General features: G+C 44.0%; 1 protein-coding gene and 1 long non-coding RNA gene across 2 annotated transcripts; one reads left to right on the top strand and one right to left on the bottom strand.

Moving 5' to 3' along the window:
- Positions 1–14,765: 14,765 nt before the first annotated feature.
- Positions 14,766–33,769, top strand: LOC132821986 (lactosylceramide 4-alpha-galactosyltransferase-like). The gene is made up of 3 exons (XM_060835033.1): positions 14,766–14,778; positions 20,830–21,338; positions 27,304–33,769. The coding sequence occupies exons 2-3, from the start codon at positions 20,856–20,858 to the stop codon at positions 27,892–27,894; spliced, it is 1,074 nt and encodes a 357-aa protein (XP_060691016.1). The 5' UTR covers positions 14,766–14,778; positions 20,830–20,855; the 3' UTR covers positions 27,895–33,769.
- Positions 33,770–38,232: 4,463 nt separating this feature from the next.
- Positions 38,233–45,771, bottom strand: LOC132821642 (uncharacterized). Its single transcript, XR_009645343.1, has 3 exons — positions 45,707–45,771; positions 42,590–43,177; positions 38,233–38,569 (listed from the first exon to the last, which is right to left on the bottom strand). It is a non-coding gene; the product is annotated as an uncharacterized LOC132821642 (long non-coding RNA).
- Between the last annotated feature and the right edge of the window lie 20,045 nt (positions 45,772–65,816).

Here is a 65,816-nt window from a genome sequence, read left to right as displayed (position 1 = left end):
AGCACCGCACACTTTTCACTGTAGTCATTTCAGTGTATGTGACAATAAAGCTAATTCTAATTCAAAGAGACTGGTGAGCAGAGGAGTGGGTGCAGGTCAGGGATAATGGGAGAAGAGGCAGAGGGGAGGAGGGTGGGGATTGGGCAATGGCTTACATTTCAAAGATATCCTCTCTCGTTCTTCTGAACCCTAGTGAGTAAACTCCCAAATTGTTTAGTATTTGCTCACAAGATAATCGCTCCATACCAAGGATCATCCTAATGAACCTTCTCTGAGCTACCTCCAATGAAATGGAATCTTTCCTTAAATAAGCGAACTAAAACTGCTCATAGTACTCCCAGTATGGTCTCCCCGGCACCATCTACAGCCCATTAGTTTGTCTATTACTGCTTTGCTAGTGATGATGATGATGCTTAATTCCTCCCCCCTATTGTTTAATATTAAAGATGTGTTCAAAATATCTTCCACCATAAAGACTCGTGCAAAATATGTGCTTCCCTCTTCTGCCATTTCCTTGTTCCCCAAAGCCATTGCCCCAGATCATTTTCTAAGGGGCCTATGTCCACCTTGATCCCTCTCTTCCTTTTCATTTATTTAAAGAATCTCTCACTGTCAGTTTTTATATTCCTCACTAGTTTGTCCTCACAGTTTCTTTTCTTTCCCTTTATTATTTTATAGTCCTATTTTGCTGGATTCTGAATTTATCCAAGTCGTTGGTGTGATCACTGACATTTGCCTCCTCATGTGCATTTTTGTTCAACTTTATAATCTCCTTAACTTCCTTGGTTAGGCATGGCTGGCTTAACTCTTTTAGAAACTTTCCTCTTTACTGGGATGTATATGTTTTCTGGAGAGTTCATGAATTGCCTCTTTAAATGTCTGGCACTGCTTGCTTCCTATCATTCCTGCCAATCTATCTGCCAGTTGACTTTAGTAAACTCTATCCTCAATTCATTGCAGTTCCCTTTATTTCAGTTAAACACAGTTGTTTCAGCCCAAGTTTCTCACTCTCTAACTGAATATTAAATTCCATTCTGTTATCATCACTACTGCGTAGGGGGTCTTTTCCCTGAGGTCATGTGTTAAACCTCCATCATTATCCATTGCCAGATCCAAGATGGACTGTACCTGGGTCAGCTCCATGATAAATTGCTCTAGGAAACTATCCCCAGTGCACTCAATGAATTTGTTGTCATAACTACTTTTTCAATTCGATTAACTCAATCAGTATGGAGATTAAAGTCATCTATAATTATTGCTCTATCACTTTAACATGCCCCTAGTATTTGGTAATTTATAGCCCTTCCTGGTCACAGTTTGCGGGCCTATACTCTTACCAATGACTTCACACACTTGCTGATTCCTAATCTCTGCCCAAATGGACTCTACATTATCAGAGTCGAGAGTGTGGTGCTGGAAAAGCACAGCAGGTTAGGCAGCATCTGAGGAGCAAGAGAATCGACATTTCGGGCAAAAGCCCTTCATCAGGAATGAAGCTGAGAGCCAATTTCTCATTATATGTAAATTCCTCCATCTCCGCCGCATCTGCACCCAGGAGGACCAGTTCCACCACAGAACACACCAGGTGGCGTCCTTCTTTAAAGACTGCAATTTCCCCTCCCAAGTGGTTGATGATGCCCTCCAACACATCTCATCCACTTCCTGCATCTCCGCCCTCAAGCCCCACCCCTCCAACTACAACAAAGATAGAACCCTCCGTGTTCACTTTCCACTCCACCAACCTCCGTATACATCACATCATCCTCTGCCATTTCCGTCACCTACAAATGGACCCCATCATCAGAGATATATTTCCCTCTCCACACCTATCTACTTTCCATAAAGACCATTCTCTCCGTGACTCCCTTGTCAAGTCCAGGCTTCCCAGCAATCCTCTGCTCCCGGCACCTTCTTCTCCCTTCGCAGGAATTGCAAAACCTGTGGCCATACTTCCCCCCTCACCTCCGTCCACGGCACCAAAGGAGCCTTCTAAATCCATCAAAGTTTCACCTGCACTTCCACACATGTCATTTACTGTATCCGTTGCTCCCAATTAGGTCTCCACTTCATTGAGAATGCTTCAGAGACAATCTCCAGGACATCTGCACCAACTAACCCACTGACTCGTGGCCAAACACTTCAACCCTCTTTCCCACTCTGCCAAGAACATGCAGGTCCTGGGCCTCCTCCATCACCACTCCCTAACCACCCGACGCCTGGAGGAAGAACGCCTCACTCCACCTCCAACCACATGGGATCAATGTGGATTTCACCAGTTTCCTCATTTCCTCTCCCCTCACCTTATCCCAGATCCAACTTTCCAACTTGGTACTGCCCGCATGACATGTCCTACCTGTTCCTCTCCCTTCCCACCAATCTGCTCCATCCTCCCCTCTGACGTACCATCATTACCCCCACCTCCATCCACCTATTGCATTCTCAGCTAAGCTTCCCCCAGCCTCAACCCCCCTCCCACTTACCTCTCCACCCGCTAGGCTCTTAGGAATCCTCGGTTGAGGAGAAAGCTGAACATTTCTGAGGCTTCCCCGACCGAAGGTAGCAACATTAGAATTGATCAAACAGTGATGATGAAATTGCAAGAATGGAATGCCACCCTTACATGAAGCATCTTGTGAGGATTTATAGCCAAGCTGATCTCAGACAGAAACATTGGCAAGGAGCCCTGTATCCAAACTGTCACAACTGTTTACATTTTACACAAATCCCCTCCCGTTCTTCTAAACACCAGAGAATACAGACCCAATCTTTCTCATAAACCTGCCATCCCAGAGCGCATCCAATGAACCTTTGCTGCACCCCCTCACAAGCAATATTATCCTTCCTTGGGTAAAGAGATCATATTGCATACAATACGCCAGATGCGATCACACTGAGGCTGTTGGAACATCAGTAAGATTTCCTTGCTCTGTTTCTCAAACTCTCTTGCAATGAATCATCACAGAACCAATCAGAAACACGAATAAGTTATCTCGAACCTGGAGATTGAAACCAGAGAAAAGTCAATGCTAGAAATGCAACAGAACAGTGTCAACACTTGTAGGTGATTGACAGTGGATTAAAAAGGGTGAGAATCAAAAGGTTTTGGTGGCTCACTCATGATGTATGAGGTTCGGGGCCAAAAAGAAGAACTGCTAAAGTTATTCCCCAGTTCTAAATGAAATAGAACTGTTAGAGCTGTACTGAACAGGTACCTATGGTTGGCCAACTGAAATGTGTCTGGTTTTCATTGAAATATTTAAATTTTAAAAAAGTGTTTCTCTTACTCCGATTCAGCGCACATTGCAAAACAACAATAAGCTTCATGAGGAAGTGGGATTGACTGAACCATTTGCATGGATCTGAATGAGAATGCTAAATGTATCTGGTAAATAAAAATCAGCTGACCACAAAGCTTCAGAAAATTACTGCGATGTTTTTTAAACTAATGTTTCACTGAACATATCTACCTCTTGGCCAAATCTACATTGCACACCAAACAGATTCTCAAATCATAGAGTGGTAGAGATTGACAGCACAAAAAAGACCTTTTGTCCCATCTCATCCATACTAGTCAAAAATAACCATCTTACTACTCTAAACCCATTTTCTAGCACATAGCCCGTGGCCTTGCATGCCAGGACATCATAAATATGTTGCCGATGTTTGCTTATTTATGACCCTGACAGGTGGAACTGAGTATAGTTCTCATAGTTTGAGACACATTATGCAATGTTCATGCAAATACTGCAAGTGCTCATAAAGTAATCGATTGTAGGGCATGATGTGGAGGTGTCAGTGTTGGACTGGGGTGGACAAAGTCAAATATCACAAGACACCAGGTTATAGTCCAACAGGTTTGTTTGAAACTGCAAGCTTTCTATAATTTATAATAACTGTAGTAATGCACTGATCAAGAAAGAAATACCTGACAAATATTTTCATCATGTTTTTTGAACATTGCTTGAGGTTGGGCAAGTTACTGACTTACTGGACAATTGTTGTGCTCACCCCTCAGGAATGTGAATTTGCAAACAGAAAACAACTTCCAATTTCATTTTACAAATTGGTAACACACTCATTGCCAATTCATAATAAATAATTACCACTTTCCTGTATCTGAGTGTAACCTCATGAATTCAACCAATAGATCTGAGTTTCACAAAGAATGAGATACTACGGCAGGAAAGATTAAATGAGTAAGTCAATTACTCATGAAGGCACAATGCAGAGCTTACAATTCATTCTGACATTAAAAGTTGTAATTTTTAATGTGGCTTATGCTTGGATATCAAGGGAAAGTGAAATATTGGGGAGAATTTGGAAGAACTAGCTCCCCAGTATTGTGTTCAATGAAGATTCTTCTGACAGCAAAGATTTTGAAGATTTATAGAAATACCTGGGCCAAATATATGATTGGAAATCGTGGAAATGGTAAATGCTGTGAGTGAACGTGTCAATAGTGAGGCAGCAGATCAAACAGAGATCCTAGAACAAGAAGCTGAAAGCAAGTGGAAACATATGAAAGAGATTATAGAACATCTTGAGAGGATGAACTGGCTCAAAGGTTGGAGACAGGGAGTGGTGGTGAAGGGTTGTTTTGCAGTCTGGGGACCTGAGAAAAATGGTGTGTCCCAAGGACCAGTGTTGGGTCCACTACTTTTTGTCACTTATATAAATGATTTGGATGTGAACGTAGCAGGTATGGTTAGTAGGTTTGCTGATGACACCAAAATTGGTGGTGTAATGGACAACGAAGAAGGTTACCTCAGAGTACAATGGGGCCTTGATGAGATGGGCCGATGGGCTCAGGAATGGCAGTTGAAGTTTAACTTAGATAAATGTGATGTGCTGCATTTTAGAAAAGGCAAATCATGGTAAGATTTAATGGTAAGGTCCTGGGGAGTGTTGCTGAATAAAGAGACCTTGGAGTGCAGGTTCATAGTTCCTTGAAAGTGCAGTCACAGGTAGACAGGATAGGGAAAGCATTTGGTATGCTTTCCTTTATTGGTTAGTGCATTGAGTATAGGAGTTAGGAGGTCATATTGCGGCTGTACAGGCCATTGGTGAGGCTAAATATTGCATTCAGTCCTTATCTCTCTCTTAGAGGAAGGATGCTGTGAAACTTGAAAGGTTTCAGTAAAGATTTTCAAGGATATTGAGAGGGTTGGAGGGTTGGAGTAGTTTGAGCACAGGGAGAGGTTGAATAGGCTGGGGCAGTTTTCCTTGTAGAGTTGAAGGCTGAGGGGTGACCTTACAGTACTTTATAAAATCCTGAGGGTTATAGATAGGATGAATATATAAAGTCTTTTTTCCCAGGGTAGTGGAGTCCAAAACTATAGGGCAGAGGGTTAAGGTGAGAGGGGAAAGAATTAAAAGTGACCTGAGGGCAACTTTTTCATGCACACGGTGATACATTTATAGAATGAGGTGCCACAGGAAGTGTTGGAGGCAGGAACAATTACAACATTTAAAAGGCATCTGGATGAGTATGTGAACAGGAAGGGTTTGGAGGGATATCGGCCAAATGTTGGCAAATGGGACTAGATTAATTTCAGATATCTGGTCAGCATGGACAGTTGGATGGACGGGTCTGTTTCCATGCTGTACATCTCTGTGACTGTAAATACCAGATTGAAAATGTAGACAATGATTGAATGACAGATAAGAAAGAGTAGCACTGATGATAAAAGGGTAACAATAATTGCCTGGTTATGGAATGAATTATGCATAGGTGGAGTGTTCACAACTGCATGTGGATCTGGCCTTGTTCCATTGATACTACAATAGAAACTTTACAGGAATCTTTATGATGCACATGGATAATTTCTTTATGTGGGGCCAGCATCAACGTGTTGGAGGAAAATAAATGTCCAATTGAAATAGTGAGGGATTCAAAATCGGCAAGCACTCTTCTAGATGTTTTGAATATATCATTACCTGACACTTGTATGGTGACAATGTCACCTCCAAACTCCAATATTGCCCGGTTCTTGCTGTTTGAGAGCGAAGACAGCTTCACTATCGGAGGTGTTGTCAATGGAACTGACCATTGTACAGCGAACACGAACAGTCTCCTTCCCAACCTGAAAGTAAGGTGTGGGTGCAATGTCGTCGCTGGGAATGGCCATTCGGCCTCTTTTGTTCTTTGTCCATTCCACATAATTCAAACCTGACTCATCTCCCTTCTCAGAGCTAACCTATCAACCTTCCCCATCTCCCTCCACAGATACTGCCCAACAGTATTTCCACCATTTTCTGCTAAGATGCAATATAAACGAAGTGTACATATTGGTTCAGACATTGCGCCCGCAGCCATCCCCCACCTCACTGAATATGTTCCTGAGTTAATAAGACACCGTTAGGAGCTGGCGTTAATGTCCTCATTCAGCAGCAGATTTGTTGTAGAAATTCGGAAATTCTGTTGTAACTGTTCCTTACTTATTCCCAATATACATTCGCAGTCATATGGGAGAAGGAAACATCATAATTAAAGGCGGATGCTGAGAAAGACACACCGACACAGAGACAGACACAGAGACAGAGACAGACACAGAGACAGACGGGCATCGCACAAAGACCAAAACAGACAAAATTACTGCAATACACAACACATGCAGCCAGCGAGAAAAACACACACTGACATGAACGATTTTCAAAGATGTTTCTCACTTTCCCGAGAGAAGCAGCTGTTTATATTTCTCTACGATTTTGTTCCCAAACTGATTAATCTCGATTTCCGTCAGAATTTCCGAAAAGCTTGTCACAGTTTTCGGTCGAAATTCGGTTTTCTCCTGACTATCAGATGCTGAACGCGAGTGTTCACTCGGCCATCCCCTGTACTTCCTGGATATGAAAACGATCAAATATTAGCTCTAACCATCCTGGATCACGGACACCTTTCAGCTGGGGGTAGGTCACGCTGATGTTCAAAATGTTTCCTTTGGGAGTTTGTTCGTATCATTCCGTCCTCTTTTCAGCTTTTTTCACGTTTCTTAGGAACAACACAATGTGTGTCGGTCACCTCCACATCGACCACCAGGTTTGGATTGAAGTGAAATGTTTTTTTCCCCAGGGAATGTCCTTCCGGGATTAAACCCTCGCTATTTCTCCATGATTTGGAGATGCCGGTGTTGGGCTGGGGTTGACAATGTGAAACCTCACACAGCACCAGGTTATAGGGTTAATTGGAAGCACACTAGCGAGCTATTTCTAGCTATTTCTCCAGGCTGTAGCTCGGGCGGCGGGACTGGAACATGGTTAGGATATTCTTATCAAAGGCGAAAGGACATTTACTCAGTTCAACCCTAACCTTTTTTATTCTCAAGTGTGTCTTTTCGTTGTTTTCTAAGCTATAAACGGTGAAGAGTGTGTGAGGGGACTCACTGTTGAGTTTAACGCTGTGGAGGTGCCTTGGAATGGGGTGGACAAAGTTAAACATCACAAAAGTTAAAAATTTTATACATCAGTGATCTATTGCTATAAATTCTGTGTCCTGTGCTCCGAGCCCACTTGCTACCTGATGAAGGGGGCAACGCTTCCAAATAAACCTGTTGGACTTTAACCTGGTTTGATGTGATGTTTAACTTTGTCCACCCCATTCCATAAAATTGAAGAAATCCTGATTGTTATTGTGCCAATCTAATGTATCAGTGTATGGCACTATAATCTTTTGCCATAAATTCTGTGCCCTAATGATCCAACCCCACACGTTCCCTGACGAAGGAGCGGCGCTTCGAAATAAACCTCCAGTTAAACCTGTTGGACTATGACCTGATTTTTCACCCTTTGTTGAGTTTACAAACGAGGAGAGTTAATCCTTGAAAGTGTAAAGAGCAGCTGAGTAAGACAGAGCCGAAGGGAGTGGCGCTGACTGAGAAACTGCAGGAGCTTGTGAAACCAGGAGGGTCTGTTTTTGGCATTTTCCTCCATTCTTACCTCACCCATTCGCACTCCTTTAGTGAACCCACAAAGATAATGACAGAATAGATTTTATTGACGCAATAACTTTGATGTTTTCAAAAGAATCTATGAAGTGTTTTTTAAGCTTTGTCCAGTGTGCATACACTGCAAGATACTGCTTCTGGAAGAATGAATGCTCCTCCCAATCAGCTGATGTTGGACATTATTGTGTGGGGAAATGAACCCTGAATGGGTCTGTGTCTCCCAGAAAGCCTTTTGCTATGAATGGGATCAGATGAGATTACTTAGAGTGTGGAAACAGGCCCTTCGGCCCAACAAGTCCACACCGACCCGCCAAAGCACAACCCACCCAGACCCATTCCCCTACATTTACCCCTTCACCTAACACTATGGGCAGTTTAGCATGGCCAATTCACCTAACCTGCACATCTTTGGATTGTGGGAGGAAACCAAAGCACCCGAAGGAACCCCATGCAGACACGGGGAGAATGTGCAAACTCCACACAGAGAGTCGCCTAAGGCAGGAGTTGAACCATTAACCACTGCTAACCACTGTGCCACCATGCTGCCCATATTACACATCTCCAAACCTCGATTGCGGAGCTGATGGACTAATGGCTCAATATCTTTGAGACTGTTAATCTCGACACCTAGATATTGTTCTGGAGCCACTGGTTCAAATCCCATCACATCAGGTAATGGGATTCAGTAAATAACTGGAATGAAGGAGAGAACAATAGCCATGAATTGATTGTTGAGAGAAAAAAATCAGGTTCACTAATGTCCTTCAGAGAAGGCAACTCCATCCTTACCCAGTCTAAGACTCCAGACCCACTGCAATGTGGTTGACATTTAACTGCCCTCTGGCCAATTAGGGATGGGTAATAAATGCTGGCCAAGCTCATATGCTGTGAATCAATTTTAAAAATGCTCTCTTCATTCCTCATTTAACCACAGTTGATTATCTGGCTTGATGGTATGTGTCTAGATTGCTTTTCATTCACTCAAGGTGTGCCTTTCTCTGCTGAAGTCAGTAGAATGTCTTATCACAGGCTGCCTTTATATTTGAATATGATTCTGTTTTCCTGGATACTGCTACAGAGAGTTCAAGCATTAGAAAAACAGCAAATACTGGCAAAAAAAGGGCAAAAGGCAAAATTTGTGCATCTTGACCAAAATCATGTAGTATTTAGAATGTAACAGATGAGTTAGTGACACAAATCAAGGATAAGAGGTCTGATTTTATAGTCATTATGTAGATGTGGTTACAAGAACATCAAACCGGAACTAAGTGTATTACTTTCACAAAGACAGACAGGAAGGCAAGGGTCCAAAACAGAAATTGCTAGAAAAGCTCAGCAGGTCTGGCATCATCTGTGGGAATAAATCAGAACTGAGTTCTCTGGAGTAGACTGGAAAGTAGTTTACCAGAAATTACAGTTGCAGAACAATAACAATCAGGAAATAGTTCATGACTCACAAAGTTATATCCCAATGAGGCAGAAAGGTCCTGTGAAGGAGACAACATGACCATGGGTTACCTGGGAAATTAATGATAGAATCCAATTGAAAGAAACAAAAACATAATGTGCCAAAAAATAATGATAAATCAGAGAATTGGGAGAGTTTTAAAAGGAACAAAATATAACGAAATGTAAATGAAGAGTGAGAAATTTGCAAGAAACTTAGAAATAGACAAAAAAAGATTAATTGAATACATAAAAAGAAGTGAGACCACAATGAACAGGGAGCCCAGAGGTCATGGCTGATAGTTCTGTAAGAATTCTTTGAGGAGGTAATGAGCAATTTAGTCAAAGGAAAGCCAGTGGACATGACTATTTGAATTTCATAAGGTCTTTGAAAAAGCACTGCACAGGAGGCTGCTAATTATGGTCAGAGTCCATGCTGTTAGAGAGTCAGGTACTGGTATTAATAGAGGTTTGGCTAACTGGAGGAATGCTGAGAATTGAGATAAAGATGTCTTTTTCAGGATTGCAGCCAGTGACTTCTGGACTTCCACAGGGGACAGTGTTGAGACCACAATAATTCACATAATTTATTCATGATTTGAACGAAGGAACTGAAGGCATTGTTACTAAGTCTGCATGTGACACAAAAATATGTGGATGCACAGATGGTGTTGTGGGAGGCTGCAGAAGGATTTAGATAGACTAAGATAATGGGCAAAGAAGGGACAGATGGAATATATGGTGTGGGAAAGTATGAAGTTATATACTTTGGTAGCAAGAACAGAGACATAGATTATTTTCTGAATGGGGTAAGGATTCAGGAATCTGAAGCACAAAAAGACTTAGGAGTCCATGTTCAGGATTCTCTTAAGATTAACATACAAGTTCAGTTGGAATTTAGTAAAGCAAATGCAATGATGGCATTCATTTCAAGAGTACTAGAATACAAGAACTGAGATGTACAGCTGAGGAGGTATAAGGTTCTAGTCAAATCATATTTGAAATATTGTGAGCAGTTTTGGGCCCTGTATCTAAGAAAGGATGTTCTGATTTTGGAAGGGGTTTTACTAGAATGATCCTGGGAATGACGGGCTTGTCTTGTGCGGAGCAGTTGAGGACTCTGGGTCTACATTCAATAGAGTTTAGAAGGATGAGTGGGGTTCTGATTGAAATCTACAGAATACTGAGAAGCTTGGATAGAGTGGATGTGGAGAAGATGTGTTCACTAATAGGAGAGATTAGAGTCCGAGATACAGCCTCAGAATAAAGGGACATAAAGGAAATAGCTGCAGAGATAATGGTAGCACTGGTAATAATTGTTTTGGCCATTATTGGAATACCACATTCAATTCCGGTCTCCCTGCTGTAGGAAGGATGTTGTGAAACTTGAAAGGATTCAGAAAAGATTTACAAAGCTGTTGGCAGGGTTGGAGGGTTTGGGCGTGGGAATACTTTCCTTGGAGCATCGGACGCTGAGGGGTGACCTTATGGAGCGTTAGGAAATCATGAGGGGCATAGATAGGGTAAATAAACAAAGTCTTTTTTTCCAGTGGAGGGTGTCAAAAAATAGAGGGCATTGGTTTAAGGTGAGAGGGGAAAGATTTAAAAGAGACCTAAGGGGCAATGTTTTCATGCAGGGTGTGGTACATGTGTGGAATGAGCTACGAGAGAAAGTGGTTGAGGCTGGTAGAATTATTATATTTAAAAGTCATCTGGATGGGTACATGAATAAGAAGGGTTTAGAGGGATATGGGTCAAATGCAGGTAAACGGGACTAGATTATTTTAGGATATCTCGTTAGCATGGATGGATTAGACTGAAGGGTCTGTTTTCATGCTGTACAACTCTATAACTCGATACTTCTAAATGACATAATATGTAACATAGTTTAGAAAGTTGTTAATATAAACAGCAAAATAACACTTTAATCTGCTTCCCAACACTTTTCATTACAAAGATTTGTGTTCAGAGAACCTATTGTACTATTTCAAAACTATTTTTTATTTAATTGACTTCTTCCAGTCTTTTTCCTGTGAATTACAGAATTAATTTTATGATTCTATTCCAAGTTTGGAGTTATGAAACTTTCACAATTCCAATGGCCTATTAGTTTGAACGAATTGAAAATTTCTTTACAAGCTCTCTTGGCTTTGAAACTCTGTACAGTAGAAAACATTTTTGCTGAGGTGACTTGTCCCTCTGAATTGAGCTGGACTGTTATTTCTGAACATATTGATTCGACTGCCCTGAAGTTAAAACAAAACATAGCTTTGTTCTGTTTGCACTGTCTGTTATTAACTCACTGATATAAGCATTTTATCTATAGATGTTTTCCCACACTCTTGATTGCAGTCACATGCTTTTTAAACAATTATATATTTGGGTCACTGTTCCAAAACAACTTTCTGATCTTTTCATCAAAACCTTCAGCAAACTGACCAAAATCTGTTCCTGTTTTAATGTCCAACTTTCAAAGATGGTAATTTAATGTATTTTTCCCCCCTTCATCACAGTAACGAATCTGTCAATAAATTTGTAGTGAACACCTTTTGAAAAAAAAACATGCTCGTTAAATTACTGGTCAATTCCAGTCTCTTGGTAGCTTTTCACAATTCAAATTACTGGTGTGGCATGAATTGAAAATTCAAACCACCATCCTATCAATGGAGCTGATTCCAAAGGACTAAACTAGCTCTAATAATGAGCTGTATTGTCAATAGCAATAGACTACGTGCTGCAATAGGTGTTACACCTCTACCAGAGTCGGTGCCTCACCAGGACTGTGGGAAATGGGTATAAAATAAGAGACCTCTGAAGGAATATCATGGATGCAGGAAGGTTAGCGGAGTCTGAAATGCTCATAAATTGTCCGTACAGTGGAGAGAGTTGAGCAGAGGAACATTGCCTCACAATATGAGTCCTTTAATGCTTCATTAAGGCAAACCCAATCTGGATTGTCAGAATGGTCGTTGTTATTAGACTCCTCAGAATAACAATCAGCATCATGGTCAAAAATCTTCAAACCTTCCACTTTCCAATCATTGATTTCAAAACAAACATTTTTTGAAAGTTGTCAAGCTGCCAGTTCAATTAAAAAGTGGAAGTTCGAGACTTGGCTGGGCAATTACTGGTAAATGTAATGTGGTTCTTTCTAGTGTTAAGCTGCCTTTATATTGCATCCTTTTAGAGGACTGCAGTTTGAAAGGATGAGGCTAATTGGAATTGAGTTTTTGTTCAATAAGGAATCTCTTGGAAATCACATGTCTTGTGATAATTGCTTGTTTACTGTGGATCCCCGCTGGAACTGATCACTGTCAGGTTGCAGCTTCTGCTTTGGAGACTGTTTTTATTTTTCTGTCAGTGACCAGCCTAGAAAACAGCTTCACAGTTCAGTTGTCCCTTTCCTGAAAGTCCACTTCTAGTGGGTTCAGTATGGTAGCGGGACACCAGTCCAGTCTAAGGCTTGATTGTGTTTTTGGAGAACATCCAGAAGAATCCTCAATACTGTGTTACTATGTTGTCCTGTTCCCCCACTCTCTGTTGAAACAAAATGTTCAGAGACACTGTATAATTTTACTTCCTTCATCTTTATTCTGGGCCCTGGCAGGGAGAGGGAATGATGGCCCATGTGCACAGAGACATGAATTCACGGTCTTCTCTGGAACAGCAGGTTCTCAATGAATTGGAAAGTCATTTTACAGGGAGGGCCATCCAGATAAGGCAACATACATATTGATTGGGTGGCCTTTACATTTAGTGAGTGTCAACAGAAAAGATTAAGCCATCTTCTGTTATACAATGAAAAACTGGCTTCACATAATGAATACTTTTCACCATGGTAAACTAATCTCATATACTGACTGCTTCCAATAGTATTAAATGGCTCTAGATAATGACTGCTTTTCACCTTGTTAACCCATTACCATTGCCTGCAGCACCCGTTGTTAAGTGTACATTCTGATCAGATCTGAGTCATGCTCAGCTAAACCACTTGTTTCACAAAACTCAGAACTTCTCACTTCCCCTGTCTTCACAAAACTCATTACTGAACACTTTTCCTGCCTGCTCATAGCCTATAAACATTATCATTCCCTCCTTTTTCATTTCATGATAAGCAACCAACCCAACCACCCCATGGCTCAACACTTCAACTCCCCCTCCCACTCCACCAAGGACATGCAGGTGCTTGGACTCCTCCATCGCCAGACCATAGCAACACGACGGCTGGAGGGAGAGCGCCTCATCTTCTGCCTACGAACCCTTCAACCACATTTCCCCTCCCTCCACCTTGTCTCAGTCAAATCCCTCAAACTCAGCATCGCCTTCTGAACCTGCAATCTTCTTCCTGACCTCTCCACCCCACTCCAGCCTTGACCTCCTTCCACCTATTGCATTTCCAACACCCCTCCCCTAAGTCCCTCCTCCCTACCTTTTATCTTAGCCTGCTGGACATACTTTCCTCATTCCTGAAGAAGGGCTCATGCCCGAAACGTCGACTCTCCTGCTCCTCGGATGCTGCCTGACCTGCTGCGCTTTTCCAGCAACACATTTTCAGCTCCTATATCCTTTGCCCTATATTCTTTGTCTTATATCCTATATCCTTAGCTGAATATTACAAAGAATTTTATGTCATGACCCAGCAGTAAAGGGAATTGAGAAAGACTGTGTACTGCTCCCATCATTGAAAGAGAAGAGGGATGTTGTGTTCTCATCTTTGGGATGATGTCTCTTTAAGACATCAATGCGCAAATATGAAATGTACCCAAGCCAAAGGTTTTCTGCATTGTACCACTCAAGGCATACTTTACCTGGAGATGACTTTATATTGTATATATTAGTCTCATGGTATATTGCATCAAGAAAAATTAATCCATATACGTAGTGGTGCTGTGTCTACATAACAGAAAAATACTAATAAAAATATATACACACACACACACACACACACACACACACACACACACACACACACACACACACACACACACACACACTCCTGTCCCTACACAAGCATTTCTAATTACAATGTTCCCTCAGGGTCTCTTCCAAAGTCACATTTTGGAATTTTAAGATAGGATATTATCCTGGAGGTTTGACCATAAAATATCTGATAATATAACACATGCCTACTGTTTTCAAATAGCATCACATTCTCCACATTTCATTGGGATTGCTCACATTATTCTGTCTGTCTGTTTGACCCTATTCATAATGTCGCTGGCCTCAATAAAACGTCCCACAAAGTTTTGTAAAGGGCAAATCAACAACAGGGAAAGTCACATGTAACATCAGCCTTTCTTTCAGTCCTGACACGCCCAGTGTATCCTGAATGCTGATACACCCGTACGCACAGCCTATGATTATTGGGGCACAGACACCTTTCAACACGGTAAGTGAAAACTATTTCTAACATCCTTCCTTTGGAAGATTGTTCGGAAACATTCATTCCTCTTCCAGCTTTTCCCACGACAGTTTGGATGATCATGTTGTGGGTTAATCCATTGCCAGCTTTGGGTTTTGTGAGTTGTTTACAGACACTTCTGACTGCAAGCCCTCTCAAATGATCCAGGCTGGGGATTGGAACATGCACACACTGGCCTGTCTGGGACTGGGATTCAGAACAGCATTAGGCATTCTCCTACTTCTTGGAAACAGTACTTGCACTATAGTCCTTTTCCACACCCATTCCCCACTCTCTCGATGACACCCTCCCCCTTTCCAACTCTCTCACTATACCTCTCCACCTTTTCCACTCCATCTCTCTCTCTCTCTCGTTCTCTCTGCCTTTACTCATTCTCTTTTTCTCCCTCTCCATCGCACTGTCTGTTATCCCCACTGTCTGTTTGTCTGACTCTCTTTCACTCTTCAAACCTTTAACTGCAGTTCATTTTCCCAGAACAAAACAAATATATGTGACTTTCTGCTACGATTTCTCCCGTTTATCAGCAGTGTCTCAATGATTTCACAAAGATTTTGTTTTGTCAAAGTTCACTTCTTTCCCACGGTTCAGCTTTCCTGGAGTTTGATTGAAGCAATTTGCCCAGGAGAGGACTAGATCACAAGGGGAACGGTGATGTGCTCCGTGCATATGGATGAGATGCTGGGCCAGGGGTCTATGGGCTGCAGACTCACAGGAACTGCTGAAGGGTGGGGAGGATCTGCTGTGGGGATGAGGGGGATTTGTCTGGGGGATGACAGAAACTCCTACATGAGGTTAGGGGAACTGATCCTGGGTTGGGGGAATCTGCTGTGAGGGGCAGGTGAGGGGAGAGGGCAGTGTGAGTGTGGGGAGTGGGAACTGAAAGAATTGGCAGAAAGTTACTGATGCACTCACGGCAACTGAGAATCCCACTGGATTGCTGACAATCCCAGCAGACAGCACCTGCAATGGAGATGAACAGAGAGCAGTCTATCTTTCACAGTTCAATCTCTAGCTATTCTGAGTTTCACTCTGAATGAAGAGCAGTATTTGAAATGTGAAAAGGTCAACATGTTCAGGCAGGTGTAACGTGTTTGACGGTGTTAGTCCTGTTTGCCAAATATACTCTTTCAGTTCAACAAAATATAATTTCTGAGGCTGGTGAACAGGTCATAACAAATCGTAAAGAAGTAGAATAATGATGGCTGAAATAATGTGCTAGCTATGTGTGATTCGACAAAGAATGACATTTGTGAGGTTATTCAGTTTAAAATGAAACAGTAAGTTTATCACTGTGTTGAAGGTTCAGTGGGCAGCTGAGTCACTGAGTCAGACAGATCTGGAAGTGGCACTGACTGAGAAACTGCAGGGGCTGGTCAAACTGAGAGGTCTGTTCCAGGCTTTTTCCACCCTCACAACTGAACCCACAAAGGTGAAGAGAGAGTCAGTAAGGCTTCTCTTTAACCTGGAATGTGGGTGTTTTCATGGTGTTAATAATCGCCTGACAGTCAATGATGTGGTTCTGAATCTTTCAATTTAATTGTGGAACGTGGGTGTTTGGTGGAATGCTTGGTGGCTAATGTTTTCTGTATGGATTGTGGGCATCATTGTCAAGGTCAACGTCTGATGCTCATATCTCATTATCCTTGAATTGATTGGCTCTCCTGGTTGTTTTAGAGAAAAGTTAAGATTCAACCACACTGCCATGGGTCTGTATTAAATGAATTCACATGTTGAGGGTGTCACTGTCTAGGCTGGCATGTATTCCCCATCTCTAATTGCCCAGAGAACAGTTAAGAGTCAACCACATTGATGTGAGTCTGGAGTCACATATAGCCCAGACCAGGGGAGGATAGCAGATACCTTCCCTAAAGGATTCTGGTGATGGATGTGGATATAGGTTTGGTCGCTGAGCTGCAAGGTTCATTTTCAGACGTTTCATCACCATGCTAGGTATCATCTTCACTGAGCCATGGATGAAACAATGCTGATGATTCCTGCTTTCTATTTATATATTTGGGTTTCTTTGGGTTGATGTCATTTCCTATGATGATGTCATTTCCTATGGAGATGTCATTTTCTATGGAGTGTCATGTCAGAAGCTGGGCTCTGCTGTACAATGGGTTTCAAGATGCCCTAGATCCAGCCTGAGAGGTTCTTACACAAGGTTCCATTACCTGACACGATGGGGATGTCCTGGTGTGTTGGATTTGTGTATTTTCGGCAAGGCAGTAGAAGTCCTGTACGTGAGAAGAATGTGGGATGAGAGTGCAAAGGGAAAAGTGAAGAATTGGATCAAAAGTCTTGATCAATCTGTTTAGTTCGTGGGTGTATCCTTCAGTCGGATCAGCCAGTAGTTGCCTGTAGTGTTCCTGGTTGTTCAGTTGTTGGTACACTTCCTTGCAGTAGTCCGTTCTATTGTGTATGGTCATGGCTCCTCCTTTATCTGCAGGTGTGATGACAATATTACGATTGGTTTTGAGAGCATGGACAGCATTGCGTTGTGATCAGGTGATGTTTTGCTCTACCTTGTGAGTGTGGCTGATGAATCTGGCCTTGACACATTTCCTGACGGTTTGAGCATTCACGTCAAGCCCAGGGCAGCGGCCCTCCAGAGGGCTCCAAATCGACTCCTTCTTTGGTCACTCCACTACGGATCTCTCTGATATCGGTTCTGGTTTATCGATTGTCTCATTAGGATCACTGCTGACATCTTGGAAGAATGCCTGGAGTCTCATTTGTTTGATAAACTCCTCCATGCCTGCCACAAGACCAACGGGATCCATTTGGGTGGGAGGGCAGAAATTGAGCCCATGGCTGAGAGCTTCAATCTCTTCCAGTTGAAGTGTGTGATCTGATAAATTGATGATCAATTTCCCCGTGTGATAACATTTTCAATTGTGGTGCTGGGGAGGTTTGGCTCCTGTGAGTGGTGATGCCAAGTTTCTCCAGTTTCTTATTCTTGGAGTGCATGTACATGGTGTAGTTCTGTCACCTTGTCTGCTTGGCAGTGTCTCATAACTGTAATACTGTGTCTTGAACGCAAGGTGAGAGTATGGACTCTACCTTGATTTCAAGATTATGGTGCCTGCTGTAGAGTTGGTGCACAAGATGATTGAGGAGTTTGCGAGAGGTGTAACGGCAAAGTCTCTCAGCATAGTCTGAACTTCTCAATTATCACTCACAGCACACAATAGGTTTGGAGCAGGACCGATCAAAGCAATGTCATTAATGAATGTGACCCAACTTGAATCCCCTGTCATGGGACTGAAACTGCTGGTTTGTCTGAATTGCCTTTAAATATATAGTTTTTGACTTATTATTCATGATTCTATTCTCTTAACTAACCACTGACCTCCAGGTCAGCTATATCTAACACTCAATTTAGAGAAATTTTGAATCATTAAAGGAACATTGTCATTTTTACCAGCTACAGACTGAGTTAAAATGAAATATTCTGCCTCCTGAGAGTTTTCAAACCAGCTAAATTATCTCAGGGTAGAATATATTTACAGAATACAATTATATACTTTAATAGAAAAAACATTTTTTTTAAGTTGATCAATTTTTAAGAAGTTGCAAGTTAGGAATCATAGGATATTATAGGATCTAATTCTGTATTGCAGACAGTAACATGCTCAAAGAAATAAAGATATTTATCAAAAAGGCAAGTATTCTGGGAAAAGCATTCAGTGATCACTGAAGGGGTCCCTGATGCTGTGAGGCAGCAGTGCTAACCACTGAGCTACCGTGCCGTTAAGTCCAAGTCTCCCACCAACCTACCCTCCACACCCGGCATCTTCCCTCACTTCTGCAAGAGATGCAAAACATGCACCCACACTCCCCCCTTACCTTCATCCAAGGCCCCAAAGTATCCTTCCATATCCAGCAGAGATTTTCCTGCACATCCAAACTACTCATCGACTGTGTCTATTGCTCTCAATGTGGTCTCCTCTACAATGGGGAGACAGGACGCCAACTCACAGAACATTTCAGAGAACATCTCTGGGACATATGCACCCAACAAGCCTACCGAACCTCAACTCCCCTCCCACTCTGCTAAGGACATGTAAGTCCTGGGCCACCGCCAGCGCCAATTCCAAACCACCCCACAACTGAAGGAAGATCACCTCGTCTCCTGCCTTTGGACCCTCCAATAACACGGCATCAATGTCAACTTCACAATTTTCATTATTTCCCCTCCCTACACCTCATCCCAGATCCAACCCCCCAACTCGGCACTGCCATCTTCAACTGTCCTACCTATCCATCTTCCTCCCCACCTATCAGGTCCATCCACCACTCTGACCTATCAACATGACACCCCACCTGCATCTACTTATTGCCTTCCCACCCTCCCATTCTTCTCAGGAGACTACATGCCAGTTACTAGAACATATTATAGTGAAAATGGATTCCACAATTAGCAAGGTTATAACAGGAAACTTAGTCAACATGATTTTGTGAAAGGGAAATTATGTCCACAGAGTTCTTAAAGGAATTAACAAACAGCATGTAAAAAAGATGAATGAGATGTATCTAGATTTCCAGGAAGGCATTTTTCTCAATGATTTTAGTACATAAGAAGAGCGCACGCTGCATCATAATGGCATGGATAGAAGATCAGTTAGTTCACAGTGGATGGGACAAGTGGAACATAATCCCTCTCACAAGAAATGCAAAAACAGTATGCTATTTTGATGGACTGAGTTTGCCAAAGCTCTGAAGTGCAGAAGGATCTAACTGTCTTGGTAGATGAATCACATAAAGATGGCATGCTAGTACAGTCATTGAAGGTAAATGAAATTGTGCCATTTATTGCAAGCTGAAAGGAATATAAAAGTAAGGAAGTTTTCCCACAGTTGTGTCGGACATTTATGAGACTACATCAGGGATACTTTGTACATCTTTGGTCTCCTCCATTAAAGAAGGACATAACTGCATTGTTGTTGGTATAGCAAAGATTTACTTGGCTGTCTGAGTAAAGACAAAGTACTGTGGATGTTGGACATCTGGAATGTACACAGAGAGAGTACTGGAAAAACTCAGCAGGTCTGGCAACATCTGTGGAGAGAAAAACAGTTAATGTTTTGAGTCCAGTATGAGTCTTCTTCAGAGTTTTCTTCTGAAGATTTAAAACACAAACTTCCATTTCTTTCTCCTTCAATTTTAGATTAGATTCCTTACGTATGGAATCAGGCCCTTTGGCCCAATCAGCCCACACCGACCCTCTGAAGACTAACCCACCCAGACTCATTCCCCTACTTTTACCTCTGACTAACACACCTATCACTATGGGCAATTTAGCATAGCGAATTCACCTAACCTGTACATCTTTGGGTTGTGGGAAGGAACCAGAACACCCGGAGGAAACCCACACAGACACCCGGAGAATATGCAAACTCCAAACAGACATCCGCCTGAGGTGGGACACGGACCCGGGTCCCTGGTGCCATGAGGCAGTAGTGCTAACCACTGAGCCAGCATGTCACCTCAATGGTGCCAGACCTGCTGAGTTTCTCCAGAGCTCTCTGTATCTGTGCTACATTACTGAGTTCAGAAGAATAAAAAGCAATTTCATTGAAACATAAGATTCTGCAGGATTCAAGGGGATGGACTCTGAGAAATCCTTTCCACTATTTGGGAAATCAAGGTCTTTGGTGAACAGCCTCAGGATAAGGTCTTCACCCAAAGGATTGTGAATGTTTGCAGTTTTATATCCAGAGGGTGCTCCATGACTGAAATTTCTAATGCTGAAATAGTCAGACTTATCATCTTTCAGGGAATTGGGGGGAATGTGGAGTGGGAAGGAAAGTGGAATTGAAACCCAAGATCAGGCATAATTGTATTACAAGGTGGAACAGGCTGGGTTGGTCAAATGTCTCCTTCTGGCTGTATTACCTGTGCTCTTATGTTCCATTTGCTACTTACTGAAATGCTTTGCTTTTGAGCTTGTAAGTGTTCCCAAGTATGACTGTATAAACTGAACTGTTTATAATTGACAATTCTTTCTTCTCACAGTGATCATTACAGAACCATCTTCAGTGATGAAGGGTATTGCAAAATTTGCAGTATTTTTCCTCATGCTGGTATTTGCCCTTGCTGCCTACTTGCTTTTAATTCCCTCTCTGAATGAGACGATTTTAAAATTAAGTGAGTTGCCAAATACACTGGCAAACTACATGGGCAATCCAGTTGGCACTGATCAAATTAAATTACCAACATCAAGCTACACAGTGTGTGTGAAATGCCCACACCCATCCACAGACCCGGGAATCATGTTTCTCCAGACGTCCAGTCAACTGAATCCTTCCTCACTGGCCATGTGTGGCATTGAATCAGCAGCAAGACTAAACCCAAACAAACCAGTTTATTACTTCATGAAAGCATTCAATGGGAATATATCTGCATATCGAGATCCTGAGTACAACGGCATCCGTCTGCTTTCTTCATTCAAGAACGTAATCATCTTGCCCTTGAATCCTAAAGAATTGTTCAACAACACGCCCTTGGCTGGATGGTATGAGAAGGTAAGGAGTTATATGGAACTGGCTGCTTGGTTTTGTGGATGGTAAAAGCTGCTAATGTCCATCAATCTGAAAAATGAATAGTAAACTTTACACTGACAAGCTAAGTCCCAGTATCTTTGTGTACAATGATGGATAATGCTGAATTGCACGTCCTGTGGGTTTTAAATTAAAATATAAACAGGAAGTAGCATTTGTGCAGAGAGAAAAATGGGGTTACTTTGAGTCCAATTTAACTTCTTCTGAAGAAAACCCAATTCCAGACTCAAAATATGAGCTCGGTTTCTTTCCCTACATTTGCTGCCAGACTTGCTGAGTTTTTCCATCAACTTCTATTTCACCTTTAAATCTCCAGCATCTGCACTATTTTGCTTTTTTTTATATATGTTTTGCAATCAAGTTCAGAACAGAATTGTTTTGGGTTTTGAATGATATGGGCAAAGGAAAGATTTCAGGCAATCGTGTGAGAAATCCAGTGAGGCCAAACTGAATGCTGGTGGCACCTCACTCCATGTTTTGTGCATCCATTGAGAGATAAGGTGAGCTTCTGACCTGCAGGTTGGAGCCTAGGTTCGAAAATCTCAGGGCACAATCCATGGGTATCGACTACACACACACACAGGCACACACACACACACTCTCACACACACACACACACACACACACACACACACACGCACACATACACACAAGCACACACACACTCACACACACACAGACACACGCACACACATACACATGTACACACACACACAGACACACGCACACAGACACACACACATACACACATACACACAGACACACGCACACATACACATGCACACACACACAGATACACACACACAGACACACACACACACATGCACACACACACACACATACACACGCACACCCATACACGTGCACACACACACACACAGACGCACGCACAGACGCACGCACACAGACACACAGATACACACACACACACACACAGACACATACTCACACAGACACACGCACACACATACTCATGCACACACACACAGATACACAACACACACACACAAACACACACATACACGTGCACACACACACACATACACACACACAGACGCACGCACACAGATACACACACACACACACAGACACATACTCACACAGACACACGCACACACACACACACACACACACACACACACACCCCATATCTATCGATATTGGCTTTCAAGAAGCTCCAGCCTTTATGACCCCTTGTGGTACTTTTCCAATCCCCTCACAGGATGTTTCTCGGGCAGCCTCACTAACTCTCATTGAAATGCTGCATCAAGGACACCGTGTGCTCAGGGACACACACTCAGCTCCCGAATACAGAAGATACTCAGCTGTATTTCTGGATTCCTCCCTCACGCTGAGCCAACCTGAATGCTCACAGTATCCCTGCCCTGCCTTTTTCATAGAATCATAGAATCCCTACCGTGTGGAAACAGGCCATTTGGCACAACAGGTCCACACTGACCCTCTGAAGAACATCCTACCGAGAACCATTCCCCTACCCTAATACTCGACATTTCCCCTGACTAATGCACCTCACCTACATATCCCTGAATATTATGGGCAATTTAGCGTAGCCAATTCACCTAACCTGTTCGTCTTTGGATTGTGGGAGGAAACCGGAGCACCTGGAGGAAACCCATGCAGACACAGGGAGAATGTGCAAACTCCACACAGACAGTTGCCTTGAGGCTGGAATCAAATCCCCGTCCCTGACGCTGTGAGGCAGCTGTGTTGACCACTGACCCACCATGTGCCCCCTCAGACAGAGATACCAGGCTCACATTACTTCTGTCTCGCCTTGCCATTCAGTGTAGGCACAGAGCTAGAAAGCTTGCCAGCAGACCTTCAGTAAAGGGGGAATGGCCTTTGCTAGGGGTCATCGCACATTAAGTCAGGGACAGCCTCCAACATCAGTCCAGGGTCTTGGATACAGTCAGTCAGTGCTCGGGGCAGTCAGAGACTGGGATCTATCCACATAGCGGACTGAGGAGCTAAATGTTGGACAACCCACAATCCAAATGGACCTTTTCTGCCCTACAGTGGACCGTTTTCCTTCTGGAATGAGACACAGGCAGATACCATGGAAGATGAAAGTGGGTGGCACAGCTATTATTGTTAGTTCAGGTGGGAGGTGCCCTGATTGAGTGAGTGAGTGGGTAGCAAAGAGCATATACAGGATTAGTGGTGGCAGGGGGTTAGGGTGGGTGAGAGTGAGTGGGTGCAGCCAATAGTGAGAATATATAAGTCCTGTTTGGAGGTGGTCACACGAGCAGAGAAAGTGTGAGTGCGAGGTATTGGAGAGTAGTTGCTAGCTCCTACCCTGAGTGAAGAGAGTTATTGCTTCCTCCATTGCTGGTGATTCTGGGGACACACCATTGATTCCAGATTCCCCCAGATTCTATAAATGTAGGACAACGCTGGCTTCCAATCTCCTGCCAGAAGAGATCAGAGGCTTGGAAATACAGCCAAGAGCAATTTTAAACCAACTATAGTTCATTGGTTCCCGGCCAACGTAATCAAGTTAAAATCACAGCAACCAGCACAGACACTGTCAACAGGTAGCTCTTCAAACTCAGGCAGCTTTTTCAAAGTGTGGAAGAAGAAATTACAGTCGGTCTCTGGTATTTCCTCAGCTGATTTCTCTGTTGTCACTTATCAATCAATCCAGATCAGTCATTTAGAATTTCACGTTTAGCACACATTTTAGTTCAAGCCATGATTTGGAGATGCTGGTGTTGGACTGGGGTGTACAAAGTTAAAAATCACACAACACCATGTTATAGTCTAACAGGTTTAATTGGAAGCACACTAGCTTTTGGAGTGACGCTCGATCGAGCCCTCCACAATCACCTGATGAAGGAGCGTCGCTCCGAAAGCTAGTGTGCTTCCAATTAAACCTGTTGGACTATAACCTGGTGTTGTGTGATTTTTAACTTACTTCAAGCCCATCTCACTTCATTCATTGGAATTAATACACTGCTGCACACATTCAAGTTAATGACAGCATGCCGATGTTAACAAGTTAACAACTGTTGCAGTTTGATTTTTATCATTTGAAAAGTAGCATTGGTTCCCAATAAACCCTGGAGAAGAATCATTGAGTTTTAGAGTTGTGCAGTTTTAATTATTCTATCGGCTGCAGGCCAGTGTTTCTCCAAAAATCCTCCACTGTCTTCTGTTATTTGTCCACCTTTTCCAATATTGGATCTTGATGAAGACATGGGACTTTCCTGGTGGCAGACCTGATACAAAGAGTTATCTTTTTGTGTCTGAAACGAGCAGTCACCCTGACATTCGAACGATACAAATCGGAAAATCCCAGCTACTTAAATACTTGAGTGTTGGGATGAAACCCACTGATTATTTATGATCCAGTCATAGTTTCTAGTCGATATTCTGACAATCTATCTAGTTTATAAAGTGGAGATCGACAGTTTTCTCTTCACTAGAACTGTATTTGTAGAGTGTTTCAGGGCTGAATTCAGAACCATGCTGTTCCCCTTCAAGTTCTCTGTCGGGGGTGAGGGTTGATGTAGGCATATGAGCCTTGTGTTCTGGCGCTGTGAATTTAAACCTTGGGCAACATGAACAGATTAATCTGAAGTCAGTCTGACAGTGAGCAGTGGGGAATTGTTTGTCAGAGATCAAAGGAACACTGGATGTTTTTCACTGGGAAGTAGGTACAAGATATTTACACTTAGAGAGACATGAGTATGAAGACCCAAATGTGAAGTCTGTTTTCTCAAGAAAGCTTGAAATGATGTAAGAAAATCAGAAATAGGAGAAGGAAAGGACATTCGCTCCCTGAAGCCATTCAACATCACCATGGGGTGATGTGATAGCACGGGATAGAGTGCAAAGGTGATTGACCAGGATGTTGTCTGGGCTGGAGAGTTTCAGTGATGAAGAGAGATTGGACAGACTGCTGTTGTTTTGCTGGAGCAAGGAGATTGAAGGGGGACACGATTGAGATGGAGGAGAAAGTGAGGACTGCAGATTAGAGTAGAGAATGTGGTGCTGGAAAAGCACAGCAGGTCAAGCAGCATCCGAGGAGCAGGAGAATTGACGTTTCAGGCATTAGCCCTTCATCAGGAATGAGGCTTGTGGGCCGGTGTGTTGGGGCTGAGAGATAAAATGGAGTGGGGTGATGCTGGGGGAAGTTAGCTGGGAACGCGATAGGTCAATGAATGTGGAGAAGAAGGTGATCGGTCAGAGAGGAGGGTGGAGCGGTTGGATGGGAAAGACAATGGACAGGTCAGGAAGGCGGTGCCAAGTTGGAGGCTTAGGAGAGGGATAAGGTGGGGGGAGGGAAATGAGGAAATTGGTGAAATCCACATCAGTCCCATGTGGTTTGCAGGGTCCCAAGGTGGAAGATGAGGATTTCTTCCTCCAGGCAGCAGGTGGTTTAGGGTTTGGCGACGGAGCAGACCCAGAACCTGCATGTCCTTGACTGAGTGGGAGGGGATTTGAAGTATTCAGCCATGAGATGGGGGGCTTGATCGGTGCTGGTGTCTCAGAGATGTTGGAGACCACATCAGGTGCAACGGAGAGAGTAAATGACGTTGGTGGAGGTACAGGTAAATGTCTGTTGGATGTGGAAGGACCCTTTGGGGTCTTTGACAGAGGTGAGGGGGAGGTGTGGACACAGGCTTTGCACTTCCTGTGGTGGCAAGGAAAGGTGCTGGGAGTGGGGTGAGTGCTGGTGGGGGGCGTGGATCTAACGAGGGAGTTATAAAGGGAATGGTCTCTCCGAAATGCTGATAGGGGCGGGGAGGGAAATATATCCCTGGTGGTGGGGTATGTTTGTAGGTGATGGAAGTGGTGGAGGATGATGCAATGATGTGACCATTCCCCACCTTTTCCTCTGCTGCATCGATGTCTGTGTCGGTGCTACCTCATACTCCCACAAGGAGGTTAAACAGTTCATCAACTTCATTAACACGTTTCACCCTGAACTCAAATTCACCTGGACTATCTCAGACACCTCCATCCCCTTCCTGGACCCTCCATCTCCATCTCAGGTGACTGACTAATCATAGACAACTACTACAAACAGCTCACTAGACTCTCACAGCTAACTGGACTACATCCTTCCACCCTGCCTCCTGTAAAAACACCATGTCTTATTCCCAATTCCTCTGCCTCAGCCACATCTGTTCCCAGGATGATGACAATTCCTTTATAGAAAATCCCAGATGGCCTCCTTCTTCAAAGACCACAATTTCCTCTCCCTCGTGGTCAACAATACCCTCCGGCGCATTTCCTCCATTTCCCGTACCTCCGTCATTGGACCCCACCCCTCCAATAGCAATAAGGACAGACCCCCCCCTCGGTCCTCACCTTCCACCCACCAACCTCCACACACATTATATCGTCCTCCTTCAGGTCCTGGGCCTCCTCCATTGCCAAACCCTAACCACCTGACGCCTGGATTAAGAATGCCTCATGTTCGGTCTTGGGACCTTGCAACCACATGAGATTAATATGGATTTCACTGGTTTCCTCATTTCCCTCCTCCCACCTTATCCCAGTCCCAAACCTCCAACTCGGCATCGCCCTCTTGACCTGTCCAATGTCTTCCCCATCTATCTGCCCCACCCTCCTCTTCGAAATATCACCTTCTCCCCCACCTTCATCTACCTATCGCATTCTCAGCTCCTATCTCCCCAGCTCCACCCCACTTCCATTTATCTATCAGCGACTTCGGCTCACAAGCCTCATTCCTGATGAAGGGCATATGCCCGAAGCCTTGATTCTCCTGTTCCCGTTCCCATCTCCTCAAGATCCACCTTGCCGCCTGTTACAAAGTGCTCTCAGGAATTGGTGCTCAACCAATGAGTATTGTGTGGAGGGAGAGGACAATATTTGGAGGGAGGGTTGATTTAAAACATCAAACCCATAATTGATTAACCTCTATTCTGTTATTTTACAGGTAGATCCCAGCAAGGAAAGATATTGGTTCCATGTCCTCGCTGATGGCTGCCGGCTGGCCTTGCTGTGGAAGTACGGAGGCATCTACCTGGACACGGATATCATTTCACTCAAACCCTTGGAATTCCAAAACTTTATCGGTGCAGAATCAGTACGTTTCGCAAATAATGCAGCTTTGGGATTTAACCGCTCGCATTCTTATGTCGAGAGTTGCTTGAGGGATTTTGTTGAGAAATTCAATGGAGCAGCTTGGGGCCATCAGGGTCCTAGACTGATGACCCGGATGGTGAAGAAATGGTGTGGGACTGACAATCTTCAAAGCCTCTTCAACAAAGGATGCAAAGGTATTATGTTCTTGTCTGACAACTGGTTTTACCCAATTCCATTCAGTGACTGGAAAAAGTACTTTGAAAAAAATCAATGGAACAACAACAGTGATGATATTGAAAAGAAATTCTCACAGACGAAGGGGGTACATGTTTGGAGTTATGCATCCTCTCGCCAAAAAATTCAAATCAGAGGAAGTCACTCTTTAGTAGAATACTTCTTCAGTACATACTGTCCAAGCACATATGAAACTCTCCCCAAATAGTGTGTGCTGTGAGTGTCAGTTTACATATTGCTTTGAATTTTCCCCACTAAATAACTACCTGTAACAAACCGATCATGATGGGTGGCTCTCGGCCTCATCTTACTCTATCTTCATCTGGATCTTCCTACTGTCTTTCAGGCATAGAATGGAAGGGGACAAGTGGGATCCTGCCTCGAGTTTTCCTCTCTAACTTTCTCCCATCTTACCCCATCACCTGCTCCCTCCTTCCCCCAAATAATCCTGGAAACCATCTCCCATTTTAATAAAAAGTAAAAGACTGCAGATGCAGGAAATGTGAAACAAACACCAAGAACACGGGAAAAACTGAGCAAAGGAGTTCTGGACCCAGCGCTGTATCTCTTCCTCCACAGATGCTGAGAGATTTGGTGAGCTCCTCCCACATTCTCTGTCTGATTTTATTTTTTGTAAAGCTAAGTGCAAAATCCTGGGAAAGTGTGCAGTAAAAATTACCAAGATACACTGGCCCTTAGGTATTATCACTGGGCTAATAATTTAAAGGTACAGGTGAATAGCATGTGGACACGGGGTCAACTCCCACCATGGAATTTAAATTCAGTTAATTAACTTGGATTGGATGATTGCTGTAAAAATCCATTTGGTCTTAGAATGTTTTCAGGGAGAGAAATCTGTCAACCTTACTTGGTCTGGCCTAGGTGTGACTCCATAGCCATTTCCCTGACATGGCTCAGTGAGCTACTTACTCCATCATATTAAACCACTACAAAGCCTAAAAAAAGGAATGAAACCAAATGGACCACTAGACATTGCCCCAACTGGTGTTAACATCCAGAACTATAGTGCTAGCTCTATCTAGCCTGTAACCTCCTTCTTACTAATATCTGTGGATTTGTGCAAAGTGGGAGACTGTCTCACTGACGTATAGAGCAATGCACTGACAGTTGTATGTCATAGATGACAGGTGAAATTGTGAGATCAGCTAGGAGGAAAAAGAAAGCATTCATAAAATCTAGGCGACTGAAGACAAATGAAGCTTTAGAAGAATAATGGGAATGTAGGACCAATCTTAAATTCGGAGTTAAGAGGGCTAAAAGGGGTCCATGAGATATCTTTAGCAATCAGGATTAAGGAAAATTCCAACGCCTTTTATTCATATATAAGGAACAAGAGGGTGGCTAGTGAAAGGGGTGGCCCACTCAAGGACAAAGGAGGAAAGTTATGTGTGGAGTCAGAGAAAATGGGTGAGGTTCTTAACGAGTACTTTGCATCGGTATTCACCAAGGAGAGGGACATGACTGATGTTGAGATTAGTGATAGATGTTTGATTACTCTAGGTCAAAAGTCAGCATAAAGAGGGAGGAGGTGTTGAGTATTCTAAAAGGCATTCAGGTGGATAAGTCCCCAGATCTAGATGGCATCTACCTGAGTTTACTGAGGGAAGCAAGAGAGGAAATAGCTGATATTTAACAAATATATTTGAACACATGTGATGTCCCAGAGATTGGAGAATTGCTCATAGAACATTACAGTGCAGTACAGGCCCTTCGGCCCTCGGTGTTTCGCTGACCTGTCATACCAATCTGAAGCCCATCTAACCTACACTATTCCATGTACGTCCATATGCTTGTCCAATGACGACTTAAATGTACTTAAAGTTGGCGAATCTACTACCGTTGCAGGCAAATCATTCCATACCCTTACTACTCTCTGCGTAAAGAAACATCTGTCCTATATCTATCATCCCTCAATTTAAAGCTATGCCCCCTCGTGCTCGCCGTCACCATTCTTAGAAAAAGGCTTTCCCTGTCCACCCTATCTAACCCTCTGATTATCTTACATGCCTCTATTAAGTCACCTCTCAAACTTCTTCTCTCTAATGGAAACAGCCTCAGGTCACTCAGCCTTTCCTCGTAAGATCTTCCCTCTATACCAGGCAACATCCTAGTAAATCTCCTCTGCGCCCTTTCCAAAGCTTCCACATCCTTCTTATAATGCAGTGACTAGAACTGTACACAATACTCCAAGTGCGGCCGCACTAGAGTTTTGTACAGCTGTAGCATAATCTCATGGTTCCGGAACTCGATCCCTACATTAATAAAAGCTAAAACACTGTATGCCTTCTTAACAACCCTGTGAACCTGGGCGGCAACTTTCAAGGATCTGTGTACCTGGACACCAAGATCACTCTGCTCATCTACACTACCAAGAGTCTTACCATTAGCCCAGTACTTTGCATTCCAGTTACTCCTACCAAAGTGAATCACCTCACACTTGTCCGCATTAAACTCCATTTGCCACCTCTCAGCCCAGCTCTGCAGCTTATCTATGTCTCTTTGTAACCTACAACATCCTCCGTCACTATCCACAACTCCACCGACCTAAGTGTCATCTGCAAATTTACTAACCCACCCTTCTACGCCCTCATCCAGGTCATTTATAAAAATGACGAACAGCAGTGGACCCAACACTGACCCTTGTGGTACACCACTGGTAACTGGACTCCAGGATGAACATTTCCCATCAACCACCACCCTCTGTCTTCTTTCAGCAAGCCAATTACTGATCCAAACTGCTATATCTCCTACAATCCCATTCCTCCATATTTTGTACAATAGCCTACTGTGGGGAACCTTATCGAACGTCGTGCTGAAATCCATATACACCACATCAACTGGTTTACTCTCATCTACCTGTTTGGTCACCTTCTCAAAGAACTCAATAAGGTTTGTGAGGCACAACCTACTCTTCACAAAACCGTGCTGACTAGCCCTAATCAAATTATTCTTTTCTGGATGATTATAAATCCTATCTCTTATAACCCTTCCAAATACTTTACCAACAACTGAAGTAAGGCTCACTGGTCTATAATTACCAGGATTGTCTCTACTCCCTTTCTTGAACAGGGGAACTACATTTGCTATCCTCCAGTCTTCTGGCACTATTCCTGTAGACAATGACGATTTGAAGATCAATACCAAAGTCTCAGTAATCTCCTCCCTGGTTTCCCAGAGCATCCTAGGATAAATCCCATCCGGCCCAGTGGACTTATCTATTTTCACACTCTGCAGGATTTGTAATACCTCTTCCTTGTGAACCTCAATCACACCTCATCTAGTATCCTGTATCTCAGTAATCTCCTCGACAACATTGTCATTTTCTAGAGTTGAAAAATATTCATTGAGAGCTTCCCCTATCTCCTTTGACACCACACACAACTTCCCACTACTATCCTTGATTGGCCCTAATCTTACTCTCATCATTCTTTTATTCCTTAAATACCTATAGAAAGCCTTAGGGTTTACCCTGATCCTATCCGCCAACAACTTCTCATGTCTCCTCCTGGCTCTTCTGAGTTCTCTCTTTTGGTCTTTCCTGGCTACCTTGTAACCCTCAAAAACTCTAACTGAGCCTTCACATCTCATCCTAATACAGCCTTCTTGTTCCTCTTGACCAGAGATTTCACTTCCTTTGTAAACCACGGCTCCTGCGCTCTACAGCTTCCTACCTTCCTAACAGGTACATACTTATAGAGGACACACAGTAGCTTTTCCTTGAATAAGCTCCACATTTCTAATGTGCCTATCCTCTGCAGTTTCCTTCCCATCTTGCCCAATCGCATTGTAATTGCCTTTCCCCCAGCTGTAACTCTTGCCCAGTGGTATACACCTATCCCTTTCTATCACTAAAGTAAACATAACAGAATTGTGATCACTCTTACCAAAGTGCTCACCTACTTCCAATCTAACACCTGGCTGGGCTCGTTACCCAGTACCAAATCTAATGTGGCTTTGCCCCTTGTTGGTCTGTCTACATACTGTGTCAGGAAGCTCTCCACACACTGGACAAAACTGACCCATCTATAGTACTCGTACTATAATGTTCCCAGTCAATATTTGGAAAGTTGAAGTCCCCCATGACAACTATCCTGTCTCTTTCACTCCTATCGAGAATCACCTTTGCTATCCTTTCCTGTACATCTCTGGAACTATTCAGAGGCCTATAGAAAACTCCCAAGAGGGTGACCTCTCCTGTCCTGTTTCTCACTTCAGCCCATACTACCTCAGTCAATGAGTCCCCAAACATCCTTTCCGCAACTGTAATACTAATCTTGACTAACAATGCCACACCTCCCCCTCTTTTACCATCTTCTCTGTTCTTACTGAAACATCTAAATCCTGGAACCTGCAACAACCATTCCTGTCCCATGTCTTTGAAATGGCCACAACATCGAAGTCCCAGGTACCAACCCATGCTGCAAGTTCACCCACCTTATTCCTGATGCTCCTGGTGTTGAAGTAGACACACTTCAAACCAATTTCTTGCTTGCTGGTGGCATCTTGCATCCTTGAAATTTGATTTTGGACCTCCCTACTCCTTTTTCTATACTTGAACTACAATTTTGGTTCCCATCCCCCTGCTGGATTAGTTTTCTCCTTGTTTAGAAGGGTAACTGGAATAAACCAGTTAATTATAGACCAGTGACCCTGGCATCATAGCTAGTGCCCTCCATACTAGGTAATATCCTGGTTAACCTCCTCTGCACCCTCTCCAAAACATCCACATCCTTTTGGCAATGTGGTGACTAGAACTATGCGCAGTATTCCAAATGTGGCTAAACCAAAGTCTTATACATGACCTGACAACTTTTGTACTCAATACTCCGTCCAATGAATGAAAGCATGCCATATGCCTTCTTGACCACTCTATTGACCTGTGTCGCCTCCTTAAGTGTACAATGGACCTGAATACCCAGATCTCTCTGCATATTAATTTTCCCCACGGCTTTTCCATTTACTATATAATTCGCTTTTGAATTGGATCTTACATAATGCATCATTTCTCATTTGCCCAGATTGAACTCTATCTGCCATTTCTCTGCCCAACTCTCCAAACTATCTATATTCTGCTGTATTCTCTGACAGTCCCCTTCATTATCTGCTACTCCACCAATCTTAGTGTCATCTGCAAACTTGCTAATCAGATCTGCTATACCTTCCTCCAAATCATTTACATATATCACAAACAACAGTGGTCCTAGTATGGATCCCTGTGAAACACTACTGGTCACAGGTCTCCATTTTGAGAAACTTCCTTCCACTACTACTCTCTGTTTCCTGTTGCCCAGCCAGTTCTCTATCCATTTAGTTAGTACGCCCTGGACCCCATGAAACTTCTCCATCAACTTGGCCATGGGAAATCTTATTAAATGCCTTACTGAAGTCAATATATATGACATCTACAACCCTTCCCTCATCAATCAACTTTGTCACTTCGTCAAAGAATTCTGTTAAGTTGGCAAGACATGACCTTCCTTGCACAAAACCATGTTGCCTGTCACTGATAAGACCATTTTCTTCCAAATGGGAATAGATCCTATCCCTCAGTACCTTCTCAGTATCTGGAGCGGGTGCAGAGGAGGTTCACCAGGATGCCTGGTATGGAGGGCACTGGCTATGAAGAGAGTTTTAGTAGATTAGGATTATTTTCATTAGAAAGACAGAGTTTGAGGCGGGAACTGACTGAGGTCTACAAAATCATGAGAGTTATAAATAGGATGGATAGCAAGAGGCTTTTTCCCAGAGTAGGAGTCACAATTACTCGGGATCATGAGTTCAAAGTCAGAGTGGAAAGGTTTAGGGGAGATATATGTGAAACTTTCTTTACACAGAGGGTGGTGGGAGCTTGGAACATGTTGCCAGCAGTGGTGTTGAGGTTGGCACGATAGCATCATTTCAGATGTATCTCGACACTGTGGGACATCAGCATCAGGAAAATTACATTGAACAACAATCAGTATCATCATGGCCTGAATAATCCCCATCCTGCCATGAACACTAAGGATTCAAACTGATTCACCAAAAATTGCAGGAGGATAGAAGGTAATTTTCTGTATGGTTGGACATGGAGCACAGTGAGTGTGCAGTTTACAATGGTGGGGTGGGGGGAGGGGAGGGCGATGACTGACTTTGAGAGTGCCTGAGCTAAGACGATGGAATGTCAGGAGGTCATCCATTCTTGCTGTAGGAATGTTGTTCTGCAGCATTTGAATATTTTACAAGGACTCCTGAGCAATTTGATGAGTTTACAGCTCTACCTCAGTTTCTCTGTTAGAATTCCTGCCCACCGTTTTCCAGCAGGTGTCATGGGGGAAAGGAAATGGGAATCCAACCTTCTGTTTTTTTTCACCCAGGACTTAGTCTTCTCTTGAACAATACCTGGTGTTACTTTCTGCTCAGTAAATACTGAGATCTGATCAGGGACAATTAATGTTTGATTCTTTATCGTTCTGCTTTAACACCTCAGGGATTTTCATGGACCTATCTCTTGGTGGAATCCCACAAGCATCCTTGGTTAGTGACTGTGTCAGGGATTGATGGAATCAAGGGTTTAATGTTAGCAATGCTGCCTATATGGACAATAATGTTATACCTGACACTGAAAATGGGATCTGAATGTTACTTTGATCTGCAAGATTCTTTGTAAGACACATTTATGGAAGCACATTGAAGGACAAATATATTTCTATATGTTTATTTTTGTTTAAAACATTCTGAGCTTACATCTTATCCTGGTGAACAGTGAGATGCTACCTTTTCAACTGTTGTAAAAGTTTTAGATTCCTACGTTGTACATTTGGATTAATCTGTTCCCAGGTGATAAATCAATCTATTTTTTAAAATGGCTACAGGGTTTATGTGTGTGTATGTAAATGTCTGTTGATGATTTTGAGACAATAAATTGGATTATCAAGCATAGATTTAATTCGTCCCCATTTTTCTTATTTTGATTCACAATATCTGGGTGTAATGTGTTGGGTAATATTTATTGCACATCCCGAGTTGTCGTCTTGAACTCCTGCAGCCCATTTGTGTAGGGACTTCACGAATATTGAATTGAGTCAACAGTTTAAAAGGTGGTACTTAACATTCCCATCATGGCGTTTAAAGGGTTGTTCTTGTGAGCACAGAAATGAACACAAACAATGAGAGTAACCCGATCTGGATTCTACTCTGTCAGTGTTCTTCCACTGATGGGCTGGAAACAGTGGATATCTGTATACATTATCATTTCACTAGCTACAAAGGCATTGGGGCTGGGGGATGTTGGTGTTGACAGCTTCGGCTTTCGAAGGACAAAGTGATTTGTAGAGCCACTCTCATGGCAGAGGCGTGACCATGCCTGAACATAACGGTCTGTTAGAGTAAGGAAGCAACTTGGTGTCAATAGTGTCTCAGTAGGTAGCACTGTATACCTCTGGGTTTGACAAATATCCACCCCTTGGGTTTGTGCAATTAGTCCAGGCTGACACTCCAATGGCACTGAGGGAAGGCCTTCTTTTGGATGAGGAAACCATGATACAGAGAGAGTTGGAGTACATCAGCCTTACTGGTCCAGAAAATAATCCAGTGGCACCAATTTTCTCAATTTCTTTCAGTGTTTCATTCAGTGAGATTCATATTGGATTGTCCACCATGACCCCTGTCAGTTTTTCTCAAGCAATCATCATTAATGATGCAACCAATCTCCCTGACATCCATCCCATGGAGTCAGGTGATGGGAGAAGTGGAAATTCTCCCAGCTTCTGGGACTTTGCCAGCATTTGGAACCACATCAGTTCCTGCAAGCTGGGAAGGGCCCCTCACTCTGTGGTTCTGCCTCATTATTACAGAGGGAAGTGAAAGGGAAGCTCACACCCCATTTCACTGACAGGGATTGGGAGGTGCTGGTAGACAGTGCTTTCTCCTGCTGACGTCCACTCACCACAGACATGATCAGTCTGGATGTAGTTGGAGGTCTAGGGCAGTGCAGTCTCTCAGGTTGAATGCAATGTCTGGGAGTGCAGACAAAGCTGAATGATCTTCTGTACTTTGCAAGGATAAGGACATATTTTGTCTCTGCTACCACACTATCACAGGGCTACCACTTACCTTAAATATGTCACTGCATACGTCCCTCATCAGGGCTCGTGGATCACCACGCTAACTATTGTAAGGCTCATTTTCCCCTCAATAGCTCCCACCTACCATATTGTTCCAAACTATTAGCCTTTCCTGCTATCTGTGCTTCCTACTGTCTCACCGGGGAGACTGCAACACCTCTCCTAGCCCAGCATCACAACTAACTGTCTTCTCATTCACTTCCATGGTACTAAATACCTCCCTTTGTCTCAAAGCAGAGGAAAGCAAAGTTTCATAACCAGGTAGAAAAGGTGAAAATTCATTATGGATGATGGAAATAAGGTTCATTTGAGGGAAAGAGTTACTTGAGTTGGCTGACAGAGACCATGATCACTCCTATAGGGGTGTGGAGACTTCCATGCTCTTTCATTGCAGCAGTACCAACCCATTCTTAATCTGCGCAAACCTTCATCCCTTTTACACAACTCATTCCCTCTCAGGCCTAGTGACAAAATGTGAACATCTGCCAAGTGAACCAGTGCTAGGGAACTTCAGTTCCACATCCAGTTCCACTGGCAATGCTTTCACCTGTACTGAGGCTGGTACCTCAGTGGGTACTCTATCTGGAATCAGGAGAAGAGTCAGGTCAGTCCATTCTGACAGCTCTCTGTGGCTGGTTGAGGAAGACCCCAGTAGAAGACATCAGGACTGCACTAAGATAAATGGGGAGGGAAAGGAAGACAATAACTTACAAGAGACACATAGATGTACAGATGATACAGCATTATCGATAACCTTGCATTTCTATACATATATGCTAATAAGATGCTTGCTCTGGTGATTTTAATGCTGTCAGACCTGATGACATTATACCCATTTGAGAGAAAGTGACCTTTTCCGACATCGCAAGGGTGAATGAAGGTTGAGGAAGACCCCAGTAGAAGACATCAGGACTGCACTAAGATAAATGGGGAGGGAAAGGAAGACAATAACTTACAAGAGACACATAGATGTACAGATGATACAGCATTATCGATAACCTTGCATTTCTATACATATATGCTAATAAGATGCTTGCTCTGGTGATTTTAATGCTGTCAGACCTGATGACATTATACCCATTTGAGAGAAAGTGACCTTTTCCGACATCGCAAGGGTGAATGAAGTTTCAATGGCCAAACATTGCTCATTGTTCTTCAGCTGCTGATTCCTCTCATGATGATAGCATCAGATTGGATCCTTGATCCACTGTGTTGATAAGCATCATCTCAAAAACTAGTGAATGATGGTTTGACTAGTCATGTCTACCGACAAGTACATTCATTTCCAAGTATTAGGATACAGAAAAGACTTATAAGGATCTTACCAAAACTAGAGGGTTTGAGTTATAAGGAGAGGCTTATGCAGATTAAGAATGGGTTGGCACTGGTGTACTGAGAGGCTGTGCAGAACAGCATGATCAGCCCAGGGAGGTCTCATGAAATGTAAGAGGCTGAGCGGTGCCCTCATAGATGTTTATAAAGCATGAGGGGTATAGATAAAGTGAATAACCAAGCTCTTTTTCCCAGGGTAGAGGAGTCCAAAATAGGTTTAAGGTGAGAGGGGAAAGATTTAAAAGGCATCTAAGGGGCAACTTTTTCACACAAAGGGTGGTGTGTTTTTTGAACGAGATGCCAAAGGAAGTGGTAGAGGTGGGTACATGGATAGGAAAAGTTTAGGGGGATATGGGCTAAAAGCAGGCAACTGGGATTAGTTCAGTTTGGGAAAGCTGGCCAGCAGGGACAAGTTGGCCTGAAGGGTCTGATTCCATGCCGTATGGCTCTATTACTCTATTACCGGGTTTCATTATTCTTATTTTTTCCCCTCTGTTTTACATTAGCGTGATCAACATTGAGGCCAGAAGCAATGTGCAAGGATTGGGATCGGTCCTGTCCTGGTTAGATTACCCAGTTTGTGAGTAAGAGCACAGAATCTGTGATGATTCAAGTTTTTTAAGGATCATTCCAGGCTGGGAGATGTACAATAGGGAGTTATCATGTCCACTATCTCTCGTAGTGCAATGGCCTATCAAGAGAAGCATCTCAAAGCATAGTCTCCCTCAGATTAAACATTGTTCTACAGGCTTCTAAAGCTTTTCTGCAATACATAACAGTCTACCTAAAATCTGAATCAGGTAGCCGATGATAAGGGAAGATGAACCAATGGTAATAAGGAACTGTTTCAGGATTGTTCCCAACCTGCAGCCTAACTTGAGAAATTGCACAATACCTGGAGATCATCTGCTGCCTGAAGCCATTAAAAACTACCCAAACACAAAGCCCGTACAACATTAGGGACATACCTCACTGCCTGCTGCTATCTCTTAAATAGTAAGGAGGAGGATCTCCAAAATTTAGGTACTTCAGGATTCACCAAAGCTATATGCAGCTATATGAGTAATAAAAGATTTATTCAGCAACAAATAGCTCAAGAAGTACAGAAATAACCAGGTCCCTGTGGTCTATGATCTGTCCAGGGGCTGCTTGTCAGATAATCACAGGAAGTAACACAACGAAAGGGAGTCCAGACCCAGCTCATTCCTGTTGGCTTCTTGGTGTTCGACAGTGCACAGCCTCTTCATGGTCTCTTTGATGTCTCACCCATTATCCTGATCTTCATCCTCAATTCATCATCAGAAAATTACTGTCGATCTCTCTTTCCCCTGTATCAAGGTCATCTTCCATTAGTAGCTGCAGGTGTGACGGGTGCAGTGTACCACATAGACATGGGCCATCCTTTCTGAGCCATACTGCAAGATCCTGAAACACATCATGAAAATCGTTAGTTGTTTCCACTCTGGCCTGAGTGGAAACATGGTCACTTAGCATCTCCATATTGCAGCAGACTGAGGGCTTTGTAAAGATGTCGTGAACACTACTGGGAAGAGGTAGCCTTTGTCTCCCAGTAGCTATCCCATTGGGACCTGGGGATCTTTGAAGGGGGCAGGGACCCGTGATTTTTCTAGAATGTGCACATCTCCAAGTTCTGATATCAATGGGTAAGAAGGAGTCCAGCAATGAAGCCTTTCTTTCAGACAAATTCTGCAAGTTTGAGATGGGGCACTCTCAAATCAATATGTCTGCACCGCAGTGCACCTGGGAAAATTCAACAATGGTGGAGAATCTCACTGTTCTGACTGTTAGTCACAGGGGAAGTCTCTGAACTGTCACAGTCTTTAGGAAATGGTGTCAGTGATATCCTGGATACATTTCATGTTGAGGATTGGGAGATGCTACACAATTCCCAATTGCTCCTTGAAACCATTCATTGGCAAACAAATTCAGGGCAAATATAACCTTGAAGGGCACTGGGATGGATAGCCAAGCATTCCTACTCCAGCAGATGGCACCATGCACTGACGACATCCCGGGACACCCTTTGTCTCTGGCTTTACCAGGGCTGTAGATAAGGAAACTGCCAAGACTACAACTTCAGACCACAAAGAGATTTGCTGAGAATTTGCTGTAATCTGTGCTATTTTAGAAAATTGGAAACTTTTGATCTGTGGATGACTGTGGATTCAAATTCAGCATCTATATGGACACACACCCTGGAAATTCACACCTGGACAGAATTAGGGAAATTTCAAACAGAGGAATAAGGAAGAGAGGGAAGGAACCATCTCCTGTAAGTATGTTTCTCCTTAACCCTTCCAGGAATATATCTTTTAAAAAATGATAAAAGTAAACGTCAACCTTGGTTTGTGTGTGGTCCATGGCCTGACATTTTATTGTGTAGATTATTGTACTGTGAAAGTGTGATAGCCCCCAGAAGGCTCATTGGGAATCACTGATTAATCTCCTTGTGGAGCACATCGAACATGGGTGTTGCTGACTGGGCCAGCATTTATTGCCTGTCCCTAGTTGCCCTTGAGAAGTGGTGAGCTGACTTCTTGAACCACTACAATCTGCATGCTATAGGTAGACCCACAATACCCTCAGGAACTGAATTACAGGATTTTTACCCAGCAACACTGAAGCAATGGCAATATATTTCCAAGTCAGGATGGTGAGTGGTGTGGGGGGGACTTACAGGTGGTGGTGTTCCCATATATCGGCTGCCACTGTGTTTCTAGATGGAGTTGTGGGTTTCTGCAGTACATCTTGAGGGTAGCATGCATTTGCTGTTACTGAGCATTGGTGTCAGAGGGAATGGATGTTGATAGATGTTGTGTCCATTAAGTGGGCTGCTTTTCCCTGAATGATGTCAAGCTTCTTGAGTGTAGTCGGGGCTGAACTGATCCAGGCAAGTGGGGAGTATTCCATCATGCTTCTGACTTATACCTTGTTGATGGTGGACAGGATTTTGGTGGGGGCAGGGTGGGGCCAAGACATGAGTTACTCACTGCAGTCTTCCTCACCTCTAACCTACTCTTGTAACCATTGTCTTTATGTAATGCGTCCAGTTGAGTTTCTGGTCAATGGTAACCCTCAGAATGTTAATAGTAGGGCATTTAGTTATGGTAACATTAAATATCAAGGGGTACTAGTTAGATTGTCTGTGATTGGAGGTAGTCATTTCCTGGCATTTGTGTGGCATGAATATCTCTTCCCACCTTTCAGATCAAGCCTGGATATTGTCCACATCTTGCTATGTTTGAACATGGAATGTTTTAGTATCTGAGGAGTTGTGAATGGTGCTGAACATGGTGCAATCATTGGCAAATATCCCTATTTCTGACCATATGATGGAAGGAAGGTGAAAATGGTTGGGCCTAGAATACTACCCTGAGGAACTCCTGCAGAGATGTCCTGGAGCTGAGGTGACTGACCTCCAACATCCACAACTATCTTCCTGTGTATCGGGTCTGATTCTTACTGCCAGAGATTTTTCCTCTGATTGCCACTGATTTCAGGAGCTAGGGCTCCTTGATGGCACACTCGGTCAAATGTGGCCTTGACCTTAAGGGCTGTCACTCTCACCTTACCTCTGAAACTCAGTTCTGTTGTTCATGTTGCAACCAAGGCTGTAATGAGGTCAGGAGCTGAGTGGCCCTGGCGGAAACTAAACCGGGCATCACTGAGCAGGTTATTGTTGAGCAGGTGCTGCTTGATAGCACTGTTGATGTCATATTCCTTCACTTTACTGATTGTTGGGGGGTAGATTGTCGAGGCATTAACTAGCTGGGTTGGATTTGTCCTGCTTTTGTCATACAGGACATACCTGGGCAATTTTCCCATGGTAACCTTGGCTCCTTTATTAAAGGGAGTGGCCTGCCCAGCTTGAACTCATCACATGGACCTTTTATAAAGCAGACCCATGAGCAGTGGCTCTATTTTGGTGTTCAACAATAAATTATGTTCCTTTTCCATTGCACTTCCTGAGTTATTACAAAAGATCACAGCTTGAGAACAGCCTTTAAATACACATGCATGGCAGATGAATAAAGATTTGTCACTTGAGTGCTCCCAGCCAGCCACTATTGTATATAACCCAGACAGAAGTAGACTGTTCAATTACCAGCGTCAACACGATGAGTAATTTCCCATGTAATGGCCATAGTATTCTAAAATAGTGTAAAGGATAAAGTTAACAGTGTGGTTAGATGCCATTGAAAGTGATCATTTAGCCATGATCATATTGAAGGGTAAAACAAACTCGTTGGACTGAATGGCCCACTGCTGTTCCTATTTCCTGATAATGGTGTTGGGCAGTGGGTGGGATTTTGTTTTGCCATGAATGTCAAAATCTTTCAAATTCTGTTAAATTGCAGATAGAATGTCTTTTTTTATTTTGGTTTTCTTTCTTCTGTGAAATAAACTTCTGTTTTATAGTTAAAATCAGAAGCTTAAAATCACAGCAGATCAGACAGCATCCACGGAGAGAGAGCTAAATTGCCCATTGTGTTAGGTACATTAGTCAGAGAGAGATGGGAGTGGTTGGGCTGAAGGGCCTCTTTCCACGCTGTAGAGAAGTTAATCTGAAGGAAAGAGGCATCAGGAAAATTAATAGCTGTGAAAATGGTGGCAGTAGTGTCAAAAGAATTTTTTTTTTGAATTTTACAAAAAAAGGAGAGATGTCTGATGACAGTCTTGAAAATTAATTTTTGAAGCTTGATAAGGAGTATTAAATTACTGAGGTCCTGAGTATATGGGGTTCCAAACTAGCCTCATTATACAGAGGGTTTTTTTTTTAGCAAGACTGAATGGTGAAAAGCCTTTATAATCGGTTGTTAATGCAGTTGTCAAAGCAGCTTCCAAATTGTCAAAGGCATTCATGCATCCATTTAAATTATCACCTTTCCTTTCACGAGTTCAACAGTGGAACCACAATGATGCTGATGCATCTGTCCATGACAGTATCATTAAGAGTGACCACTGTACACTATTTGTGGAGACAAAGTCCTGTCTTCACATTGAGAATACTTTCCATCACGTTGTGTGGCACTATCACCATGTTAAATGAGGCAGATTTCAAACAGATCTTGACAACTCAAGACCTGGCCTCCATGAGGTACTGTGGGTCACCATCACCACAGAATTGAATTCCAGCACAATCTGCAACCTCATGGCCCAGCATATCGCCCACTCAACCACAACCATCAAGGCAGGGATTATTCCTCGTTCAATGGAGAGTGCAGGAGGGCACGCCAAGGCCAGTACCAGGCATTCCTAAACATGAGGTGTTAACCTGGTGAACCAAAGCATGTGTACCAAGCAAAATAAGCAGCAATGACAAAAAAGTGAAATAATTCCACAACCAATATATCAGATCTAAGCTTTGCAGTTCTGCCACATCCTGTTTGAATGGTGGGGATGGAGGGCAATTAAACAACTTACTGTAATAGGAGACTCGACAAATGTCCCTGTCTTCAATGATGGGAGAATCCAGCACATCAGTGCTAAAGATAAGCATTCACAGCAAACTTCAGCCAGAAGTGTTGAGTAGATGATCCATCTCAGCTTCCTCCAATGGTCCCAGCGTCAGAGATGCCAGTTGTCAACCAATTTGATTTACTTCATGTGACATCAAGAACTAGCTGAATGCACTGGATGTTGAGAAAGTTCATTACAAGACCTGTAAATGGAGTCCATGGCTGGGAGGTTGGCTTCCGTGATGGTCTGGGCTGTGAATACAGCTTTCTGTAGTTTCTTACATTCCTGAGCAGAGCAGTTCCCTTACCAGGCCGTTATGCACCCGGACAGTATGCTTTCAATGGTGCATCTGTAGAGGTTGGTGAGGGTCCTTATGGACATGCCAAATTTCCTGAGCCGCCTGGGGAAGAAGAAACATTGTTGTGTCTTCTTAACCACCGCATCTACCTGGCAGTCCAGGACAGGTTGTTGGTTAATGTTACTCTGAGGAACTTGATGCTCTCATCCTCTGCTCTGTTGATGTAGATGGGGGTGTGTTCTCCTCCTCTATTTCTGACGTCAATTATCAAAGAACAAAGAAGAAAGAAAATTTACAGCCCAGGAACAGTCCCTTCAGCCCTCTAAGCCTGAGCCGATCAAAATCTACTGTCTAAACCTATCGCCCAATTCCTAAGCACCTGTATCCCTCTGCTCCCCACCTACTCATGCATCTATCCAGACACACCTTAAATGAATCTACCATGCTTGCATCTACTACCTCTGCTGGCAATGTGTTCCAGACACCTACCATCCTCTGTGTAAAGTACTTGCAGCATATATTCTCCTTAAACTTTTCACCTCTCACCTTGAATATGTGACCTCTCATTATTGAATCCCTCACCCCGAGAAAAAGCTTATCTCTATCCACCCTGTCTATACCCTTTATGATTTTGTACACCTCAATCAGGACCCCTTCAATCTCTTTTTTTCTAATGAAAACAATCCTGACCTATTCAACCTTTCTTCATAGCTAGCACCTTCCATATCAGGCAACATCCTCATAAACCTTCTCTGCACCCTCTCCAAAGTGTCCACATCCTTTTGGTAATGTGGTGACCAGAACTGTACACTGTATTCTAAATCTGGCCGAACCAAAGTCTTGTACAATTTTAACATGACCTACCAGCTCTTATACTCAATACCCTGTCCGATGAAGGCAAGCATACCCTATGCTTTATTGACCATTCTATCCACCTATGCAGCCATCTTCAGGGTACAATGGACCTGAATTCCCAGATCTCTCTGCTCATCAGCTTTTCCCAAGGCTCTTCTGTTTACAGTATAGTTCACTCTAGAATTAGACTTCACCTCACATTTGCCTGGATTGAAATCTATCTGCCACTTCTCCATCCAACTCTCCAGTATTCTCCTGTATTCTTTGACAGTCCCCTATGCTTTCTGCTACTCCACCAATCTTAGTGTCATTTGCAAACTTACTGATCAGACCAACAATGCCCTCTTCCAGATCATTTATGTATATTACAACCAACAGAGGCCCCAGCACTGATCCCTGTGGAACACCATTGGTCACCTTTCTCCATTTCGAGAAACATCTCTATGACTCTATTACTCTATGATGTGGAGGTGCTGGTGTTGGACTGGGGTGGACATTCTATTGGAAATCGCACATCACCAGGTTATAGTCCAACAGGTTTATCTGCAATCACAAGCTTTTGGAACACTGTCTTCGCCTGATGAAGGAGCAGTGCTCTAAAAGCTTGTGATTTCAAATAAACCTGTTGGACTAGAACCTGGTATCATGTGATTTCTGACAATGGAAACTCATTGTTGGAGGTCAGTCACCACAACTCCAAGAGATCTCTGCAGATGTTTGTCAGGGTAATGTCCTTGGCCCTACAGTCTTCAGCTGCTTCATCAATGAACTTTCCTCTATTCAGCTTCATACACTCAGACATCACTTAGAGATCAAATCCAGAGTGAGACACAGCCTAAGTGAGTATATACTTCAGGGAATTTGGGGGCAGCTTGGGAATTCAATGCAGATGGGAAGAGGTGCTTTTTGCTTGTTTTGTTTGGTTCATAGATTGTAATTTTTTTTAAAAACAGGACACATTGAAGCCCAGGATCATGGGCTGATCACAAAACTGTAACTTTACAGGTAAATGGGAAGATCATTGGTTGGTGATAAATACGAATTTGCCTATTATAGGATACTTTAAGGATGAAAGTTGTGACGATGCTGCCCCTTTAACCAGGTTTTATTGTCCTTGGATTATTTTCAAGTGGGGTTGTAAAGGCAGTGGTGCTGAAATGGCTGACCAAAACTGCCTCAGTCAACAAAAACATTGGCACAACGAAAGAGGAGTGGCCAGTTCTCCCACTTCAGGGTTTTTTTTATAGTTCAGTTTTTGCAAGGAGTCAGAAAAACTGCCGGGAAGCTAGAGGAGCAGCTACAGTGAAAAGAGGTCACACACTTCAATAGAGGGCTTGCCTGGACTTCGTCTCTGAAATCTCTCCAGCCTGTTAAGCCCCTGTGTTTGAATTTACCTTTTGCCAAGGGGTGTGTTTCTGGGATGTTGCGGGGTTTGGAACAGCTCCTTCATTAAGTTGCGATAGAACAGTTGGGTTTTCAAATAGTTAAGTTATTCTAAATTCTACTTCCTTTTGTTCGTGTTTCAACATAAATAATTTCTGTTTTGTTTAAAGCTGAGTGGTTTGAGCAGCTGCATCACTCCACTTCACATCTGCCTTTAATATAAGAAAATGTAGAGTCTGGGCTTCCTTATTAAAACATGTTGAGGGGATCTGGCCTGGTCCATAACAAGGTAAATCGGGGAAAAATGTATAGGCTACAAGCAAAAGGACCAGTACAAATTTTTAAAAATTAAATTAAACAATTTAAATTGGAGATGCCTGGCCAGGGGAAATGTCCCTGCACGATGTGGGAGCAGGTGGACCCTATTGTGGTTCTGAGTGACTACCTGCAGCAAGTGTTGGTTACTTGAGGAACTCTGACTTAGAGTTGATAAGCTGGAGTCTGAGTTTCAAACACTGTGCTACATAAGGGCACAGGAGAGTTACCTGGACACTGTTTAAGGAGGCAGTCCCACCCCTTAGATTAACCACTTTGAATTCACTCAATGCTCAGGTCAGGAGGGTGTGACTGTGAGCAAGGCAGGTGCCGAGATCCAGAAGGTAGTGCTGACGGAGCCATAGCCCTTGAGTTTATCGAACAGGTTGAAGATTCTCACTCCCTATGTGGGTGATTGTCAGAGCTTTAGGGAGGACATGCAAACTGACCATAGTGCCATGGTACAGGGAGGCAATCAGGAGCAGGGAGAAAAGAGAAATGCCATTGTAATTGGGGATAGTATGGACAAGAGAGACTGCTCTTGGTGGCCAGGATCAAGAATCCTGAAGGCTGTGTTGCCTGCCTGATGCCCAGGCTCAGGATATCTCATCTGGCCTGTAGAAGTATTTGAGGTGGTAGGGGAAAGAACCAGTTGTTGAGTTCCATGTAGGTATCAATGATATAGATAGAAAGAGGAAAGAGGTTCTGCTGAGGGAATATGAGCAGCTAGAGGCTAAATTAGAAAGCAGGGCCAAGAGGTAGTAACCTCCATCTAACGACCTGACCCACAAGCTAATTGGCACAGAGTCAACTAGATTAGAGGTAAATGCATGGCTCAAAGATTGGTGTGGGAGAAACAGATTTGAATTTGTGGGACATTGACACCAGTGCTGGAGTAGGAGGGAGCTGTTCCAATGGGATGGTCATGCTGGGACCACAGTCCTGGTGAATCGCACAAAGCAAGACAATGGATAGGGCTTTAAACTAAATCGTCAGCAAAGGGCAGCGCTGATATGAATGGCATGAAAAATTATGGAAAAAAGTTAAATGTGGGGAGGGCTCAGCAGAGTCTAGATTTTCTAGAATAAGTAGGGTCATACAGTCATACAGATGTACAGCATGGAAACAGACCCATTGGTCCAACCCATCCATGCCGACCAGACATCCCAACCCAATCTAGTCCCACCTGCCAGCACCCAGCCCATATCCCGACCCCAGGAAAAAAAACTTTGTTGATTTATCCTATCCATGCACTTATCTCCAAAAACATATAATCAAGAAAGAATTCACTACACTCAGTACTGCAGCTTTTCTCTTGGACAGACTTAAAACAACAATTAACTTATCTGATTCTGTGTTGTGAACTTCGCCCAACAGGTCCTCCAAGATTAGTTGTGAATTTCATTGTTTGTTAATTTTCCCGGATGCACTCCGATGTCCAGTGATACACGAATTCAAACAGCAAAGGCAGTAACTGTGCAGGTTCTCTCTCACTCTCTCTCGTGCACTGTCCTCACCATGCGCTTCCTTTGTCTGTTTTTCTCCCTTTTAAAACTGCTGTTGTTTTGACTTTTTTTTCCCAAAGTTCCAAAACAATGCAACAGCGTATAAAACAGTAACTGCTGCTCCTGGAATTCGAGGAAATCACCTCTAACACCTAAAATACCTCAAAAAAAGGAGCAGCTCTGAAAGTAAAAGGAAAGAGAGTAGAGAAAGGGTCAGGAATCCAAATTCTGGCACAGCAGACGATGGGACAACCATGGGGGTGAGGTCATCAACATAGGACTGAGGGAGTTGTACTGAAATGCACACAATATACAAAGCAAGGTAAATGAGCTTGCAGCACACATTTAAATAGGTGTGTATGATGTTGTGGGTATCACAGAGACATGACTGAAAGGGGATCAGGGCTGGAACCTAAATATCTAAGGGTACACATCCTAGCGAAAGGACAGGCAGATAGGCAGATGGGGGTGGGACTGCCTTATTTGTAAGAAATCAAATAAACTCAAGAGCTAGAAGTGATCTATGCTCAGACGGAATCAAATCTGTGTGGGTAGTGTTGAGGCATGCAAAAGAAACAACCTCCCTGATAAGAATTAGGTGCAGGCCTCCAAGCAGTAGTCAGGATGTGGTGAAGAAAATAAATCAAGAGATAGAAAAGGCATGCAAGCAAGGCACGATTCCAATAATTATGGGGAACCACAATACGCAGGTGATCCGGAAAAGCAGGTTAGTTTTGGATTCCAAGAAAAGGAATGTTCACAAGATTTAATTTAGATCAGTTTGTGGTAGAGTTCACTAGGCAACAGGAAATCCTAGATTTGGTGACAATACTGAGGCAGATTTGATTATGGAGCTGAAGGTGAAGGAACCCCTAGGGGGCACTGACAATAATACGAGAGCATTCACCCTGTGTGAGAAGGAGAAGCTGGTATCATTTGTAATGGTGTTTCAATTGAGTAAAGGTAACTACAGTGACGTGAGGATGGAGCTGATCAGAGTTGATTGGAAGGGGAGCCCAGCAGGGAGGACAGTGGAGTGGCAATGGCAGGGGTTCCTGGGGATAGTTCAGGAGGCACAGAAGAAATTCACTCCAAGGGAGAAGAAATATATGAAGGGGAGGGCAACCTTGGCTTACAAGGAAAGTCAGGGGCAGCATAGAATCAAAGGCAGAAAACATCCAATGGAATGAAGATTGGTGGGAATTCGTGGGTTTGGGAAGCCTTTACAAATCAGCAGACAACAACTGGAGAGGCACTGAGGGTGGAGAAGATGAAGTATGAGAGTACACTAGCTCGTAAAATAAAAGAAGATTGCAAAGATTTTTTTTAGCTATCTAAAACAAAGAGGCAAGTGTAGATGTTGGACCATGGGACAATGAGGATAAAGAAGTGGTAATGGGGAACAACAAAATGGTGCGGGATCTCAATAGGTTCTTTGCATCAGTTTTCACTGTGAAATACACCAGTACTATACCAGAACTTCAAATGAGTCAGGGGCAGAGATAAAAAGAGTGACCATCACTAAGCAGAATGTGCTGGGGAAGTTGAAAGTAGATAAATCACTCAAACAGATGGCCTATACCCCAGAGTTTTGCAGAAGATAGCTGGGGCGATTGTAGACGCATTGGTGGTGATCTTTCAGCAATCTCTGGAGTCAGGCATGGTGCCAAAGGATTGGAATATGGCTAATGTAATACCTCTGTGTAAGAAGGGAGACAGCCAGAAGATAGGAAACTATGGGCAGGTTAGCTTCAGAGTCCATTTTTAAGGATGAGATATTGGAATGCTTGGAAGTGCATGCCAAAAAAGGGCTGAGTCAGCACAGTCAGAGAGTCAGAGAGATGTACAGCATGGAAACAGACCCTTCAGTTCAACCCGTCCACGCCGACCAGATATCCCAACCCAATCTAGTCCCACCTGCCAGCACCTAGCCCATATCTCTCCGAACCCTTTCTATTCATGTACACATGCAGATGTCTTTTAAATGTTTCAATTGCACCAGCCTCCACCACATCCTTTGGCAGTTCATTCCATACACGTACCACCCCCTGTGTGAAAAAGTTGCCTCTGAGGTCTCTTTTATGTCTTTCCACTCTCACCCTCAACCTATGTCCTATAGTTCTGGACTCCCTGACCACAGGGAAAAGACTTTATTTATCCTATCCATGCCCCTCATAATTTTGTAAGCCTCTATAAGGTCACCCCTCAGCCTCTGACGCTGCAGGGAAAACAGCCCCAGCCTGTTCAGCCTCTCCCTGTAGCTCAGATCCTCCAACTCTGGCAACATCCCTGTAAATCTTTTCTGAACCCTTTCAAGTTTCACAACATCTTTCCGATAGGAAGGAGACCAGAATTGCACGCAATATTCCAACAGTGGTCTAACCAATGTCCAGTACAGCTGCAACATGACCTCCCAACTCCTGTACTCAATACTCCGACCAATAAAGGAAAGTGTACTAAACACCTTCGTCACTATCCTATCTACCTGTGAGTCTACTTTCAAGGAGCTATGAACCTGCACTCCAAGGTCTCTTTGTTCAGCAACATTCCTTAGGATCTTACCATTAAGGGTATACGTCCTGCTAAGATTTGCTTTCCCAAAATGCAGCACCTCGCATTTATCTGAATTAAGCTCCATCTGCCACTTCTCAGCCCATTGGCCCATCTGGATCCTGTTGTAATCTGAGGTAACCCTCTTCACTGTCCACTACACCTCCAATTTTGCTGTAATCTGCAAACTTACTAACTGTACCTCTTATGCTCACATCCAAATAATTTATGTAAATGACAAAAAGTAGAGGACCCAGCACCGATCCTTGTGGCACACCACTGGTCACAGGCCTCCAGTCTGAAAAACAACCCTCCACTACCACCCTCTGTCTTCTACCTTTGGGCCAGTTCCGTAAGAAATTGGCTAGTGCTGCCTGTATTCCATGAGATCTAACCTTGCTAATCAGTCTCCCATGGGGAACCTTGTTGAACGCCTTACTGACGTCCATATAGATCACATCTACTGCTCTGCCCTCATCAATCTTCTTTGTTACTGCTTCAAAAAACTCAATCAAATTTGTGAGACATGATTTCCCACGCACACAGCCATGTTGACTATCCTGAATCAGTCCTTGCTTTTCCAAATACATGTACATCCTGTCCCTCAGGATTCCCTCCAAGAACTTGCCCACCACCATTGTCAGGCTCACTGGTCTATAGTTCCCTGGCTTGTCTTTATCGCCCTTCTTAAACAGTGGCACCACGTTTGCCACCCTCCAGTCTTCCAGCACCTCACCTGTGACTATCAATGATACAAATATCTCAGCAAGAGGCCCAGCAATCACTTCTCTAGCTTCCCACAGAGTCCTCGGGTACACCTGATCAGATCCTGGGGATTTATCCACTTTTAACCATTTCAAGACATCCAGCACTTCCTCCTCTGTAATCTGGACATTTTGCAAGATGTCACCATCTATTTCCCTACAGTCTATATCTTATGTATCCTTTTCCACAGTAAATACTGATGCAAAATACTCATTTAGTATCTCCCCCATTTTCTGTGGCTCCACACAAAGGCTGCCTTGCTGATCTTTGAGGGGCCCTATTCTCTCCCTTGTTACTCTTTTTTTCCTTAATGTATTTGTAAAAACCCTTTGGATTCTCCTTAATTCTATTTGCCAAAACTATCTCATGTCCCCTTTTTGCCCTCCTGATTTCCCTCTTATGTATACTCCTACTTTCTTTATACTCTTCTAAGGATTCACTTGATCTATCCTGTCTATACCTGACATATGCTTCCTTCTTTTTCTTAACCAAACCCTCAATTTATTTAGTCTTCCAGCATTCCCTATACCTACCAGCCTTCCCTTTCACCCTGACAGGAATATACTTTCCCTGGGTTCTTGTTATCTCATTTGTGAAGGCTTCCCATTTTCCAGCCGTCCCTTTACCTGCGAACATCTGCTTCCAACCAGTTTTCGAATGTTCTTGCCTAATCCTGTCAAAATTGGCATTTCTCCAATTTAGAACTTCAACTTTTAGATCTGGTCTATCCTTTTCCATCACTATTTTAAAACGAATAGAATTATGGTCGCTGGCCCCAAAGTGCTCCCCCACTGACACCTCAGTCTCCTGCGCTGCCTTGTTTCCCAAGAGTAGGTCACGTTTTGCAATTTCTCTAGTAGGTACATCCACATACTGAATCAGAAAATTGGCTTATACACACTTAAGAAATTCCTCTCCATCTAAACCTTTTACACTATGGCAGTCCCATTCAATGTTTGAAAAGTTAAAATCCCCTACCATAACTACCCTATTATTCTTACAGATAAATTGCCCTCAATTTCCCTCTATTAGGGGCTCCTTAACACAGTACCAATAAGGTGATCATCCCTTTCTTATTTCTCAATTCCACCCAAATAATTTCCCTGGATGTATTTCCGGGAATATCCTCCCTCAGCACAGCTGTAATGCTATCCCTTATCAAAAATGCCACTCCCCCTCCTCTCTTGCCTCCCTTTCTATCCTTGCTGTAGCATTTGTATCCTGGAACATTTAGCTGCCAGTCCTATCCATCCCTGAGCCATGTTTCTGTAATTGCTATGATATCCCAGTCCCATGTTCCTAACCATGCCCTGAGTTCATCTGCCTTCCCTGTTAGGCTCCTTGCATTGAAATAAATGCAATTTAATTTATTAGTCCTACCTGGTCCCTGCCTGACTGTTTGAATCACTTCTGTTCTCAGCTGTACCTGTCTCAGATCTCTTTCCTCACTATCTCCCTGGGTACCACCCCCCCATCCCCCCACCCGCCCAAAGTACTAGTTTAAATCCTCCCAAGCAGTTATAGCAAATTTCCCTGCCAGTATATTAGTCCCCTTCCAATTTAGGTGCAATCCGTCCTTCTTGTACAGGTCACTTCTACCCCAAAGAGATTCCAATGATCCAAAAATGTGAATCCTTCCCCCATACACCAGCTCCTCAGCCATGCATTCATCTGCTCTATCCTCCTATTCCTGCTCTCACTAGCTTGTTGTACTGGGAGTAATCCAGATATTACTACCTTTGAGGACCTCCTTTTTAAATTTCTGCCTAACTCTCTGTAATCTCCCTTCAGAGTCTCAACCTTTTCCCTTCCTTAATCGTTGTTTCCAATGTGGACAATGACCTCCTGCTGGCTTCTCTCCCCCGTGAGAACATTCTGCACCCTCACTGAGACATCCTTGATCCTGGCACCAGGGAAACAACACACCATTCTGCTTTTTCTCTGCTGGCCACAGAAACTGGATTAGTGGTGCTGGAAGAGCACAGCAGTTCAGGCAGCATCCTCAGTGCAGTGAAATCGACGTTTCGGACAAAAGCCCTTCATCAGGAATAAAGGCAGAGAGCCTGAAGCGTGGAGAGATAACCTAGAGGAGGGTGGGGGTGGGGAGAAAGTACCATAGAGTACAATGGGTGAGTGGGGGAGGGGATGAAGGTGATAGGTCAGGGAGGAGAGGGTGGAGTGGATAGGTGGAAAAGGAGACAGGCAGGTAGGGCAAGTCCGGACAACTCATGGGGACAGTGCTGAGCCGGAAGTTTGGAACTAGGGTGAGGTGGAGGAAGGGGAAATGAAGAAACCATTGAAGTCCACATTGATGCCCTGGGGTTGAAGTGTTCCGGGGCGGAAGATGAGGCGTTCTTCCTCCAGGTGTCTGGTGGTGAGGGAGTGGCAGTGAAGGAGGCCCTGGACCTCCATGTCCTCAGCAGAGTGGGAGGGGGAGTTGAAATGTTGGGCCACGGGGCGGTGTGGTTGATTGGTGCAGGTGTCCTGGAGATGTTCCCTAAAGCGCTCTGCTAGGAGGCACCCAGTCTCCCCAATGTAGAGGAGACCGCATCGGGAGCAACGGATACAATAAATGATATTAGTGGATGTGCAGGTAAAACTTTGGTGGTTGTGGAAGGCTCCTTTAGGGCCTTGGATAGAGGTGAGGGAGGAAATGTGGGCACAGGTTTTACAGTTCCTGCGGTGGCAGGGGAAAGTGCCAGGATGGGAAGGTGGGTTGTAGGGGGGGCGTGGACCTGACCAGGTAGTCACGGAGGGAACGGTCTTTGCGGAAGGCGGAAAGGGGTGGGGAGGGAAATATATCCCTGGTGGTGGGGTCTTTTTGAAGGTGGCGGAAATGTTGGCGGATGATTTGGTTTTTGCGAAGGTTTGTAGGGTGGAAGGTGAGCACCAGGGGCGTTCTGTCCTTGTTATGGTTGGAGGGGTGGAGTCTGAGGGTGGAGGTGCGGGATGTGGACATCTTTAACCAAGTGGGAAGGGAAATTGCGGTCTCTATAGAAGGAGGCCATTTGGTGTGTTCTATGGTGGAACTGGTCCTCCTGGGAGCAGATACGGCGGAGACGGAGGAATTAGGAATACGGGATGGCATTTCAGTCTGTCTGTACCTCTCACTACAGAATCCCCTAACATAACTGATCTCTTGGAAGCTAACGTACCCCTCGTTGCATTAGAGCCAGTCTCAACACCAGAAACCTAGCTGTTTGTGTTACGTTCCCCTGAGAATCCATCATCCCCACATTTTCCAAAACAGCATACCTGTTTGAAATGGGTATATCCACAAAAGATTCCTGCACTAGCTACCTATCTCTCTTACCCTTCCTGGAGTTAACCCATCTATGTGACTGTATCTGAGACTTTCCCCCCTTTCCTATAATTGCCATCCATCACATACTGTTGCTGTTGTAAATTCCTCATCGCTTCTATCTGTCTCTCCAACCGATCCACTCAATCTGATAAGATTCGCATCCAGCAGCATTTATGGCAGATATAATCCACAGTAACCCTTAAACTCTCTTTAAACTCCCACATCTGACAAGAAGTACATATCACTGCAAAGGCCATTTTTGCTCCTTCACAATCTACAGACCCAGAAAATAACATCGTCTTATTCCTCGACAAAACACTGCCCCAGGTTAAGTTAATAGCTATGGCTTATATTTTAAATTTAATCAAGAGACTTATCTCCAAAAACATATAATCAAGAAAGAATCCATTATACTCACTACTGCAGCCTTTCTCTTGGACAGACTTAAAACTACAATTAACTGATCTGATTCTGTGCTGTGAACTTCGCCCAACAGTTCCTCCAAGATTAGTTGTGAATTTCACTGTTTGTTAATTTTCCCAGAGCACTCCATTGCCCAGCGATACGCGAATTCAAACAGCAAAGGCAGTAACTGTGCAGGTTCTCTCTCTCTCTCTCTCTCTCTCCTGCTCTGTCCTCACCATGTGCTTCCTTTGTCTGCTCTTCTCCCTTTTAAACTGCTGTTGTGCTTTGACAAGGAGAGGTCATATTTGACAAATCTCTTATAAGTCTTTGAGGAGGTAACAAGCAAGTTAGACAGCAGCCAGCCAGTGCACATGTTGCATTTGGATTTTGCAAAAGCTTTTGTCAAGGTGCTGCGCAGGAGGCTGCTAATTAAGATAAGATCCCATGATGTTAGGTGCAAGGCATTTGCACGGATAGAGGATTGGCTGATTGGCAGAAGACAAAGAGTGGGGATAAAGGGATCTTTTTCAGGATGGTAGCTGGTGACTAGTGGAGTTCCACAGAGTTTGATGTTGGGACCACAACGATTCAAGTTATACATTAACAATCTATATAAACAAACTGAAAGCATTGTTGCAAAGTTTGTACATGATGCAAGATAAGTGAAGGGACAGGTAGTGTTGAGGAAGCAGGGAGGCTGCAGAAGGATTTGGACAGGCTAAGAGAATGGGCAAAGAATTGGCAGATGCAATACAATCTGTGAAAGTGTGGGGTTCTACACCTTTGTACGAAGGCATAGACTATTTTCTAAATGCTTCTCCAATTTGAAGCACAAATGGTCTTGGGAATCCTAGTTCAGGATTCTTTTAAGGTTGATGTACAGGTACAGTTGACTGTTAGGAAGGCAAATGCAATGTTGGCATTCATTTCAAGAAGGTGAGAATGCAAGCTCAGAGATGTACCGCTGAGGATGTATAAGCTTGTATAAGGCTTTGGTCACACTGCATTTGTAATATTGTGAGCAGTTTTCGGCCCCATATTTAAGGAATGATGTGTTGTTGTTGGAGGACATCCAGAGGAGGCCTACCAGAATGATCCGGGGATGAAGGGCTTGTCATATGAGGAGCAGTTTGGGACTCTGGGTCTGCACTCAATAGAGTTTAGAAGGATGAAGTGGGATGTGATTGAAATATTCAGGACACGAATAAATCTGGATAATTGGACATGGAGAAGATGTTTCCACTCGTAGGTGAGACTAGGACCTGAGGGCACAGCTTCAGAGAGAGAGGACGACCCTTCAGAATGATATGAGGTTGAATTTCTTCACTCAAGGGGGTGGTAAATCGATGGAACTCATTGTCACAGGCGGTTGTGGAGGTCAAGTCATTGAGTGTATTTCAGATAGAGATTGTGACTTCTTAATTGGTAAGGGGATTAAGGGTTACAGAGTAATGAGGGTAATAAGGTCAGGAGCTGAGTGGCCCTGGTGGAATCCAAACTGGGCATCACCGAGCAGGTTATTGCTGAGCAGGTCTATTTGACAGCACTGGATTAGCAAGTTCTCGAGTTCTCTGTTGCCAGAATGCTGTCAGAACCCAAAGTGTTTGCACTACCTTCAACTGTTTCTTGATATCATGTGGAGTGAATCAAACTGTCTGGTGGCTGGGGACCATCGAAGGAGGCCGAGGTGGATCATCCACTCAGCACTTCAGGCTGAAGATTGCAGTGAATGCTTCAGCCTTATTTTTAACACTGATGTGTTGGGCTTTTCCATCATTGAGACTAGGGATATTTGTGCAGATTCCTCCGCCAGTGAGTTGTTTAATTGTCCACCATGATTCGTGACGGAATGTGGCAGCACTGCAAAGCTTAGATCTGATCGGCTGGTTGAGGGACCACTCTGTCTATCACTTTCTACTTGTGCTATTTCACATGCAAGTAGCTACTGTACAGGTTGGCAGCTCATTTTTAGGTTTGCCTGCTGCAGCTCCTGGCATGCCCTCCCGCACTCTCCATTGAACCAGGGTTGATTCTCAGGTTTGATGGTCATGGTTAAGCTCATTTTAACTATCTTTCATTGTTCCTTTTTTTGTGTAATAAACATATGTTCCATTGTTAAAGAACACCTCCAGCCTCATGTGAATATTTTTCAGTGACTAACATTACCTTAACCAATTACAAAGATTCAATGAACTTCACCGGTTCAAGATGACAGCTCCTCATGACCTTCTCAAGGGAATCAAGGACAGGCAATAAATACTGGCCTAGCCAGCAATGTTCACATGCCCACCAGTGAATACAAAACCGCATGATCATCAAGCCAGGTATGACTTTGGCACCTGGTTTGTCCAGTATTATGATCATTTGGGATCATAACACCATGGAATTGGCAATCTTTTGACTACCAGAAAGTCTTTTAGGATCTTGCTTGACAATTTGCTATACCCAGATAGCTTTGGAGCATTTAAAAAAAACAAAATCATCCATCAGGCCTTTTGGTATGACTTATCAGTAAATAATGGTAAGCTACCAATGCTTGATACAATAAATATCTGATCATGGTTAGATGCTTTTACTGCTGGAAGAACATTCTTAGCACTGGGTTATTACATATATTCTGCTTTCAGCTCTTCAGTCTGTCATTTGGATCAAGTGTCTTGTAACTTCGTTTCATCCTCTAGATTCTGACTTAATCATACCGCATTAATTTTTAGTTAAAAACCTTGAATTTGAGATGGACTCATCGCAATCCCTTCCCATACTGAGAAGAGAAACAATCTGAGAATTTCTCAAGTGTTCATGTGAGAGCCAAAGCTTCCTTTTCAATCGTGGAACATTGCTTCTCTGTTTTAGTTAGAGTTATTGAAGCATAATGCACTGGCCATCCCTTGCCCTCTTCCTGGACCTGCAGCAAGACTTCTCCTTGTCGTATTGTAGATGCATCAACTGCAATTATAATTGGAAACCTATACTTGTAATTAGATTAGATTAGACTTACAGTGTGGAAACAGGCCCTTCGGCCCAACAAGTCCACACCGACCCGCCGAAGCGAAACCCACCCATACCCCTACATTTACCCCTTACCTAACACTACGGGCAATTTAGCATGGCCAATTCACCTGACCCGCACATCTTTGGACTGTGGGAGGAAACCGGAGCACCCGGAGGAAACCCACGCAGACACGGGGAGAATGTGCAAACTCCACACAGTCAGTCGCCTGAGTCGGGAATTGAACCCGGGTCTCTGGCGCTGTGAGGCAGCAGTGCTAACCACTGAGCCACCGTGCCGCCCACTTGTGCTGACACTTCACAGATCTCCAAACTGGTTGTTAGCTTCAGGGACTGTGATCATGTCTGAGCACCTCAATGTGGGAACTGCTGTGATAATTTCTTGTTTGTGCCGGATTTCCATTGCTGTCTTAACCTGTTCCATGTGTGAGTATGGGATCTCCCTTGGAGTGACCAAACAGTGATGTTTAGTGTCAACCTGTCGTAATCTAACACTAAACTTTCAACTTGTCCAGTATTCAGAATAACGCCAGGAATTCATCCCAAAATCAAGTCTGCATTCTGCAGCAATTTCACTCTCTTCCCTGGTGAACTTTAACCTTGAGGAGGCATCGCTGTTGAGAAACAAGATCTGATCAGCATGGAGGGGTTGGGTCAAAGGGTCTGTTTCTGTGCTGTAGTGATGCTATAATTGTGGAAAGTTATAAAGAAGTTTTTGTATTGTAAAGGAATGCTGCAATGACATGAGAGTAGTATACTACAGGCAGGAGATGAATAGCTGAATACTGTAAATAGAATTAATGACCCAGACAATAATTTCTATTGCATGCACTTAAAGAGAGAAGGACAAGGTGGTGAAATTTGCCAAAAGATAATGGAGAGGAAAAAAAATAACTTGCTCTTAAGCGGCTGACCTTTTGATACGTTGATTGAATTTGGTAAAAGAAATCCTGAAGAAGCGTCACGCTCGAAACATTGACTTCTCCACCTCCTGATGCTGCCTGCCTTGCTGTGTTCCCCCAGCCTCCTGATGCTGCCTGCCTTGCTGTGTTCCCCCAGCCTCCTGATGCTGCCTGCCTTGCTGTGTTCTTCCAGCCTCCTGATGCTGCCTGGCTTGCTGTGTTCCCCCTCCCTCCTGATGCTGCCTGCCTTGCTGTGTTCCCCCAGCCTCCTGATGCTGCCTGCCTTGCTGTGTTCTTCCAGCCTCCTGATGCTGCCTGCCTTGCTGTGTTCCCCCAGCCTCCTGATGCTGCCTGCCTTGCTGTGTTCTTCCAGCCTCCTGATGCTGCCTGCCTTGCTGTGTTCCCCCTCCCTCCTGATGCTGCCTGCCTTGCTGTGTTCCCTCTCCCTCCTGATGCTGCCTGCCTTGCTGTGTTCCCCCTCCCTCCTGATGCTGCCTGCCTTGCTGTGTTCCCCCTCCCTCCTGATGCTGCCTGCCTTGCTGTGTTCCCCCTCCCTCCTGATGCTGCCTGCCTTGCTGTGTTCCCCCAGCCTCCTGATGCTGCCTGCCTTGCTGTGTTCCCCCTCCCTCCTGATGCTGCCTGCCTTGCTGTGTTCCCCCTCCCTCCTGATACTGCCTGCCTTGCTGTGTTCTTCCAGCCTCCTGATGCTGCCTGCCTTGCTGTGTTCCCCCAGCGTCCTGATGCTGCCTGCCTTGCTGTGTTCCCCCTCCCTCCTGATGCTGCCTGCCTTGCTGTGTTCCCCCAGCCTCCTGATGCTGCCTGCCTTGCTGTGTTCTTCCAGCCTCCTGATGCTGCCTGCCTTGCTGTGTTCCCCCTCCCTCCTGATGCTGCCTGGCTTGCTGTGTTCCCCCTCCCTCCTGATGCTGCCTGGCTTGCTGTGTTCCCCCTCCCTCCTGATGCTGCCTGCCTTGCTGTGTTCCCCCAGCCTCCTGATGCTGCCTGCCTTGCTGTGTTCTTCCAGCCTCCTGATGCTGCCTGCCTTGCTGTGTTCCCCCAGCCTCCTGATGCTGCCTGCCTTGCTGTGTTCTTCCAGCCTCCTGATGCTGCCTGCCTTGCTGTGTTCCCCCTCCCTCCTGATGCTGCCTGCCTTGCTGTGTTCCCTCTCCCTCCTGATGCTGCCTGCCTTGCTGTGTTCCCCCTCCCTCCTGATGCTGCCTGCCTTGCTGTGTTCCCCCTCCCTCCTGATGCTGCCTGCCTTGCTGTGTTCCCCCTCCCTCCTGATGCTGCCTGCCTTGCTGTGTTCCCCCAGCCTCCTGATGCTGCCTGCCTTGCTGTGTTCCCCCTCCCTCCTGATGCTGCCTGCCTTGCTGTGTTCCCCCTCCCTCCTGATACTGCCTGCCTTGCTGTGTTCTTCCAGCCTCCTGATGCTGCCTGCCTTGCTGTGTTCTTCCAGCCTCCTGATGCTGCCTGCCTTGCTGTGTTCCCCCTCCCTCCTGATGCTGCCTGGCTTGCTGTGTTCCCCCTCCCTCCTGATGCTGCCTGCCTTGCTGTGTTCCCCCTCCCTCCTGATGCTGCCTGCCTTGCTGTGTTCTTCCAGCCTCCTGATGCTGCCTGCCTTGCTGTGTTCCCCCAGCCTCCTGATGCTGCCTGCCTTGCTGTGTTCTTCCAGCCTCCTGATGCTGCCTGCCTTGCTGTGTTCCCCCTCCCTCCTGATGCTGCCTGCCTTGCTGTGTTCCCCCAGCCTCCTGATGCTGCCTGCCTTGCTGTGTTCCCCCTCCCTCCTGATGCTGCCTGCCTTGCTATGTTCCTCTCCCTCCTGATGCTGCCTGCCTTGCTGTGTTCCCCCAGCCTCCTGATGCTGCCTACCTTGCTGTGTTCCCCCTCCTTCCTGATGCTGCCTGCCTTGCTGTGTTCCCCCTCCCTCCTGATACTGCCTGCCTTGCTGTGTTCTCCCAGACTCCTGATGCTACCTGCCTTGCTGTGTTCCCCCAGCATCCTGATGCTGCCTTGCTTGGTGTGTCCCCTCAGCCTCCTGATGCTGCCTGCCTTGCTGTGTTCCCCCAGCCTCCTGATGCTGCCTGGCATGCTGTGTTCCCCCAGCCTCCTGATGCTGCCTGGCATGCTGTGTTCTTGCAGCCTCCTGTCTGTCTATCTTGGATTCCAGCATCTGCAGATTTCCTTGTCTCAAACTGAATTTGGTGAAAAGCTGACTTGTTATTCTGTACAAGAGGCTGTGCCATTGGACATTCTGCACACAATGTTCATGAAGAAAATGGCAGAAGGCGTATTGAATCGTGGACATCAGGGAATTATTCAACAAAGTGTCCAGGAATGAATACAGGGCCGACATCCCTGTGACTTATGCGTCTACAGAGGAGTCTTGTGATACAGTGGTAGTGTCTCTATCTCTGACTGCAAGCTTTGAGTTCAACTCTCACCTGTTCCAGAGTGTGTTGTAACATGTCTGAACTAGTAGATTAGAAAATATCTGTAAATGCAATTTGTTATTGTTTCTTTTATTTTGTTTGAAACAGTCTACATCTAGAGGGATAGACATTCAAGACGTTGAGGGTCAATTCCTCTTGTCGTCTCTAAAATATTATTTTATGTTTCATGTATGTTCAAGACACTCTTTAAGATTAGAATTGAATTGTATACTGTTCTCAGCTTTGTACACCTGACAGATAAAATAAAAGAAAATATTAAACTCAAGAATAATTTGCTGGAAAAACTCAACAGGCCTGGCAGCATCTGTGGAGAGAAAGCAGAATTAGTGACCCTTGTTCAGAACTCCAAGGTTGTTTTGCAGATACATTAAGGATAATAGGATAACAAGGAAAAGAGTCGGGCCCATTAAGGGCCACAGTAATAAGTTGTGCTTGGAAGAATAGGATGTAGGTAGGGTCCTAAAAGAATACTTTGAGTAAGTGTACTCTTGTGAGAGGAGGTATAACATCAGGGAGAAAGTCTATGAAACACTTACATACATTACCAGAGAGAGTGGTCTGGTAAGACTTAAAAGTAGATGAATCTTCAGGGCTGGATGAAATGGATCCAGGCCATTGAGTAAGGCAAGGGAGGAAATAGCAGGTGTGCTTGCAATGATTTTCAATTCCCCTCTGGCCACGGAGAGTTCCAGAGGACTGGAAGACAGCCAATGTGGTAACTTTATATAAGAAGGGAACAAGGGACAAACCAGGAAACGACAGTCCAGTCAGTCTAACCTTAGTGGTGCAGAAACTGTTGGAAGCAATTCTGAAGGACAGAATTAATTTACATTTAGAGAAGAAAGGATTAATTAAAGGTGGTCATCATAGTTTTTGTTAAAGGGAGGTCATGTCTGGTAAATCTGACTGCATTTCTTAAACAGGCAACCAGGTTTGTGAATGCTTTTGACGTAGTCAACTTGGGCTTCAGCAAGGCTTTTGTTAGTGTCCCACACGGAAGGCTAACATCAAAGATAGGCCAAGGGATCTAAGGAAATTTGGTAAATTGGATACAAAAGTTTTTGAGGTGACAGGAAGCAAAGGGGATGGTTGAGGGTAGGTTTTCAGTCCAGAAGACTGTGTTCAGTGGGATCCCACAGGAGTCTGTGTTGGGGCCCTTGATGTTTGTGGTTTACATACATGACTTAAATATGAATATAACAGGGTTATTTCGTAAGTTCCCATATGATTACAAAAATTGGCAGGGTGGTAAACAGTGAGGAGGAGAGCCTTACACTACAACAGGATATAGACAGGCTCACCAGATGGGCTGATCAGTGGCAAATGCAACTGAATCCAGATAATTGTAAATGATGTGCTTGGGAAGGGCAAATAAGGCAAGGGAATACATGCTGAGCAGTAAGACCCTGGGAAACAATGAGGATAAGTGGTCCTTTAAGGTATCAGGACAGGCGGATAAAGTGGTTAAGAAGGCCTATAGGATATTTGCCTTTATTAGCTGAGGCATTGAGTTTAAATGCAGGGAGATGATGCTGGAACTGTATACATTGGTTAGGCCACAGCTGCAGCATTGTGTGCAGTTCTGGACGCAACATTATAGGATGTATATGACTGCACTGGACAGGGTGCAGAAGAGATTTACCAGGATGTTGCCTGGGCAGGAGAATTTCAGTTATGAAGAGAGCCCAGACAGACTGGGGTTGTTTTCCTCAGAACAGCGGACATTGATAAGGGACATGATTGAGATATATAAAATAATGAGGAGCATAGACAGAGGTGACAGGAAGAAATATTTCCCCTTGATGATGGATCAATGACCAGGGGCATAGATAGAGGGAAGGGGAAGAAGGTTTAGAGGGGAAGTGAGGAAAAGCATTTTCATCCAGAGAATGGTGGGAATCTGGAACTCACCGCTTGTAAGGGCAATAGAGGCAGAAACTCTCATAGTATTGAAGAAGTATCTAGGTGTACATTTGGGATGCCAAAACTGGAAAATGGGATTAGAATAAAGAAGTGTTTTTTTTCTGACTGGCAATGGGTACAATGGGCTGAAGTACCATTTTATATGCTGCACAGCTCTATGACTGCATTGTGTAGTTTATTCTTTGAAAGTTCATGCTATAAATATTTGTAACTCTTTGCTGACTACTAATGTTTGATTAACCATCCAATCCCAATCCTTGCATAAACCAGATAATGAGGATTTGACTGCATTTCAATGAATGACATTCCTGACAATCCGATTGTGGATGTTGGTTGGGTTGGTCAAAATTTCAAGGCCAGTGGATGAGTTGTTAGTACTGTGAATTCTGAAATTGATCATGACACATTCCCTGGTAAACATGGTGCTACTGTTTAAGAAGGGCAGTAAAGACAAGCCAGGGAACTATAGACGGTGAGTCTGAAGTCAGTGGTGGGCAAGTTGTTGGAGGGAATCCTGAGGGACAGGATGTACATGCATTTGGAAAGGCAAGGACTGATTAGGGATAGTCAACATGGCTTTGTGCATGGGAAATCATGTCTCACAAACTTGATTAAGGTTTTTGAAGAAGTAACAAAGAAGATTGATGAGGGCAATGCAGTAGATGTAATCTATGTGGACTTCAGTAAGGCGTTCGACAAGGTTCCCCATGGGAGACTGATTAGCAAGGTTAGATCTCATGGAATACAGGGAGAACTAGCCATTTGGATACAGAACTGGCTCAAAGGTAGAAGACAGAGGGTGGTGGTGGAGGGTTGGTTTTCAGACTGGAGGCCTGTGACCAGTGGAGTGCCACAAGGATCGGTGCTGGGTCCTCTACTTTTTGTCATTTACATAAATGATTTGGATGTGAGCATAAGAGGTACAGTTAGTAAGTTTGCAGATGACACAAAATTGGAGGTGTAGTGGACAGTGAAGAGGGTTACTTCAGGTTACAACAGGATCTGGACCAGATGGGCCAAAGGGCTGAGAAGTGGCAGATGGAGTTTAATTCAGATAAATACGAGGTGCTTCATTTTGGAAAAACAAATCTTCACAGGACTTATACACTTAATAGTAAGGTCCTAGGGAGTGTTGCTGGACAAAGAGACCTTGGAGTGCAGGTTCACAGCTCCTTGAAAGTGTAGCCTCAGGTTGATAGGATAGAGAAGAAGGCGTTTGATATGCTTTCCTATACGGGTCAGATATTGAGTACAGGAGTTGGGGGGTCATGTTGCGGCTGTACAGGACATTGTTTAAGCCACTGTTGGAATATTGCATGCAGTTCTGGTCTCCTTCCTATCGGAAAGGGTTCAGAAAAGATTTACAAGGATGTGCCAGGGTTGGAGGATTTGAACTATAGGGAGAGGCTGAACAGACTGGGGCTGTTTTCCCTGGAGCGTCGGAGGCTGATGGGTAACCTTATAGAGGCTTACAAAATTATGAAGGGCATGGATAGGATAAATAGATAAAGCCTTTTCCCTGGGGTTGGGGAGTCCAGAACTAGAGAACATAGGTTTAGGGTGAGTGGGGAAAGATATAAAAGAGATCTAAGGGGCAACCTTTTCATGCAGAGGGTGGTACGTGTATGGAATGAGCTGCCAGAGGATGTAGTGGAGGCTGGTACAATTGCAACATTTAAGAGGCAATTAGATGGATATATGAATAGGAAGGGTTTGGAGGGATATAGGCTGGGTGCTGGCAGGTGGGACTGGATTGGGTTTGGACATCTGGTCGGCATGGACATGTTGGACCGAAGGGTCTGTTTCCATGCTGTACATCTCTATGACTCTACGCCTTTGTTATATTATTCACGAGTAATTGGGCACCATATTGTTTTGAACATGTATATGTATCACACCACCTAATTCACGACTGCAAGCATTGATTGCTCAACAACAGAGTACTGGTCCACAATCCATGGTGAGAACTATTAAACACATTTGGACAAAGCTCCAGCATTTTGAATCTACATTGTGATTATGTCTAACTTAAGGAAATCAGAGGTCATAATATGATGGTAGTGGGCTGCCTGGGCGTAATCCAAAAACGTTAAATGAATTTTTAAATTGGCATATATGTTTGACTGATCTACTAACCAACAGTTTGGTGATGTCTGGGCAACTGGGCAGAAGCTTATTGCAGGGTTCAATATAACAACAGGTTTATCACAGTCTGGCTCAACCTCACTGTTTATCAGTCTCCAAAATGTTCACACTCACCTTGGTGCTCATGGCTACTCACTTTTTAAGAGCCTATGGACAGTACTCTCCTGTTTTGTTTTAACCCTGTTTACATTCTTCCAGTAAAGGCACTCAACTGCAATCAGGTCTCATTAATGGGCAATTCCACAGCTTTTTCTAGAATCGATCACATTGTGCCCATTTTTGCTCTTGTGGACATTGCTGGCCTGGCCTATGATGATGCCCACTTTTGGTTGCCATGGAGAAGGTAGAGGTGAGCTGCCTTCTTGAATCACCTGGAGTCCATCAGATGCAGGTAGACTTTTTGTGGAAGGAATTCCAGAACTTTGACCCAGCGATACTGAAGGAATGGTGACATATTTACAAGTTGGGATGATCAATGGCTTAGATGGTATCTTGTAGATGGTGATGTTTCCATGTATCTGCTGCCCTTGTCCTTCTAGATGGTGGTGGTTGTGGGATTGGAAGATGGAGTCAAAGGAGCCTTGGTGATGTCCATTCCTATTAGAATATCATTCTGATAGACTCCAGGGACAGCCTGTACCCAAGGTCTTCAATAATGATCAGGCTGTTCTTCATGAGGCTTGTCACTGGCAGAATTGTAGTGATAGTCTCTGAGACCGTCATGTCAGGTGAAACCCACATAGTGTTAATAACGTATTGTTTATGTGGTTTTCTCCTCAGTGAGAAAGAGGTACAGAAACATGATGATTGTTATTGCAATGTAAATATCTCATTTGCATTGAAAGTCTGCAGCATCGACTTCCATATTAGCATCTGTTTTATTATGTGGGTGTTATAACCTCTGCAATCATTTGTGTAAAACTTTGCTCAAATGTGTCAAAACTGGGAAATAACTTCCCATAACCACTATGCCTGTTATTCACTTTGACTTAGATTTAGCAGGTAAAGACACATCTTGTAACCTTTTCTCCCATAATAATACACTCAAAGCTTCTTGAATATGAACATACACTGATATAAAGCACAGAGCTGCTTAGAATCTCAAAGGACTAAGACTTCACATCCAATCCTCCTCAAAATCTCAGCAAGAGTAACTACTATATCAATATAACCTGTACTGTTTGATTACACGCAATAAACTACATCTTTACAAAAAGACCTGCCTAGGCAGACCAGCAAGTGAATTTCTCCCTCCCACATTAGGCAAACAGAACTTTACTGTTTCCTACATTTAAAGAAGGTAGTGCCAGAACCATCACCATTCCCAGCAATTTATATCGAGTGGTGAGCTGGCATGACCACCTATTTGTTGAAATGTGTCTGAG

This window comes from Hemiscyllium ocellatum, chromosome 13, assembly GCF_020745735.1.
Source record: "Hemiscyllium ocellatum isolate sHemOce1 chromosome 13, sHemOce1.pat.X.cur, whole genome shotgun sequence".
NCBI classification, from domain to species: Eukaryota; Metazoa; Chordata; class Chondrichthyes; order Orectolobiformes; family Hemiscylliidae; genus Hemiscyllium; species Hemiscyllium ocellatum.
Note: the sequence above shows the minus strand (reverse complement) of the source record. Positions and strands in the feature narration are given on the sequence as shown.

Excerpts from the sequence above, each read along its gene's own strand:
- LOC132821986 (XM_060835033.1), top strand. The coding sequence starts at position 20,856 with ATGAAGGGTATTGCAAAATTTGCAGTATTTTTCCTCATGCTGGTATTT. Across the intron at positions 21,339-27,303 it reads TGGCTGGATGGTATGAGAAG|GTAGATCCCAGCAAGGAAAG; the intron begins GTAAGGAGTTAT and ends GTTATTTTACAG.